Source organism: Anolis sagrei, chromosome 5, assembly GCF_037176765.1.
Source record: "Anolis sagrei isolate rAnoSag1 chromosome 5, rAnoSag1.mat, whole genome shotgun sequence".
NCBI classification, from domain to species: Eukaryota; Metazoa; Chordata; class Lepidosauria; order Squamata; family Dactyloidae; genus Anolis; species Anolis sagrei.
Genome location: NC_090025.1, coordinates 1441954 through 1514042, shown reverse-complemented (window position 1 = coordinate 1514042; position 72089 = coordinate 1441954). Strand labels below are relative to the sequence as shown.

Sequence of the window (72089 nt, the reverse complement as noted above, 5' to 3'; positions counted from 1 at the left end):
CTCTTCCTGCCCATTACAGGGAAAACCAGCTGATCCCTAATCCATCTAAAGCATAGGCATATGCTTTCCACCTTCACTACAGACAAGCATCCCGAGCTCTGAGGATTATTACCTGAGAAGGAAGGAATCCCACTGGAGCATTGCAGCGCACCCAAATCCCTGGGAGTCACTCTGGACCGTGCTCTGACCTACAAGAAGCACTGCCTGAAGATCAAGCAAAAAGTGGGCGCTAGAAACAATATCATACGAAAGCTGACTGGCCACAACCTGGGGATCACAACCAGATACAGTGAAGACATCTGCCCTTGCGCTGTGCTACTCTGCTGCTGAGTACGCATGCCCAGTGTGGAACACATCTCACCACACTAAAACAGTGGATGTGGCTCTTAATGAAACATGCCGCATTATCACAGGGTGTCTGCGCCCCACACCACTGGAGAAATTACACTGCTTAGCCGGTATTGCACCACCTGACATCCGCCGGGAAGTAGCAGCCAATGGTTAAAGGACCAAGGCAGAGACATCTCCATCCCATCCCTTGTTTGGGTATCAGCCAGCACGTCAATGACTTAAATCTAGAAATAGTTTTCTAAGATCTACAGAGACACTCGCTGGAACACCTCAGCAAGCTAGAGTCCAAAAGTGGCAGGCTCAAACCCAGCACCTCAACCCATGGCTGATACCAGATGAGAGACTCCCCCTTCCTGGGCACACAGAAGACGGGGCGACTTGGAAGGCGCTGAACAGACTGCGCTCTGGCACCACGAGATGCAGAGCCAACCTCAAGAAATGGGTCACAAAATGGAATCCATGACATGCGAGTGCGGAGAAGAGCAAACCACTGACCACCTGCGGCAATGCACCCTGAGCCCTGTCACATGCACAAGGGAGGACCTCCTTGCGGTAACACCAGAGGCACTCCAAGGGGACAGATACTCCTCAAAGGACATTTAACCAACTACCAAGTTTGCAAACTTTGTGTGTTGTCTGTTTGTTTGTTTTGTTAAAAATGTAATACAAATGTCTGGTTGCTCCTGACACGATAAATAAATAAAAATAAAAATTGGACTATTAAAACAGCCAGAAAGTAAGTGCGGTTGTCAATTAAACTGCTTGATACAAACTGCGTATTTGTTTGGTTCATCTCTACCTGAATAAGGCAGAGCCCTGGCATCGTGACAAAGAGGAAGGTAAAGAGGGTGAGGAGGGAAGGGGCGTCCCTACTTCGCGGAATTTCACTTATTACGGAACGTAACACCCACAATAAGTAAAGGACCACTGTTATTTGTATTCACCCTTTCGGTTGGAAGGTTTTCCTGCCACTTTGGGGCAGTGGTTTTGCTTTGTTGTTTTTGTTTTACTTTCTGTGGCTGAGTGCAATTTTCTGTTTTATATTTTGGACTATTAAAACAGCCAGAAAGTAAGTGTGGTTTTCAATTAAACTGCTTGATACAAACCGCGTATTTGTTTGGTTCATCTCTACCTGAATAAGGCAGAGCCCTGGCATCGTGACAAAGAGGAAGGTAAAGAGGGTGAGGAGGGAAGGGGAAGGGGCGTCCCTACTTTGTGGAATTTGACTTATTACGGAACATAACACCCACAATAATTGAGGGACCACTGCCATTCGTATTCACTCTTTCGGTTGGAAGGTTTTCCTGCCATTTTGGGGCAGTGGTTTTGCTTTGTTGTTTTTGTTTTACTTTCTGTGGCTGAGTGCAATCTCTTATATTTTGGACTATTAAAACAGCCAGAAAGTAAGTGCGGGTTCAATTAAACTGCTTGATACAAACCGCGTATTTGTTTGGTTCATCTCTTCCTGAATAAGGCAGAGCCCTGCCATCGTGACAAAGAGGAAGGTAAAGAGGGCGAGGAGGGAAGGGGCATCCCTACTTCGCGGAATTTCACTTATTACGGGTAGTTTTGGAACGTGACACCCACAATAAGTGAGGGACCACTGCCATTCGTATTCATGCTTTCGGTTGGAAGGTTTTCCTGCCACTTTAGGGCAGTGATTTTGCTTTGTTGTTTTTGTTTTACTTTCTGTGGCTGAGTGCAATCTTTATGTTTTATATTTTGGACTATGAAAACAGCCAGAAAGTAAGTGCGGTTTTCAATTAAACTTCTTGATGCAAAACGCGTATTTGTTTGGTTCATCTCTTCCTGAATAAGGCAGAGCCCTGGCATCGTGACAATCGTGATTTTGCTTTGCAGAGAAACTTTGCAAGTAGAGAAAACCACAAAACGAACGCAACGTGCAACATCGAAGGGAAACGGCATGACGAAATAAGAAAACGTGCAATCCTCACATCCCTCGCTTATGCGCCTGCTGCTGTCCTCTTACTCTGGCTCTCGGCTATGGACCGTCACGCCTGCCTCCCTCTTCCTTGCATTCAATCAGCTGCCTTCGCTGGCTTTCCCCAGCTGCCCTTGAAGAGGGGTCCATCCAAATCGTGGCACCTGCCGTTGGCTCTCAAGGGCAGCCCCACTTGAAGATCAAGGGCGGAGTGGCGCAACGAGCTGCTTTCCCTCCCGCACAGCGGATCTCTCCGATCCCCTTTAAAGTCATGAAGCCCATTGCCACCCACATCTCGCCGCTCGCATGCTGAAACACACTGGGTCTGTTTAGCCTCCCGAAGAGAAGGCGGAAAGGAGAGAGGAGAGGAAGCCATATTTAAATATGTGAAAAGATGTCCCTGTGATTGTGCCCGATGTCTATGGGAATCAGGGTTCTTAATAATAATAATAATCATCATCATCATCATCTTCCTCCTCTTCTTCTTCTTCTTTATTTAATACCCCACCAAGATAAAGACTAAGATACTAAAAATACTAAAATCAGGATGAGATAGGGATGGAGCAGATTGTTTGTGGGGGAGAAACTCATAAAGAAATGGGGTCATAAATATAGACCTTCATATAGGTGGGGAATATACTCTGAGGACAAAAGACCGTTGAGGGGGAGCGACTGTGTATGATAGTATGGCTACTCTCCAAAAGCGCATCAGAAAAGCCAGGTTTTGAGATCCCTCTTGAAAGTTTCTAAGGTGGGGTCCCTCCTAATCTCACCGGGCAATGACTTCCAGAGTCGGGGGGCCACAGAGGAGAAGGCCGGTGTCTGTTGTCAATGAGTATGTGGGTTTTGCTGGGCCTGAGTTAGGCTCAGGAGAGAGGCCTGAGCTGTCTGATGAACCGAATGTTTCTCCGGAGGTGCACAAGGACACATTCCTGGGAACGGGCCACAGAAGATTTGTCAGGTGCAGAATTTAATGAGGATGAACTAGCCTTTTGTAAAAGGCGACAGAAGTTCCCAGGCACAACAAAGTTCAACTCGTCTCCAGGAGAAGAGAGATAAGAAAGCTTTATCTGGTTGCAAGGGCAAGTGAACTGCTTTCCTTTCGTTTCAGGGGCCAGGAAAGGCTTTATATTGGTATCAGGGAACGTTTCGCTTTAGTCTCACCAGCGTTGATACTTCATGCCAGTCTTGTTTCTCCAAGTAAATTTCATGTTTCGAGTTATGCCAAGTTCGTGTTCTGTTCATTGGATTGTCATACCTCCTGGTTCTATGGATTCTGTATCCTGGATCTTGTGTTTTTACCTTGTTATCTGGAAGTTTATGAACTGACTTTTATCTTGGAATAACATTGCTTTGAACTATACTGCTTTTACCATTTTTATTGCTTTGCTTACATATATCCTTCAATAAACTGCTTGCTGTTATACTACGCTGGTGTGGTGTTTAAAGATAGAGGTGTTCCTGTTCTGGCATACAACAGTCACAAGAAGGAGGGCGAAGGCTAGTTTTCTGCTGCCCTGGAGACTGGGACTTAACGGAGCCATGGATTCAATTAATTTTTTTGGGTCATGTCAGGAGCGACTTGAGAAACTGCAAGTCGCTTCTGGTGTGAGAGAATTGGCTGGCTGCAAGGACGTTGCCCAGGGGATGCCCGCATGTGTTGATGTTTTACCATCGTTGTGGGAGGCTTCTTGTCAGGATTATTTAGTTATGCATGTGTGTTTTTCAATGTGCTTCTATGTAATTCAAGATGGATTAAGATGTATTTCAAGATGGATTCTATTCTGTTCAATTGTGTATTAGAAATACTGTGCTGAGGATGGATGGATGGCGAACTGGATCACGTTTTTAGTTAAGAGTCGAACTGGATTGGTATTGATGTATGAATTGTGTTTTTATGTTTTTTATGTTTTTTATGCTTTTAACTGTATACTGTTGATTGTTATATTATGTTGTAAACCGTGTTGAGTCGCCGGCTAGGCTGAGAAACGGCGGTATATAAATATAGCAAATAAATAATAAATAAATAAATAATTATAACCTTGACAGAAATGAGATAACATGTTCTCTTGCTGAGAAGAGAAGGGAGGAACTGGTTTCAGCCAGAAGTCAGATAAGCAGATGTTCAGAGACTGCTGTTTTTGCCTAGGAGTTCCTGTCTGTAGCTTGCTGTGAATAGACGTGTGTAGAAGTACTTAGTAAAACTTAGTTTTCTGTTGTAACTGAAAGCTTGCAGAGTCCTTATTTTGTAACACAGTGTCTGCTGATCTAGCAATCCTTCCGCTGGCTATCGTCAATACTCTGACACTCCTCTCATGTCCCTACAATGGGGAGCTGGAGCTGATAGAGGGAGCTCATCCACGCTCTCCCCGGATTCGAACCTGCGACCTGTCGGCCTACAGTCCTGCCAGAACAGGGGTTTAATGGACTGCGCCACCGGGGATTCAAATGACAGGGAAGGAACATTGCTCCCCAACCACCGAAATAACGAATCAACACAACAGTGTGGCTTGAACAATGGACAACTTTTATTAATGTTACCAAACATGTGAAGTGCCAACCAACTGAAAGTGAGTGAACGAGGTACAGAATAAGCTGAGGCAGTGGCCACGCAAGACCCCCTTCCTCAGAAAACATGGGAGAGACACCGGGATCCCCGGCTGCAACAAAGCGGTTGATCCCAGAGCAGCCGCTCAGGGAAACAGACGGAGAATTCCACCCCAATTCCAGAGGACATTGAGACCAGAATTCTGCCCGCTCGAGGCCACTGGCGAGTGAGGGTTCCCATTCATGGCCAACACCACAAAGGGGTGCCAAGGTACCCACCCGTTTTCCCCCCACGGATTAGGGGCCAGCGCCCACATTACCGCGATCCCCCACCGAGCCTGATAAAATGGCCCTGATGCCGTTCTGTAAGTCACGCAGGAACTGATGGTTGCCTGCATCCGAGAGATTGATGCCGTCCTGTCGGTAGAAGTCCTCCTTGAGGTGTGTGATGGCAGGATGAGGGATGAAAAAGCCAAGCCCATCGCGAAGATAACGAAGCATCGCCCTGTTAAGCCTCTTCCTGGCTCTTTCGATCAGCCTAACCTCGGCGCTTCCTGGCCACCTAAGTCTGGGGATGATTGCGGACCAAGCGATATCTGTATGAGGCCACACCGCCTTAATTTTGCGCAAGTCCGCCGCCGCCTGAATGGCGAGCGACCTGCCGTTGACAAGCCCAAGGTCGCTGCCGGCGAGGTGGATGACCAGCAGGTCGGGAGGATCTCCTTTCCTCGCCATTAACAGCTGAGGAAGCAGCCCGTCCCAGCGAAGGTTTTTCCGCCCCCTCCACTCCACAGTTGCGATCGCGTCTAGACCCAGGTTGCGGCCAAAGCAACTCCTGCGGGCCTGTCGGTCTGCCCAGACGATGTAGCTGTGCCCGCAAATGAGAACGTGCCGCTTGGACGTTCCAGCAGCATCTGGAACAAGAGTAAAGCATTAATACAGAGACACAGGCCCGACGGAAGAACGGCTCGCCCCAGTCCGCCATCTTCCCAGCACCTGGGAATCTTAGCGGGATCGCAACCCAGTGCTACCGCTATTGGAGCAGCCCCAGTGCGGAAGGAATGCGTTCCATATTTTGGGCCATGGACAGGCTGACATACATCACCTAGCTGCAAAGTCAGTTATTTATTATTATTATTTATTTATTTACGGCACTTATATGCCGCCCTTCTCACCCCGAAGGGGACTCAGAGCGGCTTACAATATATATTTTCATACAATATATTATATTATGAGCATAGTACAATATCAGTATATATTACTGTTACGGGAGGGTCCCCAATTTCCAAGAATCCAGGAGATCAGTGAAGAAGGAAGAGACAGAGACAGCTTTTGCAAGTTCACAGAATTTAATGCTTACCCAGGGTAAGGGTGCTCCAGCTTCCAAAAATGGCTGATGTGGCACAGAGCACTACCCCAAAGCATCCAGTATTTATAGGCAGAATTACCTAGTTTGCACATGCGCATATGGGTCTTGACATTTAACAATCTAATCATTATCAATTTGTCCTCGAGAAACCGCGGCCAAGAACATTTGTTGGCAAGATACTATAATTTCCACTGCTCCCCTTTTCATCAGCTGACCAGACACGTTCCCAAATGAATTACGTAAAAGTGAATCTTAACTTCATATATCTCTTCACACATATACGACTCCATATATCTTCATATATGTATCTTTAACTTATTCAAAGCAAGCATTTCCCTTATTAATTCATCTGTAATCACTCTCACAATACATTATTTTCTTATATTCTTATTAGAATATCATAGGACTGAATTACCTGCTATTTACATCAGATGGAGGATAGATGGCGCTGTTGTATCATATCTTCAAATGTCCTAGTTTTTGGATCAATAATTATCGATTTACTCTTAGAGCCAAGTTCCTACCTCAGCCTTCAGCCTTCAGCCTTGGCTTCCTCAAATATTGACTTAAGATATGGCTCCTTCCTTATTCTAGTTCTATTTCCATCTGTTAGTTTCCCTTCCACCAGAATTCTCTGCTTCCCAGCCTCAAGAACGGACAGGTAAGCTTTTAAGGTAAGACTTCTTCATTAATTCCATTAATTCCTAATTACTTTTTTCTCTAATGACTGCCACATTACTATATTGCACTATACCATTATATTGTAATATTATTAGTAATATTACATGTAATTAAATATATAATTATAATATTGAATTATTATTACTAGTATTGTTGTTGCAATGCCGACAACAACGCCGTACATCCAGCTGAGCCAGTTTTCCCAATAAATAAAAAATCATCAAGGGAGTGAACCATTCCCTTCAATGCCGTAGATGACTTGAGCGCCCACTCTAAAAAGGTACGGAACTTTACAAAGGCCGCACATTACTACACTGAGCAGCCTTGCCCGTAAAATAAGTACTATTAAAGGCAAGCAAACGAATCACAATTTCTTAAGAAATACTTCAAGAAGTTTCACTTGACTTAGGTTTCGGACCATATATACTTGCTATTGTGAATTTCCTATTATCCAATTTAAAATTCATAAATAAATATTATCCCACCTTTTTACTTAATCTGGTCCTGGATCTCAACATTTAGGTTCTTGTTCATTATTATTGGTATTCCTTGAGCTTTATTAGTTCCTCGAGCTTCTGATCTTGTTTCCCATATTGAAGAGTTCAAAAGTGGTTGGGTTCACGCAAACCAAATGTGGTACCTCCGCCTCCTCCAAGGTGAACTGAACCACCTGAACTAGGCTCTACAGGCCAATGGGTATGTACTATACAACAGGCATCAGAAGAGCTGGAAGACCAAAAACAAGCCACAAGAGTATGCATGCCCAGTGTGGAAGACATCTCACCACGCTAAAACAGTAGATGTGGCTCTGAATGGGACATGCCGCATTATCACAGGGTGTCTGCGCCCCACACCACTGGAGAAATTACACTGCTCATCCCGTTTGGGTGTCAGCCAGCACGTCAATGACTCACATCAAGAAATAGTTTTCTAAGATCTACAGAGACACTCACTGGAACACCCCAGCAAGCGAGAGTCCAAAAGTGGCAGGCTCAAACCCAGCACCTCAATCCATGGGTGATACCAAATGAGAGACTCCCCCTGGGCACACAGAAGACGGGGCGACTTGGAAGGCGCTGAACAGACTGCGCTCTGGCACCACGAGATGCAGAGCCAACCTGAAGAAATGGGGCCACAAATTGGAATCCACGACATGTGAGTGTGGAGAAGAGCAAACCAATGACCACCTGCTGCAACGCACCCTGAGCCCTGCCACATGCACCATGGAGGAGCTTCTTATAGTAACACCAGAGGCACTCCAAGGTGCCAGAGACTGGTCAAAGGACATTTAATAGAATGGCAAGTTTGCAAACTCTGTGTTTTGTTTGTTTGTTTGTTAAAAAATGCAATACAACTGTTTGGTTTGCTCCTGACACGATAATGGGAGGTTGCTTACCTGTAACCGTGGTTTCCTGAGTAGTCACCTGTGAATTCGCACATTGTGGTATTCCTGCGCCTGCGCAGGTCAGCTTCGGAACCTTCTAGAAAATCTAAAGATTTGTATCCCCCTCATGTATCCCCCCCCCTCAAGTATATAAGGCCAGAGCCAGCCATCAGCCCTCTTCCGCCGCACAGCAGCAAGAAGGCGTGGCATGATGCTCAAGAGGAGGAAGGGAGGGTATGTGCGAATTCACAGGTGACTACTCAGGAAACCACGGTTACAGGTAAGCAACCTCCCATTTCCTGTCGTAGTCAACTGTGAATCGCACATTGTGGTAGACTAGCGAGCTCTATTCTGGCTGGTGGGATCATGCCACTGCCAAGTCGCTTCTGGTGTGAGAGAATTGGCTGGCTGCAAGGACGTTGCCTAGGGGATGCCCGCATGTTTTGATGTTTTACCATCCTTGTACCATCCTTGTGGGAGGCTTCTTGTCAGGATTATTTAGTTATGCATGTGTGTTTTTCAATGTGCTTCTATGTAATTCAAGATGGATTCAGATGGATTTCAAGATGGATTCTATTCTGTTCAATTGTGTATTAGAAATACTGTGCTGAGGATGTGTAATTATAACCTTGACAGAAATGAGATAACGTGTTCTCTTGCTGAGAAGAAGAGGGAGGAACTGGTCTCAGCCAGAAGTCAGATAAGCAGATGTTCAGAGACTGTTATTTTTGCGTATTAGTTCTGGGTTTGAGCCTGCCACTTTTGGACTCTCACTTGCTGGGGCGTTCCTCTGAGTGTCGTAGAATACATACCCATTGGCCTGTAGAGCCTAGTTCAGGTGGTTCAGTTCACCTTGGAGGAGGCGGAGGTACCACATTTGGTTTGCGTGAACCCAACCACTTTTGAACTCTTCAATATGGGAAACAAGATCAGAAGCTAGAGGAACTAATAAAGCTAACGGAATACCAATAATAATGAACAAGAACCTAAATGTTGAGATCCGGGACCAGAATAAGGAAAAGGAGGATAATATTTATTTAAGAATTTTAAATTGGATAATAGGAAATTCACAATAGCAAGTATACATGGTCCAAACCTAAGTCAAGTGAAACTTCTTGAAATATTTCTTAAGAAATTGTGATTCGTTTGCTTGAATAAAGGGATTTGCCTTTAATGGTGCTTATTTTATTCTATGTAATTCAAGATGGATTCAGATGGATTTCAAGATGGATTCTATTCTGTTCAATTGTGTATTGGGAATACTGTGCTGAGGATGTGTAATTATAACCTTGACAGAAATGAGATAACATGTTCTCTTGCTGAGAAGAGAAGGGAGGAACTGGTCTCAGCCAGAAGTCAGATAAGCAGATGTTCAGAGACTGTTGTTTTTGCCTAGGACAGTGGTTCTCAACCTGGGGTCCCCAGATGTTTCTGGCCTACAACTCCCAGAAATCCCATCCAGTTTACCAGCTGTTAGGATTTCTGGGAGTTGAAGGCCAAAACATTTGGGGACCCACAGGTTGAGAACCACTGGCCTAGGAGTTCCTGTCTGTAGCTTGCTGTGAATAGACGTGTGTAGATGTACTTAGTAAAACTTAGTTTTCTGTTGTAACTGAAAGCTTGCAGAGTCCTTATTTTGGAACACAGTGCCTGCTGATCTAGCAGTCCTTCCGCTGGCAATCGTCAATACTCTGACACTTCTCTCATGTCCCTGCAATGGGGAGCTGGAGCTGATAGAGGGAGCTCATCCACGCTCTCCTGCGACCTGTCGGCCTACAGTCCTGCCAGCACAGGGGTTTAACCGACTGCGCCACCGGGGATTCAAATGACAGGGAAGGAACATTGCTCCCCAACCACCAAAATAACGAGTCAACACAACAGTGTGGCTTGAACAATGGACAACTTTTATTAATGCTACCAAACATGTGAAGTGCCACCCAACTGAAACTGAGTGAACGAGATGCAGAATAACCTGAGACAGTGGCCACGCAAGACCTCCTCCTCAGAAAACATGGGAGAAACACCGGGATCCCCGGCTGCAACAAAGCGGTTGATCCCAGAGCAGCCGCTCAGGGACACAGACGGAGAATTCCATCCCAATTCCAGAGGACATTGAGACCGGAATTCTGCCCGCTCGAGGCCACTGGCGAGTGAGGGTTCCCATTCGTGGCCAACACCACAAAGGGGTGCCAAGGTGCCCACCCCTGTTTTCCCATCACGGATTAGGGGCCAGCACCCACTCACCCCTATCCCCCTCCGAGCCTGTTAAGATGGCTCTGATGCCGTTTTGCATGTCACGCAGGAACTGATGGTTGCCTTCATCCGAGAGATGGATGCCATCGCGTCGGTAGAAGTCCTCCTTGAGGTGTGTGATGGCCGGATGAGGGATGAAAAAGCCAAGCCCACTACGGAGACAATGAAGCATCGCCCTATTAAACCTCTTCCTGGCTCTTTCGATCAGCCTCACATCGGCGCTTCCTGGCCACGCAAGTCTCGGGATGATTGCGGACCAAGCAATATCTGTATGAGGCCACGCCTTCTTAATTTTGCGCAAGTCCACCGCCGCCTGGATGGCGAGCGTCTTGGTCTTGACAAGCCCAAGGTCACTGCCGGCGAGGTGGATGACCAGCAGGTCGGGAGGATCTCCTTTCCTCGCCATCAACAGCTGAGGAAGCAGCCCGTCCCAGCGAAGGTTTCTTCGCCCCCTCCACTCCACAGTTGCGATCGCGTCTAGACCCAGGTTGCGGCCAAAGCAACTCCTGCGGGCCTGTCGGTCTGCCCAGACGATGTAGCTGTGCCCGCAAATGAGAACGTGCCGCTTGGACGTTCCAGCAGCATCTGGAACAAGAGTAAAGCATTAATACAGAGACACAGGCCAGACAGGAGAGTGGCACGAACCAGACCGCCATCTTCCTATCGCAAGCCAGTGCTACCGCTATTGGAGCAGCCCCAGCGCGGAAGGGAGGCGTTCCATATTCTGGGCCATGTCCCTGAGGCCTTCAAAGCCCAAAAGTGATACTTGGTGAGGAGAGAACCATCTTGGGGACAATAAAAGGGGCCAGCTGATGAACCTGACCCCCACTTAGAGCAACGTCACTGCAAATTGTTAGCGTTATGATTTATTATTTACATTTATTTACAGTACTAGCTGTACCCGCCACGCGTTGCTGTGGCCAACCTTCCCTCCCTCTTTTTCTCCTTCCTTTCCTCTTTTTCTTTCACTATTTCTCCTCTTTCTTCCATCTCTACCTGTTTCTTACCTCCCTTTCTTCGCTCTTTGGTTACGTCCTTCCTTCTCTCCTCCCTTCCTTCCTTCCCTATCTTTCGTTCCTTCTCTCCTACCTTCCTTCCCTATCTTTCATTCCTTCTCTCCTCCGCCTGAAAGCAAGATTATCATGAAATTTCAACGCTGACCCAACTGAGGCAACTCTTTCCCATGAATCAATATAAAGTCTTTCCAGATCCCAGAATAGAAAGGAAAACATTTCTCTTGACCCCACCAGATAAAGGTTTCATATCTCTCTTTTCCTGTAAACGAACTGATCTTCTTTGTGCCTGAGCACTCTGTCTGTTTACAGAAGCCTTGCTTTCTATCTACACTCTCATTAATTTGACTGTCATTAACTTCTGCACCTGACAAATCATCTTCAGCTGCTTTGAAAAAGATTGTGAAGGGCCTCTCTCAGGAATGTGACCTTGTGAATCTTCCTGAGACAGCTTAGGCCTCTCGTCTGAGCTTAACTCAGGCCCAGGAAAACCCTCGTCCCCATTGCCAACAGGCCCAAGCCCACCATCAGAAACATCATCCTCACTCTCATCATGAACATCAGGTACAATCACAGGCTGGACAGGCTGACAAACATCACCTAGCTGTAAAGTCAGTTGTTGCAATGCCGACAACAACGCCGTACATCCACCTGAGCCAGCTTTTCCAATAAATAAAAAATCATCGGGGAAGTGAACGACCCCCTTCAATGCCGTAGTTGACTTGAGCGCCCGCTCTAAAAAGGTATGGAACTTTACAAAGACCGCACATGATACTGAGCAGCCCATGGGCAAAGCCCTGTCCATAAAGTAAGCACCATTAAAGGCAAATCCCTTTATTCAAGCAAACGAATCACAATTTCTTAAGAAATACTTCAAGAAGTTTCACTTGATTTTGGTTTGGACCATATATACTTGCTATTGGGAATTTCCTATTATTCAATTTAAAATTCATAAATAAATATTATCCCACCTTTTTACTTAATCTGGTCCCGGATCTCAACATTTAGGTTCTTGTTCATTATTATTAGTATTCCTTTAGCTTTATTAGCTCCTCTAGCTTCTGATCTTGTTTCCCATATTGAAGAGTTCAAAAGAGGTTGGGTTCACGCAAACCGAATGTGGTACCTCCTCCTCCTCCAAGGTGAACTGAACCACCTGAACTAGGCTCTACAGCCAATGGGTATGTACTATACAACAGGCATCAGAAGAGCTGGAAGACCAAGAACAAGCCACAAGAGAAATTACACTATCTAGCTGGTATTGCACCACCTGACATCCGTTGGGAAGTAGCAGCCAATAGTGAAAGGACCAAGGCAGTGACATCTCCAGCTCATCCCCTGTTTGGGTATCAGCCAGCACATCAATAAACAAGAAATAGTTTTCTAAGATCTACAGAGACACTCACTGGAACACCCCAGCAAGCGAGAGTCCAAAAGTGGCAGGCTCAAACCCAGCACCTCAATCTGTGGCTGATACCAAATGGGAGACTCCCCCCTGGGCACATAGAAGATGGGGCACCACGAGATGCAGAGCCAACCTTCGGAAATGGGGCCACAAAGGGGAATCCACGACATGCGAGTGTGGAGAAGAGCAAACCACTGACCACCTGCTGCAATGCACCCTGAGCCCTGCCACATGCACAAGGGAGGACTTCTCACAGCAACACCAGAGGCACTCCAAGGGGCCAGATACTGGTCAAAGGACATTTAAAAGAATACCACGTCTGCAAACTTTGTGTTTTGTTTGTTTGTTTGTTTTTAATGCAATACAACTGTTTTGGTTTGCTCCTGACATGATAAATAAATTAATCATCACCACCACCATGACTATAAGGATACAACGAAACCTCAAAAGACACCAACATTGAGATCCGAAGGGGGTAGAAGAACTTTGGTCCCAATCCAAAAGTGCTCCTTCTCCCCATTTGTTCCCAACAGCAGAAGCAAAACAAACATTTTCCTCATTTGGCAAGGGAGGCTGGTGGAGACATTCGATGCCAAAGGTCAGCTCTGTGACAGCCAGCCTGGTTTCAGATGTCTTCATTGGCTCGGTTTACAACAACACCAGAGAGGCATCTCTCACCTGTCTCATCCAGAATATGGCTTCATTCAAAAGCACCACTTCATTTGAGGCCCGAACCTGACAGTCCAAGACTGTCGCTTCTGAATGGACTCCACTTGTGTGCATTTTCTTCATCAGCTCACTCCAAAGTGGGAAAGAGCCCAGAAGAGGTGGCCATACTGTCGCAGCCTGGTGGCCATCTGTTAGGGAGGCTTTGATTGTCCTTTTCCTACCTGACAGAGGGTTAGACTGGATGGCCCATGTGGTCTCTTCCAACACTATGATTCTAGGCAGGCTTGCACTCTGCAGCACACACACAACTCTCTCAATTCGTCATTCTCCACAATCTGCACCTGCCACACTCCACAACACTTCCAAAGTAACTTTTTATGTGTGTTAAACACAAAAGGCCAAAATGATCCAAGGCAAAAGAAAAATTGCCCCAAAGCAAGATAGCTCCTCTCCCCAGTTTGGACCCAAACTCCAAATACGAGGTGCAATTTGTTTCTTATGACAGGTCAATGGAAAAACAATGCATCCGCCCCTCTCTGTATTGCGGGTCTGGGCAAACTTTGGTCCTCCCTCCAGGTGTTTAGGACTTCAACTCCCACAATTCCTAACAGCCTAGTGCCTTTTCCAATCCCTGCCACAAACTAGTGGTACCTGTCCTGATTTGCCCCTCAAGAACAGCCTTAATACCACGTTGGAAGTAAATGAAAAATGCTTTCCTTCAGCAAACACAAGAGACCAGTACACGCAGTTGGAAAATGCAAAAGAAAGCAAGGGAGTCTTAATGCAGACACAAAACTCAAGTCTCTGATAAAGTCCAAAAGAAACAGCAGGCTTTCATCAGACAATGGGCAATGATCACTAAATCCTTGACTCAAAGCAGGTACAATTAGCAAAAACAGGAAGGTTCCAAAGCATAGGTTAGTCCGTGACCTTCAAGGCAAAATAAGATCCCTTGGAACAAAAATCCATGAAACAAGGTAGCATGAAAAATCAGGAGATTGGCAAAAACTTGGTATATGAAACTAAGAACGCTTGAAAGCAAGACCGTCATGAAATTTCAACGTTGACCCAACTGAGGCAACTCTTTCACATGAATTAATATAAAGTCTTTCCAGATCCCAGAACTGAAAGGAAAACATTTCTCTTGACCTTCCCACCAGATAAAGGTTTCATAGCTCTCTTTTCCTGTAAATGAACCGATTTTCTTTGCGCCGGAGCACTCTGCCCGTTTACAAAAGCGTTCCTTTCTATCTACACTCTCATTAATTTGACTGTCATTAACTTCTGCACCTGACAAATCATCTTCGGCTGTCATCCGTGTCAGTCGTTTGTTACCAGCAAAAGCTAACTGCTCCCGCTTCTGATTTATAGCCCTGCATTTCCCACCCAGGAGGTGCTAGGGTGGCTCCCAATTACCTTGACGTTTCTAGCAGCTATTCTAGATGAACACCGTCTATGCTGTTTCCCGTATGTTATTATTGTTATTGTTTATTGCTTATTGTGTATTTTTGTTTTTGAGTTTTTTTAATTTTATTTCAACTGTTTGTATTGATTATTTGTTATTGCCTTTGGGTGCCCTGATGACTCGGCAGCTCGCTGTGAAGCCTTTGCTCAGTTCTTTGCAGACAAAGTCGCTTTGATCCGCTCTGGTCTGGACACCATATTAACGGCAGTCTCTGAGGATGTAACACGAGCATCTGCTTGTCCGGTTTTGATGGATTCATTTCAATTGGTTCAATCCGAGGATGTGGACAAGGTGCTTGGAGGAATGAGAGCTACCACATGCATCCTAGACCCCTGCCCATCCTGGCTTCTGAAGGAGGCCAGAGGGGGATTGGCCGAGTGGGTGAAGGTGGTGGTTAATGCCTCCCTCTGGGAAGGCATCTTTCCAGCCAGCTTAAAGCAAGCTGTAATAAAACCGCTGTTGAAAAAACCATCACTGGACCCCACTCAATTCGTCAACTTCCGGCCTGTTTCCAATCTCCCCTTTTTGGGCAAAGTCCTGGAACGTGTGGTGGCCTCACAACTCCAGGCATTCTTGGTAGACACGGATTATCTGGATCCGGCACAGTCTGGCTTCAGGCCGGGGCATGGTACTGAGACAGCCTTGGTCGCCTTAGTGGATGATCTGCGCCGGGAGCTCGACAGGGGGAGTGTGTCCCTGTTGGTGCTTCTGGACCTCTCAGCGGCCTTCGATACTGTCGACCACGGTATCCTTCTGAGACGCCTCGCGGGAATGGGTCTTGGAGGAACTGTTTTACAGTGGCTCCGCTCATTCCTCGAGGGTCGGTCTCAGAAGGTGTTACTGGGAGACTCCTGTTCAACCCCACAACCTTTGTCTTGTGGGGTTCCTCAGGGCTCAATATTGTCTCCCATGTTGTTTAACATCTACATGAAGCCGCTGGGTGAGATCATCCGGAGTTTCGGAGTGCGATGTCATCTGTACGCGGATGATGTCCAACTCTGTCACTCCTTTCCACCTGCTACTAAGGAGGCTGTCCAGGTCCTGAACCGGTGCTTGGCCGCTGTGACGGTCTGGATGGGGGCGAACAAATTGAAGTTGAATCCAGACAAGACAGAGGTACTCCTGGTCAGTCGCAAGGCCGAACAGGGTATAGGGTTACAGCCTGTGTTGGATGGGGTCGCACTCCCCCTGAAGACGCAGGTTCGCAGTTTGGGTGTGATCCTGGACTCATCGCTGAGCCTGGAGCCCCAGGTTTCGGCGGTGACCAGGGGAGCATTCGCACAGTTAAAACTCGTGCGCCAACTGCGCCCGTACCTTGGGAAGTCTGACTTGGCCACGGTAGTCCACGCTCTGGTTACATCCCGTTTGGACTACTGCAACGCTCTCTACGTGGGGTTGCCTTTGAAGACGGCCCGGAAGCTCCAACTAGTCCAACGTTCGGCAGCCATGATACTAACGGGAGCGGAGCGCAGGGAGCATACAACTCCTCTGCTGCACCAGCTCCACTGGCTGCCGATCTGCTACCGGGCTCAATTCAAAGTGCTGGCGTTGGCCTTTAAAGCCCTAAACGGTTCTGGCCCGACTTACCTATCCGAACGTATCTCGGCCTATCAGCCCGCCAGGACCCTAAGATCTTCTGGGGAGGCCCTGCTCTCTATCCCGCCTGCTTCACAGGTGCGGCTGGCGGGTACGAGAGACAGGGCCTTTTCTGTGGTGGCCCCGCGGCTATGGAACGCCCTGCCCTTGGAGGTAAGATCAGCCCCTTCATTGATGATATTCCGAAGAAGATTGAAGACCTGGATGTTTAAGCAGGCATTTGGCTAACCCAATGCAACGAATGGTAACTGACTAAAGGACTGGCAACATGGATGACGAACTGGATCACGTTTTTAGTTAAGAGTCGAACTGGATTGGTATTGATGTATGAATTGTGCTTTTATGTTTTTTATGTTTTTTATGCTTTTAACTGTATACTGTTGATTGTTATATTATGTTGTAAACCGCGTTGAGTCGCCGGCTAGGCTGAGAAACGGCGGTATATAAATATAGCAAATAAATAAATAAAATAAATATTGATGTGCTGTGTTTATTGACCTCATGTAAGCCGCACCGAGTCCCTTGGGGAGATGGTAGCGGGGTATAAATAAAGTTTTATTATTATTACTAGCCATCCCCTGCCACGCAGTGCTGTGGCCCACATGGGGGTTCTGTGTGGGAGGTTTGGCCCAATTCTATCATTGGTGGGATTCAGAATGCTGTGTGATTGTAGGTAAACTATAAATCCCAGCAACCACAACTCCCAAATGTCAAGATTCTATTTTCCCCAAACTCCACCAGTGTTCACATTTGGGCATATGGAATATTCGTGTAGAGTTTGGTCCAGATCCATCATTGTTTGAGTCCACAGTGATCTCTGGATGTAGGTGAACTACAAGTCCAAAACCAAAGGACACTGCCCACCAAACCCTTCCAGTATTTTCTGTTGGTCATGGGAGTTCAGTGTGCCAAATTTGGCCCAATTCCATCGTTGGTGGAGTTCAGAATGCTCTTTGATTATAGGTGAACTATAAATCCCAGCAACTACAACTCCCAAATGACAAAAGCAATTTTTTTGAGTGAAGGACATACATTACGTTGTTAGGTGTCTTGTGTCCAAATTTGGTGTCAATTCGTCCAGTAGTTTTTGAGTTCTGTTAATACCACGCACGAACATTACATCTTTATTTATATAGATTATATTTATTCTTTTTCTGTTTTGTCATCTATTCATAGAATCATAGAATCAAAGAGTTGGAGGAGACCTCCTGGGCCATCATCCAGTCCAACCCCATTCTGCCAAGAAGCAGGAATATTGCATTCAAATCACCCCTGACAAATGGCCATCCAGCCTCTGCTTAAAAGCTTCCAAAGAAGGAGCCTCCACCACACTCCGGGGCAGAGAGTTCCACTGCTGAACGGCTCTCACAGCCAGGAAGTTCTTCCTCATGTTCAGATGGAATCTCCTTTCTTGTAGTTTGAAGCCATTGTTCCATTGCATCCTAGTCTCCAAGGAAGCAGAAAACAAGCTTGCTCCCTCCTCCCTGTGGCTTCCTCTCACATATTTATACATGGCTATCATATCCCCTCTCAGCCTTCTCTTCTTCAGGCTAAACATGCCCAGTTCCCTAAGCCGCTCCTCATAGGGCTTGTTCTCCAGACCCTTGATCATTTTAGTCACCCTCCTCTGGACACATTCCAGCTTGTCAATATCTCTCTTGAATTGTGGTGCCCAGAATTGGACACAATATTCCAGATGTGGTCTAACCAAAGCAGAATAGAGCATGGGGAGCATTACTTCCCTGGATCTAGACACTAGGCTCCTATTGATGCAGGCCAAAATCCCATTGGCTTTTTTTGCCGCCACATCACATTCCTGGCTCATGTTTAACTTGTTGTCCACGAGGACTCCAAGATCTTTTTCACACGTACTGCTCTCGAGCCAGGCATTGTCCCCCATTCTGTATCTTTGCATTTCATTTTTTCTGCCAAAGTGGAGTATCTTGCATTTGTCACTGTTGAACTTCATTTTGTTAGTTTTGGCCCATCTCTCTAATCTGTGGGATTTGTGGGAACATATTGTGAAGACTACTTATGTAGTCTTGTATAACACTAATCATTTAGAAAAACTGTGTATAATGTAAAGCACAATGAACACATTTTCATTAAAAATGTGGTAAACAGAAGAAGAAGAGCAACAACAACAACACAATGCAGGCAAGACAGAGCTCATGGACTGAGTCCTGAGGGTCAGGTCTGGGTCATGGTATGGAGTACATGTACCTACTTGTTTATTATTTTTATTAATATATTATTATTTTTAAATTATGATTTATACCCTATTTTTCCCTCCACACGGAGACTCAAAGTGAAGACGCGCATGCCAGCTGTGTGCATTCCCAGGGACATCTGATCTCACCCCAAGACAGCGACCTTAATTGCATCCCGTACGGATCATAGTTAATTGCCTCCCATGCAGAATTTTCCAGAGCAATAAGTTAACACGGAATAGGGCAATGACAACTGAAACAGCCTCAGACTGATATTGGATGGTGTGATTTGAGATAAGTGGTTTTTAATGTCTGATATGTTTTTAGTGGTTGCTTTTTAACGTATCTGTTTATTTTGCTGGATGTATGTCCGTGTGGCATCGAACTGTTGCCTTTTTAGCACCGGGATTGTGGTGCAGCTGGCTGAGTGTCAGCTGCATTAAGATCACTCTGACCAAAAAGGTCATGAGTTCGAAGCCAGCCCGGGTTGGAGTGGGTTTCCAACCAATTGTGTGTAGCCTGTTGTCGACCTTTGCAACCCGAAAGGCAGTTGTATCTGTCAAGTGGGAAAATTAGGTATCACCTTAAAAGTGTGGGGAGGCTAAATTAACTGATTTAGGAGGACATAAAGAAGACTCCAGCAAAAGCATTCCAGCGGGGAAGCATGCGGGGAATGCGGAAGTGCTTCATCAGCGTCGCAGCTCCCAAGTTAAATAGCCTCTGTCTATGTTTGTATGTCAAAACTGGCATTGAATGTTTGCCATATATGTGTACACTGTAATCTGCCCTGAGTCCCCTGCAGGGTGAGAAGGGAGGAATATAAAAGCTGTAAATAAATAATAATAAAATTATTATTATTAAAGTCCCCTATGGGGGTATAAACATGGTAAACGTATCTCCCCTTACAAACCATCGAGGACTTTAAGATCATCTGGGGTGGCCCTGCTCTCGGTCCTGCCTTTGTCTCAAGTACGGTTGGCAGGGACGAGAGATGGGGCCTTCTCAGTGGTGGCCCCTCGGCTATGGAACGCCCTCCCTAGGGAGATCAGATCTGCTCCCTCCCGCTTAATGTTTCGGAGGCAAGTTAAAACATGTTCGAGCAAGTGTTTACAAATGCAGAGTAGCTAATATAGGAACTCGAACAATTTGACAATGGAACTGGACTATGCTTGATAATGAGACGCTAATGATGTTTTTATTGCTCTTGTGGTGTTTTATACTGTTTATTTATTTTACTTACTTATTTACAGCTTTTCTATTCCGCCCTTCTCCTCACCCCGCAGGGGACTCAGGGCGGATTACAGTGTACACATAAATGGCAAACATTCAATGCCAATTTGACATACAATGTATACAGACATACACAGAGGCTATTTCACTTTTTCTGGCCGCCAAGGGAGCTGTCGCTTCCCTCGTCCATCTGCGACGCTGATAAAGCACTTCCGCATTCCCCGCATGCTTCCCTGCTGGAATGCTTTGCTGGAGTCTTCTTTATGGCCTCATAAATCAGTTAATTTAGCCTCCCCACACTTTGAGGTGGTACCTAATTTTCCTACTTGACAGATGCAACTGTCTTTCGGGTTGCAAAGGTCGACAACAGGCTACACACAATTGGTTGGAAACCCACTCCAACCCAGGCTGGCTTCGAACTCATGACCTTTAGGTCAGAGTGATCTTAATGCAGTTGACACTCAGCCAGCTGCGCCACAATCCCGGTGCATGTTTTTATAGATAATATAAAGCATAATAGATAATTTGTTGGAAACCGCCTTGAGTCATCAATTGGCTGAGAAAAGCAGCATACAAATACAGTGAATAAATAAATAAATAAATAAATACAAATAAAGAAGAGATGACATGGGCCACCTAGTCCAATTCCCTGCCATGCAAGATCACTACATAAGGCTTTGTGGAAAGCATCTGCAAACTGCATCGGACCCAGATTAAAAGGCGAATCCCGTCACCATGACCTCAATGGAGAACATTCAGTTTCAGGTTCCAGAAACTGCGGTGGGGCCGAAAGTCTGGGACCAAACAGCTGACCAACAGCAGAACTTGAAACTCCTTTGAGACGACTTCTCTCCGTAACGGTTCCTTTCCCTGGCAGAAGTCAAACTGAGGATCATTCTCTATGAACCCATACTATTCAGAAAGAGTGTCTCCTCTGCAAAAGCCGCGACCCAGGCTTAGAGGGCTTTTGTGGGTCCCAAGCTTCGCCTCAGTCCCAACACCATCACCTGCTTGGCGGATTCAGGTTGAAACCAGGTTTCTGGGGGAAAGATCACTTGCAGGCTCCATATTCTGGGCAATCATGGGGTCTGTTTTGGGGTTCTGGGTCTCAATAGCACATAGTCCCAGGAATCCACAAAAAAAAAAAGAAGATCTGAACTTGCCATATAACACATGTATTTTAAAGTCACAATATATCATAGATTCCTAGAGTTGGAAGAGACCTCCTGGGCCATCCAGTCCAACCCCATTTTGCCAAGAAGCAGGGAAATTGCATTCAAAGCACCCCCGACAGATGGCCATCCAGTCTCTGCTTCAAAGCCTCCAAAGAAGGAGCCTCCACCACACTCTGGAGCAGATAGTTCCACTGCTGAACATAGAATCCTAGAGTTGGAAGAGACCTCCTGGGCCATGCAGTCCAACCCCATTCTGCCAATAAACAGGGAAATTGCATTCAACGCACCCCTGACAGATGGCCATCCAGCCTCTGTTTAAAAGCTTCCAAAGAAGAAGCCTCTACCACACTCCGAGGCAGAGAGTTCCACTGCTGAACGGCTCTCACAGTCAGGAAGTTCTTCCTAATGTTCAGGTGGAATCTCCTTTCTTGTAGTTTGAAGCCATGGTTCATTTCTGCAGAGCTCGAGTCTTTGGGCCAGCCTCTTGGCTTCTTTCCAGCTGTCTAGGTATGCCCCTTGCTTCATCCCACCATCCACAGCCATTTGGTATTCAGAGCATAATTTTGCAAAGGATCTGCCAAAAGCTGACCATATAATTGTGCTGGAGGAGAAAGCGATTCTTAGGGATGTGTCCTCCACTGTCAAAAAAAAAAATGCTGCTGGAACACATTGGCCATACAACCCAGAAACCTCACAACACCTCAGTGATTCCGGCCATGAAAGCCTTCAACAATACATTGCCAAGAGCATCCAAATGGGTTCCACCGAAGGCGAGCATGCATTTCAACCACGAGACTCACCGTCGGAGCGGGTCGAGTGACAGCTGACTCTCTGCCCCACTGCCCTTGGCCTCCGCCCTTCTCTTACCGCCGCCTTGCATCGTCCTTCCTCTCAACGGGGTCCAGGCGCAGCATGAGACCTCCAGTGCAGGGGACTCGATCCCTGCTCATCCGTCCACCCAAGAGGTTGGGAAGGGGTCAGAAGGGGGTCTGCGACACTCAAGGGCAAAGCCACCCAAAGCCCTTGAGAAAAGGAAGAGGCGAAGACCGGGTCCTTGACCCCAGGAATCGCCACCCTTCCTTTCTTCCTTCCTCCTCCAGGCAAGGCTCCTGCCTAGCTTTTCCTTGCAGGAGGGAGGAAGACAGGCAAGGAGAGAGGACAGATGACCCGTGGTCAAGGGACTCCGTGTGCCGAAAGGCTCTCGTTAGCTCTCCCTGGAATGTGCTGCCTCCAAGCAGAGCGGCCTGTCACTCAAACCCAGCAGGCAGATGTGAGACGGCCATGCACATGCTTCAGGGTCGGGTTTGTTTTCATGTCTGGGACAGATCCGGATGTGCTCTTGACCGCTTGGTCGGCCTTCCTGAGCCTTTCCCTCCCTCCCAGGACTTCAGTCAGGCAAGGGCAAACCTCTGCCCGTGTTTTGGACGACAACTCCCACAAATGCCCGACTTAAGGTCAAGGATGCATAGATAGACAGATAGAAGCAACAAGTGGATACGCTCCTTTTCGCCCTGTGCACACCACTTCTGGCCTCCAAAGTACGCATGTACTCAAAGCTAATGTGCCATCTAGTCTAATGTGCACCTGAATTTTCAAAATCCTGACACCCCCCCCCCCCCAAAAAAAGCACCGGGATTGTGGCACAGCTGGCTGAGTGTCAGCTGCTGACTGTTCAGCAGTGGAACTCTCTGCCCCGGAGTGTGGTGGAGGCTCCTTCTTTGGAAGCTTTTATTTATTTATTTATTTATTATTTATTACTGCGCTTGTATACCGCCGTTTCTCAGCCAAAATTGGCGACTCAACGCGGTTTACAACTCTACAAACAATCAACAATATTCAGTATAAAAAGCATAAAAACAACATACAATACATAGTATTGGGCCACCAATACAATCCAATGCATCTCTTAACTAGAATCGTAGTCCAATTTCATCGTCCATGATTACCAGTCCTTAATCATAAATTTCTTTGCACCGGATTAACCGAATGCTTGTTTGAACATCCATGTCTTCAATCTTTTCCGAAACACCATCAGCGAGGCGGCTGATCTTACCTCTATAGGGAGGGCCACCACAGAAAAGGCCCTGTCTCTCGTTCCCGCAAGCCGCACCTGTGAAGTGATGCCTCGCACATGGCTTTTAAAGAGAGGCTGGATGGCCATCTGTCAGGGGTGATTTCAATGCAATATTCTTGCTTCTTGGCAGGATGGGGTTGGACTGGATGGCCCAGGAGGTCTCTTCCAACTCTAGGATTCTATGATTCTAGGGCAGAGAGAGAGAGAGTTCCACTGCTGCTCACTCTCTCTCTGTCAGGAAGTTCTTCCTCATGTTCAGGTGGAATCTCCTTCCTTTCCTGTAGTTTGAAGCCATGGTTCCATTGCGTCCTAGTCTCCCGGGCAGCAGAAAGGAAGCCTGCTGCATCCTTCCTTCTTAATCCCTGGCCCTCATCCTGTCTCCTCTCAGCCTTCTCTTCTGCAGGCTAAACATAGAATCATAGAATCCTAGAATCAAAGAGTTGGAAGAGACCTCTTGGGCCATCCAGTCCAAACCCATTCTGCCAAGAAGCAGGAATATTGCATTCAAATCACCCCTGACAGATGGCCATCCAGCCTCTGTTTAAAAGCTTCCAAAGGAGCCTCCACCACACTCCGGGGCAGAGAGTTCCACTGCTGAACGGCTCTCACAGTCAGGAAGTTCTTCCTCATGTTCAGATGGAATCTCCTCTCTTGTAGTTTGAAGCCATTGCTCCATTGTGTCCTAGTCTCCAAGGAAGCAGAAAACAAGCTTGCTCCCTCCTCCCTGTGGCTTCCTCTCACATATTTATCCATGGCTATCATATCTCCTCTCAGCCTTCTCTTCTTCAGGCTAAACATGCCCAGTTCCCTAAGCCGCTCCTCATAGGGCTTGTTCTCCAGACCCTTGATCATTTGAGTCACCCTCCTATGGACACAAGTTCCATGCCTGAAGAGCTCTCACAGACAGGAAGTCATCCTGTGGCTGCAGGGGACCTTCATCAGTGTCAGCCTCGCCTTCACAGAGACAACAGCAACCCCCCTAAGGCAGAGCAGCCACATGAGACCACAACGGCACTTTGTCCAGAGCCTCCCGGGAATCTCTGCCTATGTCTCACTCTCTGCTCTCCCACAAGCAACCTTCAGGCGCATTGGAGGAGGCTCCCCAAGGGCCTCAAGGTCCAACTCCTGTCTGAATATGGACCACGTGCGAGGCATCACCTCCTTGTCCCTTGAGCTCATGTTTTTGAGGCAACTGAATTCCCACACGAATCCTGCCAACAGGACATGAGACAAACATCCGTGGCCGACTGTATTTACTCAAATCTAACGCTCTCCTTGTTTTGGCTAAATTACTTTTCCAAAATTAGGGCACACATTATTATTTATTATTTATTGACTTTGCTTCTATACGGCTGTATCTCAAGCCCGAAGGCGACTCACAGCGGTTCACAAACAGTAAAAACAGTAGAAACAGCAGTTGTTCCATACAAGATATAACAACTGACTTAACACATTATCCATAAATTACCAATAAGCAATTACAATGCACAATTATTACAAAAAACAACCGTACCCAATCTTCTCATCATCCAAGCGTAGTCCAGGTTCGTCGTCCATTGTTCCATTCCTATGTTCCATTACCAGATTGCACTAAATTACTCAAACGCCTGCACAAGCATCCAGGTCTTCACCTTTTTGTGGAATACCATTAGAGATGGTGCTAGTCTAATGTCCGTAGGAAGGGCGTTCCACAGCCGGGGAGCCACCACCGAGAAGGCCCTGTCTCTCGTCCCCGCCAGCCGAGCTTGAGAAGCAGGCGGGATCGAGAGCAGGGTCTCCCCGGAAGATCTCAAAGTCCTGGTGGGTTCATAGGCAGAGATGCGGTCAGATAGGTAGCTTGGGCCGGAACCGTTTAGGGCTTTAAAGGCCAACGCCAGCACTTTGAATTCAGCCCGGTAGCAGATCGGTAGCCAGTGGAGTTGGCGCAACAGGGGGGTTGTGTGCTCCCTGCGCTCCGCTCCTGTTAAAATCCTGGCTGCCGAGCGTTGGACTAGTTGGAGCTTCCGAGCTGTCTTCAAAGGCAACCCCACGTAGAGAGCGTTGCAGTAGTCTAAACGGGATGTAAGCAGAGCGTGGACTACCGTGGCCAAGTGAGACTTCCCACGGTACGGGCGCAGCTGGCGCACAAGCTTTAGCTGTGCAAATGCTCCCCTGGTCACCGCCGAAACCTGGGGTTCCAGGCTCAGCAATGAGTCCAGGGTCACACCCAAGCTGCGAACCTGCGTCTTCAGGGGGAGTGCGGCCCCATCCAGCACAGGCTGTAACCCTATGCCCTGTTCGGCCTTGCGACTGACCAGGAGGACCTCTGTCTTGTCTGGATTCAATTTCAATTTGTTCGCCCTCATCCAGACCGTCACAGCGGCCATTAGATTTAGTCTTAGTGCTGAGCAATAGAGGAAGTTCCTTCAAGAGCTGCACCTGGAGCTCCTCTTTGAGGGATGGCATCTCTAACATAATTGCCATAGACCAATGTTATGCGATCCTGGCATTGAACCATGGCAGTTAAAGTGGATTGGTTCTACAACATGCATGTACCCAAGGTTTTCTTTGCCATTGCTGAAAGCTTTGGTGTTCCAACACAATTGTTTTCAAAGAAGGAATTCCAAGCAGGCAGCAACTCTAATGGCCAAATGACCAAGGGTGCACCTTTCGCTGCTCGCAGTGAATCGGACTAGATGGCCCATGTGGCTTCTTCCAACTCTATTCATCTAGGATACTAAATCCATTTTTTGGTTTCTGGTTATTGAGAACTGGGGTGTGCAGTAGGCTCAAGTAAATACTGCTTATTTATACTACCTAGCTGCCATTCCTTTGTCGATTTCTGCAATCTGGCCTTTCATTACCCAAAGGGGATAAACCCCGAAACCTCTTTCCATTGATACTTCCACCGAGTATTGTATTCGGGACTGGCCGGAGCATCGCCTGGCATCGTTTGCACAAGTGATTTTTCACCACGGAGTTCTAAGGAAGGATATGTGTCAGGTTTTACAGTGTATTGTAATGTAATATAGCTGAGTCATGCACTGCTAATAGGCTTCTATTGGGAATGCTGAGTCATGCATTAACTGTATATAGGGAATCATTTGGGGAATGTGTTCTGGCCTAGTCCAGGTGATTGTGAATGATGCAATCCTGGGTTTGAGTTAAGTCAATGAGTTGAGAACCAATCAGAGATTGCTATGTGTAAAGGTACAGAATTGTATATAAGGAAGTCATGTACAGTGTATTCTCTCTCCTTGTGCTGTGATGCTGTTCGTCAAAGGCTCTATGTAATTGATTAAAACAACCTGTCTGCTAAGACAAGATATAACCGTGTGCTGTGGTAAATTTGTGACATGGATGTTTAAACAAGCATTCGGTTAATCCGTTGCAACGAATTTTGATGACTAAAGGATTGGTAATCATGGACGATGAATTTTGGATTGCGATTCCAGTTACGAGATGCATGGGATTATTATTGGTGGCCCAATAATTTGTATTGTATATGTGTTTTATGCTTTTAAACTGAATACTGTTTTTTAAGTGTTGTAAACCGCAATGAGTCGCCGACTTAGGCTGAGATATTAGCGGTATACAAGCGCATAAATAAATAAATAAATAAATAAATAAATAGTGTCATCTAGATTGGAGGGGAAAACAATGGTAAAACTGACAATGGCTGGGGATGTGCTCAAGTAAAAGGTTCCAGAGTGACTGCAGTTTGTGGGAGCAGTTGACTGAAAATACTGTGCAGGAAGAAGCTACTGGAAAGCACTGAAGTTGTGCAACTGATCTGCTGCTGAATTGTGAAATTAATCTCAACAATATGGCACAAGAGAGCGATGCAGGCTGGACCCGAGGTCCATCTAGTCCTGCCCTCTATTTATTCACAGGCCAACCAACCAATGATAGGCACACCACCTTGGATCCTACTGTAGGCAATGGACACAATCCTGCCGGGAACCTTACACTGGTATTGGTTCTCCCTACAGAGATGGTTGAATAGTTCTCTCACATCTGCTTCCCAGGGAAGGTTGTGCAGCGGATGCCCACTGCAAACATGCACACCTCAGAGAAGAATTTGGTTGCACTTTTAGTTGTTGTTCCTGACTCAGTGCCAATGTTGCCATTCAACACAAGGACTACACAGCGTGATTCCTGTATAATTGCACATTATACTGGATCTGGGCCAATATTAAGCCACCAAAGCCATTGATAGCCACCCAAAGGATTAACCCAATTTTAGCTATATTGTTATCTGGTTGAAAACCCTTTCCACAGAGTCCAATACAGTAGAGTCCTGCTTATCCAACCTACAGTTAGCCAACGTTCTGTATGATCCAACGCAATCTGCCCCAGATCCACAGCTGTTTTAATACATTGTGAAGTTTGGGTGCAAAATTCGTAAATACAGTAACTACTATATAATGTTACTGTGTATTGAACTGCGTTTTTTTTTGTTGATTTATTGTTAAACATGATGTTTTGGTGCTTAATTTGTAAAATCATAGCGTAATTTGGCATTTAATAGGCTTTTCCTTAATCCCTCCTCATTATTATCCAACATTTTCACTTATCCAACGGTTCTGCCGACTCGTTTATGTTGGATATGTCGGGATTAATTTAGTTATGTATGTGTTTTCAATGTGCTTCTATGTAGTGCAAAGATGGATGCCACTGTGAATTGAAAATGCCATGCAGAAATGTTCATACTTTGAGGCTGTGATTAAGTGAACTTGAAAAAGTAAGATAAGGTTTGTTCTTGCTGAGAGCAGAAGGGAGGTGCCAGTCTCAGAAAGAGAAGATAAGCAGATGTGAAGAAGCTTTCGGTTTTTACTAGTTCTTTGTTGTTCTTCCTGAATTGTAGCTTGCTGTAGAAAGACGTGTCTGTTGTATGTACTTAGTAAACTTCGTTTCTTTTATAACTCAAAGCCTGCAGAGTCCTTATTTTGCAACTCAGAGTCTGCTTGATCTAGCATTCCTTCCGCTGGGTATCGTCAATCTCTGACAGGATAAACAAGACTCTAGTGTATTGGCAAGGGCATGACATCCAAGTTGCCAGCCAATGTGACGGCTTGTGGTTGTAAACACCGTAGCTTTAACAGCAGGCTGAGTCAGGAAGCCCTTGTGTTTTATCTGCCCTGTATCCCCAGGCTCCGCCACACGGACCTCACTGAGCCCTGGGATGAGGAAGGAGGAGGAAAAGCACTTCCTTCTCTTCTCGGTCCACATCACATATTGTTTGATAGCCTTCCCTCATCCCTGGCCTTCTCCACGCTGGTTCAACAGCCTCCCTTGCATGAGAAGCAAGGGTAGCCGTTTCGGGGGAGGGGACTGAGAGGAGTGCATGCCCTCCAGCCTGTGTCCCATAAGCAGGTGGCAAACTTGTGGCTCGGTACCCAAATCTAACCCTGATGCCTGTATCCAAATCTGCACTGAGCCTGGTTCCGATGAATCGGCGCACTCCTCCCCTCGGGCAAATGAGCAGGCTGACAGGGCAGGTTCCATGTGCAAGTTGGAAGTCGAAGCATGAGCCTCGTGGAGAAAGACCACTTCACCCTCGGAGGTTCGGGCATGGGGAAGGTGCAGCGCCACCCTGGTTCCTCTCTGCCCTGGCAGGTTTGGGAGGCTGCCTGATTGCTCCCAGGTCCCAGAAAGAAGAGTTAATATGCAAAGCTCTCGGTTCAAACAAGGAGTACTGCTTTATTAACAGCGAACATAGCAACAGCTGCCTCTTAACAGAACGAACGTGTCTGCACAGAACCCCCCCCCCCCCCAGGGTTAATCTTTGGCCCTCCTCTGGGTGTTTGGGAGTTCAGCTCACAGCTCCTTAAGTCCAAACACCTGGAGAGAAGGGCCAAAGATGAGCCATGCCTGATCCATAGGGCGGAGGCTACAGGGAAGGAGTGGCCCAACCAACGCTGGACCTTAGTCCAGGAGGGCAGTCTGGAGAGCGGCACTGAGGAAACCTCCGGATGCTTCATCTCACTGAATGCAAACCCAAGCATTCCCTGCTACAGGAAGGCCAGGGTTTCCCCAAGGGACCCCTCTTCACTTGCGCTTGATGTGGAGGAAGTCCATCAGCGCCTGCTTCAGGTTCTCCAGGAAAAAATCGCACCCAGCGTTTGAGAGGTGCAACCCGCTCTGCTGGAAGAGATTGAGCCTCGAGGCCTTGATGTTGGAATGCGGGATGGAGGCCCCCCCAGCCGCCTCCACGGCCTTCCGCACATCCTCGTTGATTTTGGCCCGGGCCCGGCGGAAGCGCTGCAGGTCCTCCCACGGGGGACACGACGGCTGGTCCAGGAGGAATGACCAAATGAGCCCGATGCCAGGCACCTTCTCCCTGATGCGGGCCAGGTCCTGCCTGATCCGCAAGCTGAGCGCCATGCTGGTCCACTTCCCCAGGTCGTTCTCGCCCAGGTGCAGCACCAGGATATCCGGGGGCAGGTAGGTCTCCAGGTACGGGACCAAGGTGGGCAGCAGCTGGTCCCAAAGCAGGCCTGGCCAGCCGAGCCACTCAATGGTGACCAGGGAGGAGGAGAGGCCAAGCTGGGAGCCACAGAGGGAGGATTCCGCCCTCCGCCTGACCTGGGCAACGAGGCCATGGCCGCAGATCAGGACTCGCCTGGGCCCCCACTGCCGGGCCCCACCTGCAAAAGACACAACAGTGAGAGAGCCACACAATGGAGGCGGGACAAGAAGGACGAGGAGTTTCGTCAGAGTGGGACATGGAGAGACTCTCCAACCAAACCAACCAACATCCTGCTGATAGGAACGAAGAGCTCTGCAAGGGCTCTGAAAGATGCTCGGCTCCTGGTCCATCTAGGCCAATATTGTCAGCCCTGGATTCTCAGATTCAGGCCCTTCCCGCCATCCACCGCTTCAGCTGTTCTAACTGGACATAGGTTGGATCTATACTGTCCTAGTCACAGGTCCAGTATTTATCTCATTTGTTTCTTTCGTGATTTTGTTTCATACTATTCATTCAGATGGAACGCAACAGTACACACCCTTCCTGTTCGGAAGTATCACTGAAACGAAAGGTAAGTGGGAACGGTAACCGTTTGGTTGGCTGATTTTCGGCGCTCAGCTGTAGGCCCTGGCAGGGAATCAGATGCTAAGCTGTAGGACCTGCCAAGGCTGACATTCAAGCACGCCAGGAGCTCTGCCTACATGTCCTGGCAGGGCCTAGAGCAAAGTGAACCAGGTGCTCAGCTGTAGGACCTGCCAAGGCTAACATTCAAGCACGCCAGGCACTCTGCCTACATGTCCTGGCAGGGCCTAGAGCCGAGTGAATCAGGTGCCCAGCTGTAGGGCCTGTCAAGGCCAACATTCAAGCACATCAGGCACTCTGCCTACAGGCCCTGGCAGAGCCTAGAGCTGAGTGAACCAGGTGTTCAGCTGTAGAACTTTCCAAGGCCGACATTCAACCACGCCAAGTGCTCTGCCTACAGGCCCTGGCAGAGCCTAGAGAACCAGGTGTTCAGCTGTAGATCTTTCCAAGGCTGACATTCAACCACGCCAGGTGCTCTGCCTACAGGCCCTGGCAGGGCCTACAGCCGAGTGAACCAGGTGCTCAGCTGTAGGCCCTGCCAAGGTCGACATTCAAGCACGCCAGGCACTCTGCCTACATGTCCTGGCAGGGCCTAGAGCCGAGTGAATCAGGTGCCCAGCTGTAGGGCTTGCCAAGGCCGACATTCAACCACGCCAGGCGCTCTGCCTACAGGTCCTGGCAGGGCCTAGAGCTGAGTGAACCAGGTGCCCAGCTGTAGAGCCTGCCAAGGCCGACATTCATGTACGCCAGACGCTCTGCCTACAGGCCCTGGCAGGGTCTAGAGCCGAGTGAACCAGGTGCTCAGCTGTAGGGCTTGCCAAGGCCGACATTCAACCACGCCAGGTGCTCTGCCTACAGGCCCTGGCAGAGCCTACAGCCGAGTGAACCAGGTGCTCAGCTGTAGGCCCTGCCAAGGCCGACATTCAAGCACGCCAGGCGCTCTGCCTACAGGCCCTGGCAGGGTCTAGAGCCGAGTGAACCAGGTGCTCAGCTGTAGGGCTTGCCAAGGCCGACATTCAACCACGCCAGGTGCTCTGCCTACAGGCCCTGGCAGGGTCTAGAGCCGAGTGAACCAGGTGCTCAGCTGTAGGCCCTGCCAAGGCCGACATTCAAGCACGCCAGGCGCTCTGCCTACAGGCCCTGGCAGGGCCTAGAGCCGAGTGAACCAGGTGCTCAGGTGTAGGGCCTGCCGAGGCCGACATTCAAGCACGCCAGGCGCCCTGCCTACAGGCCCCGGCAGGGCCTACAGCTGAGGGAAGTGTAGGTTGCTTACCTGTAAACATGGTTTCCCGAGTGACCACCTGTGGATTTGCACCTATGGTAATTCTGCGCGTGCGCACAGGCAGCATCGGACATTCTCGAGACTCCAAAGATCCGTTAGCTAAGCCACGCCCACCTCCGATCACATAAATAGCCCTCAATGAAGCTACCGGTCGGTTCTTCTGCCGCAATCTGCAGACAGAAGTCCTGAGGCATGATGCTGCGGGGAGGATGGGCAGGGTGTGCAAATCCACAGGTGGTCACTCGGGAAACCATGTTTACAGGTAAGCAACCTACACTTTCCCCTCATGACCACCTGTGATTTGCACCTATGGTAATAGACTAACGAGCTGCTAACCTTGGTTGGAGGGCGTAATGCCACTGCCGAAAAAAGGACTGTTCTCCCGAAGGCGGCATCCCTCTTAGACATCAGGTCCAGCTTATAATGCGTCACGAAGATCAAATGTTGGAGAATAAGTACCTCCCTGTTTGTTTAAGTAAAACATTACCGTGGTGTTGTCCGTGACTAGTTGGACAGTTTGATTTGTAAGAAGCAACTGGAAAGCTTTCAATGCTTTTTCTACAGCCTGTAGTTCTAATAGATTTATGTGGAACTCTGATTCTTGCATGGTCCACACACCCTGGGCAGTTAGACCTTCCACGTGAGCACCCCAGCCCCTGAGCGAGGAGTCTGTTGTCAGAACTATTGTTGGCTTTGGTGTTTGAAAAGGTAGGCCAGCACAAACATTGTGTTGTTCCGACCACCACAGCAGAGTTCTGCGTAAATCACCCGGGAGGGAAAATTGGGTGTTGGGCCCATGATGTAAAGGTTGGAAAACTGACAGGAACCATGATTGTAATGGTCTGAGGTGTAACCTCGCATGTGGTGTCGCCCCTGTGGTTGATGCCATGTGGCCTAGTAACCTTTGGATCTGTTTTACTTTTACTCTTTTTTGTCTTAATGTTTGAAAAATTAAGTTTGTAGGTTCTGGAATTGGTCGCTGGGCAGGAATGCCTTCTGCTCTTCCGAATCCAACAGTGCTCCGATGAATTGAATTCTCCTCATCGGGGTGAGATGGGATTTTTCCCAGTTCACTATCAGACCTAGGGACTGGAGAAAATACAATGTTTTGCTAATGTCAGATTGTAACCTTTCCCTAGAATTAGCCACCAATAACCAGTCATCAATATACAGGTAAATTGTTACCCCAGCTGTGCGAAGATATGCCGCTATTACGGCCATACACTTCGTGAATACTCGTGGCGCTGTTGCTAGCGCAAAGGGGAGCACCTTAAACTGATATGCCTGGTTGTCAATCATAAAAGTCAGGTATCTATGATGTCCTTCATTAATTGAGATATGGAAATAAGCATCCTTCAAATCCACCGTTGCGAACCAAACATTTTTATTTAGTAAAGGCAAATTTACTTTAAGCGAAACCATTCTAAACTTCTTTGGTATGATATACTTATTAACATTACGCAAATCAAGAACAGGGTTTCTCTTCCTGGATTGATCATATGTCGCTACTTCATCTGAAGTATCTGATATGTCTATTTGCTCCGATATGGGTGCATCAGAGTTAACATAGTGTTCTGCTACAGAGTCATCTGGCATTGCTACGTCTCTTGATGTTGATGGCAAATTCCTGCCTGTTCTCTGTACAATGGGCTCATGAGACATCATGCCATAATTGTGTGGGATATTGGCAGTCTGCCAATGATATGGTGGTGGAGGTCCACCATAAAATATGGGTCCTTGAGGAGTCATCTGCCAGAATCCCCCTTGGGGGGGTCCTTCTCCACTGTCTCTCCATGACCTGCCTGATGAAAGAGAGTAACCTCTAAGCCTCCTGTCTCCTTTTGACAGGCTTCTTTTAGTTGCCTTGCTTCTCCCCTTTCGGTATTGTTTCCTTGCCCTAGAAGGGGAGGAGTCAGAGGAGAAGCTTGAGGAGGAGCCTGAGCCGAACGCTCCCGGCGCCGATGCCCTCCAGACTTTGTCTCTCTATCGGCGCGGCGCGAAGGGGCTCTTGCCCGGCTTCGCACGGAGCGGCCGCCTTCCACAGCTGAGGAGGGGCCCGGCGCCTGGGAGGATTCTTTGGAAGAAGCTTGAGCAGGCTCCTCCCTTGAAATTGTTGCATGGGCAATGGGAGGCGCCGGCGCCGACAGCGTCGGCATCGGGGGAGTGGTTTGGCCCTCCTTAGCATCTTGCGCATAAGCTGTGCGCTGTTTAGGCGAGCCCGGCTACATTTCTCTTCGGGAAGTATGCGAAGGCGTGGAGCCTTCTCCCGTTCCCATTTCTTTTAAACTTGTTGGCCGTTTAGGCTCAGCTTGTGTTGCTGGCTTATTGCCTGGATCATGAAGCAAGCGAGTGGCTTTATTTTTAATTTTTTTAACCTTCTTAGGCCGTGCCTTCGCTGGAGCAGAAAACGACGACTCAGGTAAGTTATTTTCTAACGATGCACTCGCGTCGCCATCTTGCCGCTTCGTGAGCATTGGAGGGAGGAGCGCCCGCTCATAAAGAGCGGCTTTAAGGCGAATCTCCCTCTTCTTCCTCGTTTGAGGGGTGAAGAGTTGGCATATATTGCATTGTTGGAGCATATGACCCTCACCAAGGCATACGATGCAGAGCGAGTGTGCATCATTGTCTGGAAAATTAGCCTGGCAAGCCGTACAACGCTTGAAGCCCGTGGTGTGAGACATTACTAAAATTGAAGATCTCACAATTCAGGCCTTACTGCGTAGATCGATCTATGATAATTGGAAGAAACGAGTCTCAGTATCCAGCTGCCTGAACTTGCGGCGGTTTAAAAGAACTGACCGTTAGCTTCATTGAGGGCTATTTATGTGATCGGAGGTGGGCGCGGCTTAGCTGACGGATCTTTGGAGTCTCGAGAATGTCTGATGCTGCCTGCGCACGCACGCAGAATTACCATAGGTGCAAATCACAGGTGGTTACGAGGGAAAACCAGGTGCTCAACTATAGGGCGTGTCAAGGCCGACATTCATGCACGCCAGGCGCTCTGCCTACAAGCGCCTCTCACTCCCTGTGCTTCCATTGGGATGAAAATATTCATTTTTTCCCCGGACCTTGGATTAAAAAGTTCATTTTGAAAGGCGTCCGGTTTTGGGAGAGGTGCTCAAAAACGAAAACGGGGCCTTAGGAATGCAACAAACCAAAACGGATCGTAATTCTGTCTTCTGTCCTGTATCCCAGGATCTGATCCCATATTGTCTGCTTTGAGCTGGATTGTATGAGTCTACACTGCCAGATAATCTGGGATCAGATCCTGAGCCATAGGGCCATATGGGTCTATTTTGACTTGGGATTAGCACTTGGGACCTTTTGCAGATGGAACAGCGCTCTGCTACAGAGGAAACCATCTTCCTCTAGGGTGGAGCCACACTGAAACCACCACAGATCATACTGAATGGCAAATGGAAAGGATGGATGCCAGCCCTGGGAATATATCCCTTTGCTTGTCCGCAAAGGGATATATTCCCAGCACAGGCCAGGCAAAGGAAGCCAGCGCCGCTCTCTTCCAGTTCTGGACTGGAATTGGGGGCAGTGGGAAAGGGGAGGTGGAGACAGACGTCTGTGAACTAGCTCCAAAACAAGACGTCCCAAAAATATTGGTCCACGCCAAAAGCAGGGCAGCTTGATGAGGAAGCAGAGGCCAGCGCAAAGGCTCAATGTCCCCCAGACGCCAGTTTAGGATTACATGTTTCAGGTCACTTTGCAGCAATGGTTGCCTGCGTCCCCAAAAGCCCCATCAGCTGCCTAATCTCTGAATGAGGTATCAGTAAGAATCCCACCCTTCTTGTTGTGTGCCTTCTGGTCATGTCTGACCAACAGCAACACATGCGCCAGCTGCGCCCCTAACTTGGAAAGTCTGACCTGGCCACGGTGGTCCACGCTCTGGTTACATCCCGAATAGATTACTGCAATGCACTCTACGTGGGGTTGCCTTTGAAGACTGTTCGGAAACTTCAACGAGTCCAACGGGCGGCAGCCAGATTGCTCACGGGAGCATCGTACAGGGAGCATACCACCCCCGTTACGTCAACTCCACTGGCTGCCGGTCCAGTTCCGAGCACAATTCAAAGCTCCGGCCCAGCTTACTTGTCCGAACGTATCTCCCTCTACGTTCCGCCTCGCAGTCTAAGATCTGCCAGGGAGGCCCTGCTCTCAGTCCCACCAGCTTCACAAACGAGGCTGGTGGGGACAAGAGACAGGGCCTTCTTGGTGGTGACCCCCCGCCTGTGGAATTCACTCCCCAGTGAAATTAGATCGGCGTCCTCCCTCCTTTCTTTCAGAAGAAAACAGAAGACGTGGTTGTGGAACCAGGCTTTTGGCTAATGGATATAACGGCACCTGAACAGTGAATTGGACCGGACGGTTGTTATAATGGAAATGCCTTTACGATTGGATAACTAATGTTATTTTAATGTATTGTATGGTTTTATTTTGCTTTTATAATTGTAATTTTTGCAGCATCGAATCGTTGACATTGTGAGCCGCTCTGAGTCGCCCGGCGGGGGTGAGAAGAGCAGGGTAGAAAGGCAGTAAATAAAAGTAAATAAATAAACAGGTGATTCCTGGTGACTACAATGATTGTCTTCTGGCAGGGCATCTTCAGAGAGGCTTGGCCTGGCCTTCCTCTGATGAAGGGCGAGTAAGCAAAGGTCATTCGAAGGGATTCCCTGGCTGACAAGGGGCTTGAATCACAGTCAAATGCTCATGCCGGCTCTTCTGATTCCATGCTGCCCCCCTTTGTGGGGCAAGGGCCCTTGTCTGCTCAAAAGCACCCACCAAGGTGGCCTGCGCTTGATGTACAGGGTCCATCGACCAATCAAAATTAAAGGACCAAATGTCAATACGCTTGTCAAAGAGATGAAAGTCATCATCCGCAGAAAGGGGTTCTATTGCCCTGTTTGAGAAGAGGCACCGTGAGGCTCCCCCCTCTCTGCCCCATATGTCTGACACACAGAGAGATGAAATAATAATAATAATAATAATAATAATAATAATAATACTGCTCTATCTCCCTGATGGGGACTCAGGGCAATTTCCAAGTAACATCGCATGAAAATCAGCATTAGGGACTCTGCTTGAAGTGTTAGGTCACTTCCTTTTGTCCATCTACTCTTTTTGTTTCTCGTCTGCACTGAGAAGTTGCTTCTTCTTTCCCAAGTCTGTCATGTTCCTTTATTACCATTTGTTTGAGAAGTGAGTCCATTTGGCAATCCTCTCTAGGCGCCAAGTTGGCTGATTCACACAGGCTTGAGTGTCAGCATCAGGGGCTCTTCCACCAAAGTTAGCTAACTCGTTCTTTTCTGTATCTACTCTTTAATCTGAGATGTAGGATTGCCATCAACTTGAATACAAGTATTTTTTTTAAAAAGTTTTTTTGAACCTTAACAGGGATTAGGTGCAATTGACACTTAGAATGTATTCTTGAAAGCTTTCATGGCCGGAATCACTGGGTTGTTGTAGGTTTTTTCGGGCTATATGGCCAGGGTCTAGAGGCATGCTCTCCTGACGTTTTGCCTGCATCTATGGCAAGCATCTTCAGAGGTTGTGAGGTCTGTTGGAACTAGGAAAAGGGGTTTATATATCTGTGGAATGACCAGGGTGGGACAAAGGACTCTTGTCTGCTGGAGCTAGATGGGAATGTTTCAACTGACCACCTTGATTATCATTTGATGGCCTGGCACTTGTTTGGTGTGGCTTGTTGGTGCCTGGGACAATCACCAGAAAATGAACAAAATCTGGCTACCAATATTAAAAAAAACTCTAAAATTACAACAGCAAAGCAACAGAGAGGAAACAATGAGGGATATCTAATCACCTCTCAACAAAAGATTGCCCCAGGCACCAACAAGCCACACCAAACAACTGCCAGGCCATCAAATGCTAATCAAGGTGGTCAGTTGAAACATTCACACCTAGCTCCAGCAGACAAGAGTCCTTTGTCTCACCCTGGTCATTCCACAGATATATATACCCCTTTTCCTAGTTCCAACAGACCTCACTACCTCTGAGGATGCTTGCCATAGATGAAGGCGAAACGTCAGGAGAAAATGCTTCTAGAACAGGGGTCCTCAAACATTTTAAACAGAGGGCCAGGTCACAGTCTTTCAAACTGTTGTAGGGCCAAATTATAATTTGAAAAAGGGTTTTGCAAACTGCATGTATCTTATTTGTAGTGCAAAAAAAAACACCCACTTAAAAACAATACAACAATTAAAATGAAGAACAGTTTCAACAAATATAAACTTATTAGTATTTCAGTGGGAAGTATGGTCCTGCCTTTGGCTGATGAGATAGGATTGTTGTTGTTGTTGTTGTTGTTGTTGTTGTGTGTTTTCAAGTCATTTCAGACTTAGGTTGACCCTGAGCGAGGGCCAGGTAAATGACCTTGGAGGACCGTATGCGGCCCTCAGGCCTTAGTTTGAGGACCCCTGCTCTAGAACATGGCCATATAGCCCGAAAAAACCTACAACAACACAAATAAATAAATGTTGGCATTCAATTTTGCCACAGCTATGTTGGAAACAGCTTGGAGTCCCCCCAGGGGTGAGAAAAGCAGTATATAAATACAGCAAATAAAGAAATAACCAGAGATTCCTGCGGTTCTCTCCAGTTTCCTCCCATAACCACATATATACATATCTGACTATTTATTTATTTACTATATTTATTTACTGTATTTGTATACAGCCCTTCTCAGCCCTCACGTGGTTCAGGGCGGTTTACAGAGGCAACGATTCAATGCCCAAGAACATCACAAAACATTTAAAACATTAATACATAGCTTAAAACCAAACAGAAGTAATAAAAACATAAGCCATTTGCGTCTTCTAATTAAAAACATTATCCGCCTCATTGTCCAGTGACTATGCCACTTTCTACTCTACTAAAGAGATCAATTATTCCTACCCTGTAAACGACTTTACGTCCAGGGCCCACAGCTCAATAAAAGCAGAAGCGAAAGCACGGTGCTGCCAGCAATGGCCAAATGGACCTGTTTGGGGCAAGTGACCACGACTGCCAGGCCAGTGTAGCAGTGTTCCTCTCCATTTCCAGCGGCCCCACGCCAGCACTGAGGAGCCAAACCGGCCCTCCTGAGCAAAGAGGCCTCAGGCACTGATGCTCAACGGCCATTCGACTCATTGCCCCACAAAACACTAGTTCCAGAACATGTGCAGGTGGCCCCTCAATTGACCAGTTTTGGTGCCATTTTCCAACTCAGTCAAGAACTGGATGCAAGCTTTTGCCCCCTGATTCCAGAACCCTCAGAGCCTCCTTGGGTTTGGCCCAGATAGAAAGAGAGGAGTTCATTTAGTAAAATGTAAACAAATCCTTGGAAAATACCCCATTTGTAAACAACTAGGAACTGGCCAAGAAAGACAACAAGAAGTGACACCAGTGGGGCCAAAACTGGTCCCTGGTTTCTGTCCCCTCATGACCCCGTTCCCATCCATCCTAAAAGATCTCATTTCCATACACAGTCTGCACAAAGAGGGTTATGCTGTAGAGAGTGATATATTTGAACAAATACCATATATTCCGGCATATAAGACGACCCCCAACTTTTCCAGTTAAAATATAGAGTTCGGGATGTACTCGCCGTATAAGACTACCCCTCTTCCAACACACACCAAATAAAAATTTTAAAAGCATCAGATTTGATTTCCATATGGTAATTTTCCTATTCCTGTCCCTCCTTCTCTGCCTCTCAGATGTCGCACATGCGCACTTGCACCGCTTCACTGCCGTCTTCTGGAGAGAGATCTGAGAGGCAGAGGAAGAGGGACGAAAATAGGATACAAGGGCGGGCCAGACAGGTAAAAGAGGTGTGTTTTTCTGGGCCCAAAACCACCCTATCTCTTTTTTCCATATCCCGGGCACCCCAGACGCCTGCAGCTTGCTCCGCCCTTCACTACACCTTCCTGGTGAGGCGCCCCTTCACCTCACCATCGGGACCACATGAAGTCCACGAATCCTGATGAATGGATTTTCTTCTATCGTACTTGTACAGCGTCGCCCTTAATGCTTTCATACAGTCGCTGCATACGGCAGGGACGTGGCCACTGCCGCTTTTGAGCCCCCCCCCCCCACAATATGCAGCAACCACAGATTCTCCAATCCGATTGGAAGTTTCAGCACCTGCTCTATAAGGCTACTCCCGGCATATAAGACTACTCCCACATATAAGTTAGGACATTAAGATAGTCTGGGGAGGCCCTGCTCTCGTTCCCGCCGGCTTCACAAGCATGCCTGGCGGGGATGAGAGACAGGGCCTTCTCAGTGGTGGCCCCTCGGCTGTGGAACGCACTTCCTGCAGATATCAGATCGGCCCCCTCCTTGCTGGCATTCCGGAGAAAAGTGAAGACCTGGCTGTTTGGACAGGCGTTCGACTAAGCAGTGCAATTGATTGATTAGCGGAACATGGAATAATGGATAACGAGACTGGATTCTGATTCTATTGACGAGATCTGATGGATGTGTTATATTGATGTATTGTTGTATTGATGTTTACTGTTTAATTAACTTGTTATGTTATTGCTTTTAAATGCTCAATGATCTTGTATTGTGTATACTGAAACTTTTGCTGTTCACCGCTCAGAGTCGCCTAAGGGCTGAGAAGAGCGGTATAGAAATGAAGTAAATAAATAAAAGACGACTCCCACATATAAGACGACTCCCACGTATAAGTCCACTCCCACGTATAAGACAACCCCTGACTTTTGAGAAGATTTTCTTGAGTTAGAAAGTAGTCTTATATGCCAGAAAATACGGTAATTAAGTGCAGGCAGTCCCCAAGTTATCAACAAGAGAGATTCAGCAGGTTTGGTTTTAAGTTGAATATATATGCAAATCAGAACAGAGGCATTTTTAAACTGTGACATACACACACACACACACACACGAGCTTTGGCTAGGATAGGGAAGGATTAACACCCTTGTGGTGCTGTAATTGTTGTGGAAACAGAGACTGGAGGTAAAGCTTTGGTGAAGACCCCTTTCCCCAGGATAATAACTCTTCCAGGAGTGGATTTCCCTTCCTTTGAAGGGGAAGATTTATCTCACTTCCTATTCTCTCACCCCTGTTCTTAACTAAGAATTGTTTGTAAGTTGGATGTTTGCAACTTGGGGATTGTGACACAGCTGGCTGGGAGTCAGCTGCATTAAGATCACTACTGACCGAAAGGTCATGAGTTCGAAGCCAGCCTGGGTCAGAGTGAGCTTCCGGCCAATTTGTGTAGCTTGTTGTCGACCTTTGCAACCCGAAAGACAGTTGCATCTGTCAAGTAGGAAAATTAGGTACCACCTATGTGTGGGGAGGCTAATTTAACTAATTTACGAGGCCATAAAAAATCTCCAGCAAAAAGCATGCAGGGAATGCGGAAAGTACTTCATCAGTGTCGCAGATGGACGGTGAAGCGACAGCTCTCCTGGTGGTCAGAAAATTGAATGTTAAACAGCCTCTGACTGTCTGTCTATATGTGTTGTGTGTCTATGGCATTGAATGTTTGCCATGTATATGGACATGAGTCCCCTGCGGGGCGAGGAGAAGGGCGGAATATAAATACTGTCAATAAATAAATAAAATAATAAATGCATATGTACTGTCAGGATTATTTAGGTATGCATGTGTGTTTTTCAATGTGTTCCTATGTAATTCAAGATGGATTAAGATGTGTTTCAAGATGGATTCTATTATGTCGTTCAATTGTGTATTAGAAATACTGTGAGAAGCAGAGAAAATGTAATCTTGACAGAAGTGGCTGTGGGAAGTAGGAGGAGGATCCGGTTGCAGCCGGAGGTCTGATAAGCAGGTGTTCTGAAACTGTTTATGCTGTGCTTTGTAGTTCCTGATGAATGCCCGCTAAGAATGGACGTGTGTAGATGTGCTTAGTAAACTTTGTGTTATTTGCAACCGTAAAACTGCAGAGTCCTGATTTTTGGAGTCCTGCGTCTGTTGATCTAGCAACCGCTTCCCCCAAATTCTGACACGTACATCTATGAATACTTGTGGCTTGCTCTTGGAGGAGGCAGGCCAAGCACAGCTCTCTGTAGGCTGAGAAAATTGGGGGGAAGGAAGAGTCCCCCTCCTAGACACACGCTTAGACCTACACAGGTTTCCTGCAACAGAAATCCATTCATAGAATCATAGAATCAAAGAGTTGGAAGAGACCTCATGGGCCATCCAGTCCAACCCCCTTCCAAGAAGCAGGAATATTGCATTCAAATCACCCCTGACAAATGGCCATCCAGCCATTTGCTGTGTGTCTATGGCATTGAAGGTTTGCCATGTATACGTACACTGTAATCTCTCCCTGAAAGCGAGTCTGAAGGAGAAATCTAACAGAGAGCACGCCTGTCCTGCCCCTCAGTGCCTTGTGGCAAATCCCTAGGGCTTTCTCACCTGATGGAGAAGGAGGGATGGTCTCTGCCGCCGCTTCTTGCTTCACGTCACGGTTGCTCGCAGAAGTGCTGGGCTGTGGGGCCAGAGTGGCCGTACTAGGCTTGGCCTGTTCACTTGCGGCTTCCTTGGACGACAAGACGGTTTGCACCACCTGCGTGGCCACCAGCTGCATCATGGAGACTAGGCCCAGGGACAGCGCCGCCGAGTCCAGCTGCAGGGACGGCAGCCCAGCTAAGCCGGCCGCCCCGGTTCCTCCGGCCTGGAGCGCTGACATGGCCTGCGAGACGCTTTTCTCAACCAGAGAATTCAGGTCGGGAGGCTGAGGGTCAGTCTTGGGCTTGGTATGAGCTTCTGCAGGAGGCACTGGAGAGGAAGGAGAAAAGGGCTCACTCAACGCTGACCGGGACTGGCAGGATTTCTCTGGGCACAGCTTCAGCGACTCCTCCATCAACCCTGCCCCATACTCCCTAAAGCAGTGGTTCTCAACCTTCCTAATGCCGTGACCCCTTAATACAGTCCCTCATGTTGTGGTGACCCCCAACCATAATATTGTTTTTGTTGCTACTTCATAACAGTCATTTTACTACTTGAGAACACAGAAATGCTGGACCACTCTCACAACCACCATGTCAGGCTACACAGAGAAGCCATTGAAATCCACAAGCATGTGGACAATTTCAACAGAAAGGAAGAGACCATGAAAATGAACAAAATCTGGCTACCAGTATTAAAAAATTCTAAAATTGCAACAGCAAAAACAGCAGAGAGAAAAACAGGCAGGGACATCTAATCACCTTTCAAGAAGAGTTTGCTCCAGGCACAGTCAGCCCATTGTATGCTAATCAAGGTGGTCAGTTGAAAGATCCACACCTAGCCCAACTTACAAAAGCCTTTTGTCTCACCTTGGTCATACCACAGATATATAAACCCCTTTTTTCCCCAGTTCCAGCAGACCTCACTACCTCTGAGGATGCTTGCCATAGATACAGGCGAAACGTCAGGAGAAAATGCCTCTAGAACATGGCCATGTAGCCCGAAAAAACCCACAAGAACTGAGTGATTCTGGCCATGAAAGCCTTCGACAATACATTTTACTACTGTTATAAATCATAATGTAAATATCAGATATGCAAGATGTATTTTCATTCAGTGGACCAAACTGGGCACAAACACCCAATGCACCCACATGTAAATGCTAGTGGGGTTGGGGGAGGATTGATTTTGTAATTTGGGAGTTGTAGTTGCTGGGACTTATAGTTCAACTACAATCAAAGAGCATTCTGAACTCCACCAGCGATGGATTTGACCTCACTACCTCTGAGGATGCTTGCCATAGATGCAGGCGAAACGTCAGGAAAAATGCCTCTAGAACATGGCCCTATAGCCCGAAAAAACCCACAAGAACCTAGATTTGAACGTAATTTGACGCACAGAACTCCCATGACCAACGGAAAACCCTGGAAAGGTTTGGTGGGTATTGCCCTTGAGTTTGGGAGTTGTAGTTCACCTATATCCAAAGAGCACTGTGGATTCACGCAATGGTGGATCTGGACCAAACTTGGCACAAATACTCAATATGTGCAAATGTGAACACTGGTGGAGCCTGGGGAAAATAGACCTTGACTTTTGGGATTTATAGTTCATTACAATCAAAGAACATTCTGAACTCCAACAACAATACAATTGGCTCAAACTTCCCACATGGAATCCCCATGACCATCAGAAAATAATGTGTTTTCTGATGGTCTTTGGCGAACCCTCTGACACCCCTTCGCGACCCCCTCAGGAGTCCCGACCCCCAGATTGAGAAACACTGCCCTAAAGGCACAACTGGCTTTTAAGGCTGGAACACTACATTCCCTGCCTCACAGACCTGGAATCCAAGCCCTTCCAAAGGGGGTTTAGGGAGGCTCCTTCTTTGGAGGCTTTTAAACAGAGGCTGGATGGCCATCTGTCAGGGGTGATTTGAATGCAATATTCCTGCTTCTTGGCAGAAGTGGGGGTGGACTGGATGGCCCATAAGGTCTCTTCCAACTCTTTGATTCTAGGATCCTATGATTCTAGGGAGCTTGGAGGATCCTAAGAGGTAATGAGCCAAAGGGCGGCCAAAATGGGCAAATGCCTGGAAACCACAAATCCCTCTGAGAAGATGCCCAAAGGACTGGAGAGGTCCCCTTTTCTCAGCCCACTTGGAGGAAAGTGGGCTGAGAGAAGGGGACATGAGAGCCTCATTCAAATATATGAAAGGAGGTCACATTGAGGAGGAAGAAAACTTAGAATTATAGAATCCTAGAGCTGGAAGAGACCTCCTGGGCCATCATCCAGTCCAAGCCCATTCTGCTAAGAAGCAGGAATATTGCATCCAAATCACCCCTGACAGATGGCCATCCAGCCTCTGCTTCAAAGCTTCCAAAGAAGGAGCCTCCACCACACTCCAGGGCAGAGAGTTCCACTGCTGAATGGCTCTCACAGTCAGGAAGTTCTTCCTCATGTTCAGATGGAATCTCCTTCCATCTGAAAAGTGACCTATGTACACCTGGTCAGTACTACTCGGACTTTGTCTCCTTTGCTTACTTTCCCTGCGGTGCAGAGGGCTCCTGGATCGTGACCGAGGCGGCTGCATGTCTTGGCCGGAGCTTGAATGCGCTGGACTGGAACTGTCCAGCCATTGACTTGGAGCCTGGTTTTCATATCTGTAAATGGAAGAAATTGGGGAAATAGTGATTTTTATCTCTCTCATTTAATATGAAATGAAAAGTATGATCCAGTATGTTACCTCCGGGAACCTGAATCAGAGACTACTTGGGTCAGAAATTTAAAACTTCAATAGAGTGAAGACAGAGGGGAGCAGAAGACAGTTCCATCTTGTCTTTACTAATAATATAATATAGTATATTGTATATACATATATTTATAATATTATAATGTAATACAATCTAATACTAGTAATAATAATACAATATTATAATGATATATTTACATCACATGTAATATTACTAATAATATTACAATATAATGGTATAGTGCAATATAGCAACATATAATACTGATATTGTACTATGCTAATAATCAATCTATATATATATAATATATAAATAATCTATCTATAAATATATATAATATAATATATATATAAAAATGCTCTGTGCATAAGAAAAACAAAAGAACCCATGAACGAAATCCCACCAAATTTGGCAACAAAACGTCTCACTACACAAGGAGTGACCATCATTCAAAAAATTTGGGAGTTGTAGTTGCTGGGATATATAATTCACGTACAATCAAAGAGCCTTCTGAACTCCATCAATGATGGAATTGAACCAAACTTGGCACACAGAACTCCCATGACCAACAGAAAATAATGGAAGGGTTTTGGTGGGCAATGACCTTGAGTTTGGGAGTTGTAGTTCACCTGCATCCAGAGAGCACTGTGGACTCAAACAACTTGGCACAAGCACTCAATACGCCCAAATATGAAGATGGAGTTTGGGGGAAATAGACCTTGACATTTGGGAGTTGTAGTCACTGGGCTTCACAGTTCACCTACAATCAAAGAGTGTTCTGAACCCCACGAACAACAGAATCGGGGCAAACTTCCCACACTGAACCATGACCAACAGAAAATACTTAAGGCCATCCAATCCAACTCCCTTCATCAGGGCAAGAAAACGTAATCAAAGCCTTCCTAACAAAGAGCCATCCAGCCGTAGATATAGATAGATAGATATGATTCACACACAGAGAGAGATATAGTCTCACAGATTTGAAAGGGACCCTTAATGAAGGACAATGATATGTTGCATGTTCCAGAGTAGACAGACCAGACACTCTCCACATCAACACTGGCAAAGAAACAACAAGAAATACTTTTTACCCACAAGCATAAAGAAATTACATATATTAGAAACCAACACTTTCTCATTACTTTATTTTTCAGATCAACAGACTGGGCCACAGCAACACCTGGCAGGGGACCGCTAGTATATATATATATATTGTATGAAAATATATCTTGTAAGCCGCTCTGAGTCCCCTTCGGGGTGAGAACGGCGGCATAGAAATGCCGTAAATAAATAAATAAAATAGATTATTTAACAGATTTGAAAGCAGATTTTTAAAAAGCCAAATAAAGATATGGTGTTTTCATAGAATCCGGCGACAAGAAAGCTCAAATTCTCCCATCTATGTCCCGACTTAAAATTACAGCAAGAGATACATCTGCATGGATTCTACTGGTTTTAACTGGAACACAGCCTGGAATTTGTTCAGCTTTCTCCCAGCACAGAAAGACAAGTGATTCTACAGACTGGAATATAAAGCCTACGAGAGTTCAATTCTTATTTATACAAGCAATCACAATGGAATTGGAAACTTGCCTGTTATTGAAAGAGGTTTCTTCTGGCTTCCATTCAGGGTATCTGTTTGGAAAACAAAGCTGTCAAAGAATGGTCTTCCAATGTCAGCCTGCATAGAGTCCTTCCTCCTCTTACTGCGGCAAGTAACTAAAACTGAACTTTCTCTCTCCCCTAATTGTCAAAGTGTTTTTGAGTCCCGTTCTCAGGAAACATAAACTAAGTGGTTGATTTTAATTCTCTCTTTCTGGCAGCAGGCAAAAATCTTTCTATTTAGGCACTCTTCAGCTCAAAGAGAAGGGCTTTTTAAAGGGGGTCTTGTACTGTCATCTTCGCCATTGTGTTTTAAATGGTTGTAAACTGCTTTAGGTTCATGTTTTGCTTTCAATTTGTTTTACTAGAAATTGTCTCAGCTGCACCTATGTCCCAAGGTGTCTTGGGTCCCATGTTGGGGGAGAGGAAAGATAACTATTTAAATGCATTAGTAAACAACACATTTTATTGTCGAAGGCTTTCATGGCCGGAATCACTGGGTTGTTGTAGGTTTTTTCGGGCTATATGGCCATGGTCTAGAGGCATCCTCTCCTGACGTTTCGCCTGTATCTATGGCAAGCATCCTCACCTCACTACCTCTGAGGATGCTTGCCATAGATGCAGGCAAAACGTCAGGAGAGAATGCCTCTAGAATATGGCCATATAGCCTGAAAAAACCTATAACCCACAAACAACACATTCTTACAACTAAGGCTGCTTCTATATACTGCAGAATGATTATGGTCTGCCACCAAGGCTAAATGGCATGGAATTGTGGGAGTTGTTGTATAAGGTCTTTAGCTTTTCTGCCAAAGAGGGCTGGTGCCTCATCAATTACAACCGCCAGTTTTCAAGAGCATTGAGCCTGGGCAGTAAACGTAGTGTGCTTTGAATGCAATTGTCCTGCTTCTTGGCAGAATGGGGTTGGACTGGATGGTCCGCGAGGTCTCTTCCAACTCAATAATTCTATGATTCTATGAAATTGCATTCATTCTACAGTGTAGATGCACCCCAAACCAACTTCAGAAAATCACAAGGCCAACAAAACCATCACCTCTTGAAGCCGAATGCAATGAGGTTGACCTCCTGAAGTGGAACTGCCCACAAAGGAACTATTATAAACCTACCAAAGGAGAGCTCTCAACACTTGCCTTGAGAGATGACGCAGTAAGGCATTTATCATTAACCACTGTGCTCACTTTAAGCCAAGCATGGGTAAACTTGGGCCCTCCAGGTGTTTTCAACTTCACTCCTACCGGCTGTTAGGAATTGTGGGAGTTGAAGTCCAAAACACCTGGAGGACCAAAGTTTGTCCATGCCCAATCTAAGCATTAGAACCGGGATTGTGGCGCAGCTGGCTGAGTGTCAGCTGCATTAAGATCACTCTGACCAAAAGGTCATGAGTTCGAAGCCAGCCCGGGCTGGAGCGGGTGTCCAGCCATTGTGTAGCCCGTTGTCGACCTTTGCAACCCGAAAGACAGTTGCATCTGTCAAGTAGGAAAATAAGGGACCACCTTGTGTGGGAGGCTAAATTTAACTAATTTATGAGGCCATAAAGAAAAAAGACTCCGGGGAATGTGGAATGCGGAAGAACTTCATCGGTGTCGTTGATGGACGATGAAAAGCAGCAGTTCCCCTGGTGGCCAGAAAAAAGTTAAATAGCCTCGGTGTAGTTGTCTGTTAAATGTTATTTGTCAAACTGGCATTGAATGTTTGCCATATATGTGTTTACTGTAATCCGCCCTGAGTCCCCTGCGGGGTGAGAAGGGCGGAATATAAGAACTGTAAATAAATAAATAAATAAATAGAACCCCCAAATCAAACCATTTCAGAGTTTCAAGGCTACACTCCCCCCCCCCCCCCCCATCAAACAATCCAAAAGTTCTTACTGTTGACGTAGCTGATGGCAATTCTCCAAATGAACAGGTGTACTGAGGTGCAGAAGCCAACCCTGCAAGAGGGAAAGACAGCTTGAAACCCAGGAAAGAGGTTGCATGGGTGACCATCTTGCAAAGCTCCAACTCACTTGGCTTCCCACAATCCCACAAAATGCCAGCTAGAAGTTTCTGGGAAGCAGCATCTCATCCCTCCCTCAAGATCTCCCGTGAGATATCACAGGCCATGAACCAGCTTTGCCATTATTATTAGCAAAATTTGAAAAATGTTCTGTTCCTGGTTTGAAAGTGTAATCTCCTGTTGAATTTTGCGGTCCTTACTGGAAAATACTTTGTTTTTGTGGCTGCCACAAACGAGGTTGAATTGGCTGAGATTCGATGAGGTCTTTCTTGGAAAACTAGAGCAAAATAGGCGGCAAAATGTACTGCAAATGCTTTTGCAGTTTTATTTATTTATTTATTTATTTATTTGCTGCATTTGTTGACCGCCGTTCTCAGCCCTTAGGGCGACTCACGGCGGTGTACAACATATAAAAGACAATTTACAATAAAGCCATAACAAAAAACCAACATATCACTAATACACAATCATATAATTACACTAAAATAAACCTTTCCCATGTTTTTTTTATGACGGAATCAGTTAGGAAATGACATTTACAACCCAGGAACAAAAATAATGTTAAAGAGTGTTGTTGTTGTTATTCTTGTTGTTGTCGTCATCACCATCACCTTTATAAATAAAAGTCAAAGTAGGTATATGTGTATGTTGGCTGACTGGTGCCACAAAAACTCCTTCACAGATTGATGGACCTGAACCTAACTTATCACACATGACTGAAGATACTGTTGAATCTTCAGTACTGGTGAGTATGGAAATCCACCCATTTGGGTATATTTTTACAGACTTTTAAAAAATGCTACGTTGCCGGCCGCAACCAAGCACAAAAGGGAAGCAGAGCATTTCTATGTATATGTTTCTTTATTTATTTATTTATTTACATTTATATGCCGCCCTTCTCACCCCGTAGGGGACTCAGAGCGGCTTACAAGGTATATATATTACATACAATATATTATATTTTTAGCATAGTACAATATCAGCATTAAACATTGCTATATTGCACCATACCACTATATCGTAATATTATTAGTAACATTATATGTAATATAAATATGTAATTATAATATATTATTATTATCAGGAGCCCCCCTGTGCCGGCAGGACTGAAGACCAATAGGTCGCAGGTTCGAATCCGGGGAGAGGCGGATGAGCTCCCTCTATCAGCTCCAGCTCCTCATGCAAAGGGGACATGAGAGAAGCCTCCCACAAGGATGATAAAAACATCAAATTATCCGGGCAATGTCCCCTGGGCAACGTCCTTGCAGACGGCCAATTCTCTCACACCAGAAGCGACTTGAAGTTTCTCAGGTCGCTCCTGACACGACAAAAAAAAATATTATCATATTATTAGTAATATTACATGTAATATAAATATATAATTATAATATCATATTGTTATTATTATATTGCATTACATTATAATATTATAAATATTATATGTATATACAATATATTACATTACATTATATTATTAGAATAGCACAGGAGACAAGGTGGACTTGTCCCCGGGCCCCCTCTCTCTTCACTCTGGCCAGAGCGACAGTTGGTGCTGTCTTCTAAGACGTGTCTTCTCAGAAGACCTGCACACCAGTTTCAGCAGGAAGTGCTTTTTAGAGACAGAAAGGCCTGGCTAATGACTCCCAGTTAGGGACAAAGCTGCTGAGCTATGAAGAGAAGCACAACCCACAAGGGCACAGTCGGGAGATTATGTCAGAAATATTAAAAATTAACTAGGTATTTTTTAATTACAAAAATGTGAGTTGAGCACTGAAAGGGTTAAATGGGTGCAATGACTCAGCAAAAGCTGCAGTTTTATATAAGCAGGAGTGCCTGTAGCTTAGTAGCAGTCAGTCTGAGCTAAACCTCAGTGGGAGAAAAGTCTCAGTCTGTGAGAAGGCCTTCCTCTCAAAGAGACAGGAGGCATTGTTCTTAAGACCATTCCTCTCCATGGGCTCTTAAGCTTTCCCACATGATATCTCAAGGAGACAGGAGGTATCGTTCTTAAGACCATTCCTCTCCATGGGCTCTTAAGCTTTCCCACATGATATCTCAAGGAGACAAGAGGTATCGTTCTTAAGACCATTTCTCTCCATGGGCTCCTTGGCTTTCCCTCACAATCTCTCAAGGAGACAGGAGGCATTGTTCTTAAGACCATTCCTCTTCATGGCCTCCTAGGTTTTCCCTCATGATCACTCAAGGAGACAAGAGGTATCGTTCTTAAGACAATTTCTCGCCATGGGCTCCTTGGCTTTCCCTCACAATCTCTCAAGGAGACGGGAGGCAATGTTCTTAAAACCGTTCCTCTCCATGGGCTCCTTGGCTTTCCCTCACAATCTCTCAAGGAGACGGGAGGCATTGTTCTTAAGACCAGTTCTCTCCATGGGCTCCTTGGCTTTCCCTCATGACATCTCAAGGAGACAGGAGGCATTGTTCTTAAGACCATTTCTCTCCATGGGCTCCTAGGCTTTCCCTCACTATATCTATTCCTCCCCATGGGCTTTTTTGCTTTGCTCCCACTCTCCTTTCTCTAAAGGAGATAGAAGGCATCATTCTTAAGGCCATTCCTCTCCATGGGCTCCTTGGCTTTTCCTCAAAACCTCTCAAGGAGACAGGAGGCATTGTCCATAAGACCATTTCTCTCCATGGACTCCTTGGCTTTCCTTCACAATCTCTCAAGGAGACAGGAGATATCATTCTTAAGACCATTCCTCTCCATTGACTCCTTGGCTTTCCCTTACTATCTCTCAAGCAGACAAGAGGCATTGTTCTTAAGACCGTTCCTCTTCATGGGCTCCTTAGCTTTTCCTCAAAACCTCTGAAGTAGACAGGAGGCATTGTTCTTAAGACCATTTCTCTCCATGGGCTCCTTGGCTTTCCCTTACTATCTCTCAAGGAGACAAGAGGTATCGATTTTGCTCCCACTCTTCTTTCTCTCAAGGAGATAGAAGGCATCATTCTTAAGACCATTCCTCTCCATGGGCTCCTTGGCTTTCCCTCACAATCTCTCAAGGAGACAGGAGGTATCGTTCTTAAGACCATTCCTCTCCATGGGCTCCTTGGCTTTTCCTCAAAACCTCTCAAGGAGACAAGAGGCATTGTTCTTAAGACCGTTCCTCTCAATGGGCTCCTTGGCTTTCCCTCACAATCTCTCAAGGAGACAGGAGGCAATGTTCTTAAGACCATTCTTCTCCATGGGCCCCTAGGTTTTCCCTCATAATCTCTCAAGGAGACAGGAGGCATTGTTCTTAAGACCATTTCTCTCCATGGGCTCCTTGGCTTTCCCTCACAATGTCTGAAGGAGACAGGAGGCATTGTTCTTAAGACCATTCTTCTCCATTGACTCCTTGGCTTTCCCTCATGATCTCTCAAGGAGACAAGTGGCATTGTTCTTAAGACCATTTCTCTCCATTGTCTCCTTGGCTTTCCCTCATGATCTCTCAAGAAGACAGGAGGCAATGTTCTTAAGACCATTCCTCTCCATGGGCTCCTTGGCTTTCCCTTACTATCTCTCAAGGAGACAAGAGGTATCGATTTTGCTCCCACTCTTCTTTCTCTCAAGGAGACAGAAGGCATAATTCTTAAGACCATTCCTCTCCATGGGCTCCTAGGCTTTTCCTCAAAACCTCTCAAGGAGACAGGAGGCATTGTTCTTAAGACCGTTCCTCTCCATGGGCTCCTTGGCTTTCCCTCACAATCTCTCAAGGAGACAGGAGGCAATGTTCTTAAGACCATTTCTCTCCATGGGCTCCTAGGCTTTCCTTCACAATCCCTCAATGAGACAGGAGGTATCATTCTAAAGACCATTCCTCTCCAATGACTCCCTGGCTTTTCCTTAAAACCTCTCAATGAGACAAGAGTCATTTTTCTTAAGACCGTTCCTCTCCATGGGCTCCTAGGCTTTCCCTCACTATATCTCTTCCTCCCCATGGGCTTTTGTTGCATTGCTCCCACTCTTCTTTCTCTAAAGGAGATAGAAGGCATCATTCTTAAGACCATTCCTCTCCATGGGCTCCTTGGCTTTCCTTCACAATCTCTCAAGGAGACAGGAGGCATTGTTCTTAAGACCATTTCTCTCCATGGGCTCCTTGGCTTTCCCTTACTATCTCTCAAGGAGACAAGAGGTATCGATTTTGCTCCCACTCTTCTTTCTCTCAAGGAGATAGAAGGCATCATTCTTAAGACCATTCCTCTCCATGGGCTCCTTGGCTTTCCTTCACAATCTCTCAAGGAGACAGGAGGCATTGTTCTTAAGACCATTTCTCTCCATGGGCTCCTTGGCTTTCCCTTACTATCTCTCAAGGAGACAAGAGGTATCGATTTTGCTCCCACTCTTCTTTCTCTCAAGGAGATAGAAGGCATCATTCTTAAGACCATTCCTCTCCATGGGCTCCTTGGCTTTCCTTCACAATCTCTCAAGGAGACAGGAGGCATTGTTCTTAAGACCATTTCTCTCCATGGGCTCCTTGGCTTTCCCTTACTATCTCTCAAGGAGACAAGAGGTATCGATTTTGCTCCCACTCTTCTTTCTCTAAAGGAGATAGAAGGCATCATTCTTAAGACCATTCCTCTCCATGGGCTCCTTGGCTTTCCTTCACAATCTCTCAAGGAGACAGGAGGCATTGTTCTTAAGACCATTTCTCTCCATGGGCTCCTTGGCTTTCCCTTACTATCTCTCAAGGAGACAAGAGGTATCGATTTTGCTCCCACTCTTCTTTCTCTCAAGGAGATAGAAGGCATCATTCTTAAGACCATTCCTCTCCATGGGCTCCTTGGCTTTCCCTCAAAACCTCTCAAGTAGACAGGAGGCATTGTTCTTAAGACCATTCCTCTCCATGGGCTCCTTGGCTTTTCCTCAAAACCTCTCAAGGAGACAGGAGGCATTGTTCTTAAGACCATTTCTCTCAATGGGCTCCTTGGCTTTCCCTCACAATCTCTCAAGGAGACAGGAGGCATTGTTCTTAAGACCATTCCTCTCCATGGGCTCCTTGGCTTTCCCTCTCTATCTCTCAAGGAGACAGGAGGCATTGTTCTTAAGACCATTCTTCTCCATGGGCTCCTAGGTTTTCCCTCATAATCTCTCAAGGAGACAGGAGGCATTGTTCTTAAGACCATTTCTCTCCATGGGCTCCTTGGCTTTCCCTCACAACGTCTCAAGGAGACAGGAGGCAACGTTCTCAAGACCGTTCCTCTCCATGGGCTCCTAGGCTTTCCTTCACAATCCCTCAATGAGACAGGAGGTATCATTCTTAAGACCATTCCTCTCCATGGACTCCTTGGCTTTCCCTTACTATCTCTCAAGCAGACAAGAGGCAATGTTCTTAAAACCGTTCCTCTCCATGGGCTCCTTGGCTTTCCTTCACAATCTCTCAAGGAGACAGGAGGCATTGTTCTTAAGACCATTTCTCTCCATGGGCTCCTTGGCTTTCCCTCACAACGTCTCAAGGAGACAGGAGGCAATGTTCTCAAGACCGTTCCTCTCCATGGGCTCCTAGGCTTTCCTTCACAATCCCTCAATGAGACAGGAGGTTTCATTCTAAAGACCATTCCTCTCCAATGACTCCCTGGCTTTTCCTTAAAACCTCTCAATGAGACAAGAGGCATTTTTCTTAAGACGGTTCCTCTCCAAGGGCTCCTAGGCTTTTCCTCACGATATCTATTCCTCCCCATGGGCTTTTTTTGCTTTGCTCCCACTCTCCTTTCTCTAAAGGAGATAGAAGGCATCATTCTTAAGACCATTCCTCTCCATGGGCTCCTCGGCTTTCCTTCACAATCTCTCAAGGAGACAGGAGGCATTGTTCTTAAGACCGTTCCTCTCCATGGGCTCCTAGGCTTTCCCTCACTATATCTATTCCTCCCCATGGGCTTTTTTTGCTTTGCTCCCACTCTCCTTTCTCTAAAGGATATAGAAGGCATCATTCTTAAGACCATTCCTCTCCATGGGCTCCTTGGCTTTCCTTCACAATCTCTCAAGGAGACAGGAGGCATTGTTCTTAAGACCGTTCCTCTCCATGGGCTTCGTTGCTTCTCTGCCCACTCTCTTTACTCTCAAGGAGAGAGGAGGCATTGTCCTTCAAGACCATTCCTCTCCATGGGCTCCTTGCCTTTCCCTCCCAATCTACTTCCCCTCAATGAGAAGGGAGGCATAGTTTTCAAGACAGACAGACAGACCCCACAGGCCTGAAGGCCACAGTCAGGACTGACCCAGTCAATGCCAGGAATTTCCACTTGTTACCATATTAATCTGACACAAAATAAATCAACTGGGGGGAGAAGAGGGGGGCAACTCACCCTTAAATGCGTACACTCTATTTTACAGAGAGCACACGTATGTGGAAAGAGTCTTGGCGACGTGCCACTGAAATCCCGAATCATGGATGGAGTGGGACAGTTCATCCTCCAGGACTCTGAAGAAGCAGGAGCCATTGCCACCTGGGCTCCCATAGGACTGTAAAGTCCATCGCCCCCAACAGTTTCCTGGGAAGGTAACTCGGGTAGCTGGCGAGCCGCCTTTTTCATTTGAATCTCTTTCAAGATTTCAGGTATGTTCTCAGGTTTCAGCTGATCTTCTGGATACTTGCTAAGTTCCTCCAAGTCTTCATTAGACAAACCAAAGCTCTCCAAAATTTTGGAAGCGCTCTCTTGTAAGTAATGTTTGTTTGCCACCTTTCTTGAAGCAAGATGGTCAGAACTATGGCTCCCGGAAGGGAATGCATAGTTTTCCCCTTGGGCAGGACCATATTCTTCCAATTCCTCCTGCCACAACGCAGGAGATGGACCTGGTCTCCCAGCACCTGATCCTGCTTCTGGCCAAGGCTCACAAGGCGGTGCATTTGGCTCGCCCACCCATGGAGGCACATTCCTCCTGGGTTCACACATCTCATTCTGTGACATGTCCTGCATCACAGGAGGCACATGCCCCCTGCGCTCAGGCACCCCATCTGGGAGCTGGAGCAGAGGCCCTCTCCTCTGGGGACCCAGCAAAGGCCTCCGCACCTCTGGAGGCATGGGACGTTCCCTCCTAGGCTCTGGGAGGCAGTCCATCTCTGGAGGAATGGGGCCATCACTCCTTGGCCCTGGAAAAGGCCCCCTCATCTCTGGAGGCACGGGACTTTCCCTCCTAGGTTCTGGGAAGCGGCCCCTCATCTCCGAAGGCATGGGACCTCCACGCCTCGGCCCTGGGAAACGGCCCCTCACATTTGGAGGCATAGGCTCTCGAAATCTCGGCCCTGGGAAAGGGCCCCTCACATCTGGAGGCCTGGGATCTCTAAATCTTGGTCCTGGGAAAGGGCCTCTCACATCTGGAGGCATGGGACCTCTAAATCTTGGTCCTGGGGAAGGGCCTCTCATCCCCGGAGGTATGGGACCTCTAAATCTTGGCCCTGGGAAAGGGCCCCTCATCCCTGGAGGCATGGGACCTCTAAACCTCGGCCCTGGGAAAGGGCCCTCCATGTCTGGTGGCATGTACTCATCAGGTCCCCACATCTCATCTGAGTATCGGTTCATCTTCCAGGGAGGCATGTCGCCTTCAGGCCCCCACCTCCCATCCAAGTCTTGGTCCATCATCCAGGGAGGCATGTCGCCCTCAGGTCCCCACGTCTCATCGGGGAACGGTCCCCTCATCCAGGGAGGCATGTCGCCCTCTGGTCCCCACGTCTCATCGGGGAACGGTCCCCTCATCCAGGGAGGCATGTCGCCCTCCGGTCCCCACATCTCATCTGGATAAGGGGTTTGCAGCAGTGGAGGCGGTTTTGCCTTCGGTTTCTTTTGTTTAGCAGCTTTCCCCCCCTTTTTTCCTTTCGAAGCCTCCTTTTTACCCATGGCTGTTTATGCCTCAGTCCAAATAAGCGAAGGATCAAGTTCTGGGAAGCCAGAGGACTCAATTGCGAACGGGATACTTGTGCTTCAGTCTGAGTCGGCGACAGAGGAAAAGTCAAGCTGGAATGTCCTCAAGAATCTACATGGCGTGGATGGTCTGCCACAGAAACCACAAAGCTGAAAGTTAAAAAAAAAACTATGTTTATCTTTTCTGTCTGTATGGACTAAAAATGATGCTACATTTCTGTAATTTACAGATACTTGCAGACCCCCTCCACCTTTTTAGGGTTTGGCCACTCTGGGCTTTTCAGATCACTCTCTCAAGCAAAACTGAAGACATCAGAGGGAGTTGAGCTTACCAACAGGCTGCACATAATCACTGCATTGCTTCACATCAAAAATGCAAGGTCTTAAAACCAGAAAAAATATGGATTTTCCAGGAAAACAATGCTCTAAACCAGGGGTCAGGAACCTTCGGCTCTCCAGGTGTGGTGGACTTCAACTCCCACAATTCCTTGAGGCTCGGCATTCACCTCAAAGGCTTACCTTGGCCTCAAGGAATTGTGGGAGTTGAAGTCCACCACACCTGGAGAGCCGAAGGTTCCCCATGCCTGCTCTAAACAGTGTAGTTTATTATTATTATTTTAAATAATAAATACTGTTTTTCTCTCCACAAGGAGACCTAAAGGGGCTTACATTAAAAGTATTTCAATGCAGTTTAAAACCTACAAATATAAACATTGAAACAGAATTAAGTATCTGGGTTGTTGTAGGTGTTTTCGGGCGATATGGCCATGATCTAGAGGCATTCTCTTCTGACATTTGGCCTGCATCTATTATTTATTTATTTACAGCATTTATATACCGCCTTTCTCACCCCTGGGGGGACTCAAAGCGGTCACAACCTCTGAGGATGCTTGCCATAGATGCAGGCGACACGTCAGGAGAGAATACCTCTAGAACATGGCCATATAGCCCGAAAAACCCACAACAACCCAATTATTCCAGAATTAAATATCATTGGTATTTTCTAAATTCAGTTAAAATCCATAAAAACATATTCAAAACTAAAAACCACAGCAGCCCATTATTTTATCTTTAAAACATGTTATATTTATGCAGAAATATATTTATGCAGAAAACTGGACCTAGAGAGCTGTACCCTGTCTAATTTATATCAACTGTTTCAATGTCTTTTGGTATCAGCACTGCTTTATACTTCCATTTTATGTTCAGTAAAAAAGAAAGAACAGTTATACTGGGAAAAACATTCAAAAAAGTGGGCGTGAATTTCCACCCACTTCTAGGTTGTCAGTTTTTTAAACTATTTTTATTCGAACTGTGGGCATACCCTTCTAAATCACAGGGTGTACAACTGACCCTGGTTCCTCGCTTTAACTAGTGAAAACACCACCAGCAAATCGAAATGTAAGAGCCGGTTTCTAGTGGGTCAGTTGTTTGTTTGCAACCCAAAGCAATGCTTCTTCTTTTGAAGTTTTCCTTTTTTTGGAAACCTACCCACCTTGGGGAATGTACCCAACTTACAAGTTAAGACTTTTTTTACAGGTTCATCTTCTGGCCATAATTTCCACAAGCCTTTCCATACTTTTTAGATATATGACCATCGTATTTGCTGTTGTTATGAAGTGCTATCAGGTCAACTTCAACAACCTTGCCAATGAGAGACCTCCAGGTGACGTTACCATTAAATGACCGGCTTTTCCAAGGAGCCTCATTGTCCCATGAAAAGTCCAGAATAAGGTAGGCTCGGTTTCACTCTACGGAGAGTTCAGGCTTGATTTGCTCTCAACCCTATTTATTTGTTCTCTTAGCAATCCACATTATTATCTGTGGAACCACATTTCAAAGGAGTTGATTTTCTTCTTACCAGCTAACTTCATCTTTACACAGCTCTAAATAAAGCTCGTTTTTCCCATGTATATGGCTGCATTTTCTTCCAGTGAATACATTTATTTATTATTTATTTATTTACTACATTTGTAGACCGCCCTTCTCAGCCCTAGGGCGACTCACGGCGGTGTACAACATATAAAACCAGGTACAATTTCAACAAAGCAATTACATAACAACAATAAACAACAACACTATCAATAATACATTTATACTAAAGCATTCGCCACGTCTCATCGTTGAATCACAATCCGAATCTCATTGTCCATGTTCCATTCTAATCGTCACTGCCAATTGTTGCAGCACTTACACAAACGCCATTTGTACTCAAACTGCACATAAGAAAGCCAGTTGGCCTTCCTTTTAAAAAGCATTTCTCTCAACTTGAACTTCTAGCTGTCTTGGTCAAAAGATCACTGTAGAAGAACCACCTCCAATTTTTAATCAATTATTTCCTTTTCAAAGGCTTCCCAGGGCAAGGTGGTCATTGTTACTTGCAGAATAAATCTCTGCTTGTATTTATACCAAACTCATAGAAAACCCATACTGAGTTTTGAATTCAGTGTGTGACATTACATTATCACACCAAATCAAACCAGGCCACCTAGAACTTGAATCATGACCACCCAAGAATCTCTCGTTTCTAAGCGAAATTTGTCACTTTAGTCACACAAAACAAAAGGATCCGCAACACCGTAATACCACTTATGATCTGAGCTTACGGAACACGTACTCAGCCGTATTCAGCCGAACTCTGAATATGACATATTTGCAGCGAAGGACCGAGCAATGCCTAAGTGTTCTCTTTAGGTCCCTGGGGTCAACTTTTGCTAGAACAACATGGCTGCCGTCTTTGCTAAGCCCTCCTCCATGATTCTATCGTTTATTTGGACCAGAAACCCAAAACATTCATTCCAGATAAGAAAAATAAGGTTCCAGATCACATATAAAAAATCATATTACACGCAGAGTCCTGGAACAGATAACTTGCACAATATGTCTACTATACAACCTGACATTAAGGAGTCCTAAACAATCCATTTCCTTAAATTCTCAGTTTCATCCTGGACTTCTGCAGGGAGACCAAGGGGCTTGTTTATAAAGGTATTGTCCTCCCAACCCTGCTCTACAACTGCGAAACGTGGACTGTCTACAGACATCACATGCAACTCCTGGAACGATTCCATCACCGCTGCCTCCGGAAAATCCTGCAAATCTCTTGGGAAGACAAGTGGACAAATGCCAGCGTGCTGGAAGAAGCAGAGACCACCAGCATTGAAGCAATGGTTCTCCGCCATGAACTCCTCTGGACCGGCCACATAGTCCGAATGCCTGACCACCGTTGTTGGTGGACAGGAAAAGAGATTGAAAGATGGGCTCAAAGCCTTAACAAGATGGGCTCAAAGCCTTAACAACTCTGGCATAGACACTGAGAACTGGGAAGCCCTGGCCCTTGAGTGCTCCAGCTGGAGGTCAGCTGTGACCAGCAGTGCTGCAGAATTTGAAGAGGCGCGAATGGAGGGCGAAAGAGAGAAATATGACAAGAGGAAGCCATGTCAAGCGAAAGAGAGAAATATGACCGGGACCTCCAACCGGGACCGCCTTCCGTCTGGAAACCGATGGCCTCACTGCAGGAGAAGATGCGGTTCAAGAATAGGGCTCCACAGCCACCTACGGACCCACCGCCAGGATACTACACTTGGAGGACCATCATCCTTGGACTACGAGAGATCGCCTAAGTATAGAGAATATAGTATGTACTGGTTTTATTATGTTTTTATTAATGTTATTATGTAATGAATTTTTATCTATTTTTAAATATTTTAATTCTTCTTATATTGTTATGGGCATCGAATTGTGCCGTCCTGTAAACCGCCGTGAGTTGCCCTCGGGCTAAAAATGGCGGCATAGAAATATAGTAAATAATTATATATTTTATTACCTGTCCGAATTAATCTACCCCTATGAACCATTGTGGAGATCAAGATCCTCCAGGGAGGCCCTGCTTTCCATCCCGCCATTGTCACAGGCACGATTGGTGGGGACGAGAAACAGGGCCTTCTCGGTGATTGCCCCCCCCCGGACTTCCTGGTGAGATCAGGTCGGCCCCCTCCTTCCTGCCCTTTAGAAGGATGGTAAAAACTTGGCTGTGGGACCAAGCTTTCGGGACAGGGCAATAAAGCAGCAATAGGAAAGATGACCAGGCCAATTAGATTTGACGCTGATGACTAGGATGGTTTTAAATGGTGTATTTTAATATAAATGTTTTTTTTAATGTTTATGTATTGTATGTGAATTTGTGTCCCGGCATTGAATGTTTGCCGTGTACATGCTGTGCTCCGCAGAATATCAATCTATATAAAAATGTAATGTTCATTTGTGGGATTAACAGAACTCAAAAACCACTGGACGAATTGACCCCAAATTTGGACACAAGGCACCTAACAACTCAATGTACGTCCACTCAAAAAAAAAAAGATTTTCTCATTTGGGAGTTGTAGTTGCTGGGATTGATATGTCACCTACAATCAAAGAGCATTCTCAACCCAACCAACAATAGAATTGGTCCAAACTTGGCACACAGTTCTCCCACGACCAACAGAAAATACTGGAAGGGTTGGTGGGTAGTGTCCTTTCGTGTTGGAGTTGTAGTTCATCTACATCCAGAGATCACTGTGGACTCAAACAATGATGGATCAGGACCAAACTCTACATGAATACTCAATATGCCCAAATGTGAACACTGGTGGAGTTTGAGGGAAATAGAATCTTGACATTTGGGAGTTGTAGTTGCTGGGATTTATAGTTCACCTACAATCACAAAGCACTCTGAACCCCACCAACGATAGAACTGGGCCAAAACTCCCACACAGAACCCACATGTGGGCCACAGCAACGAGTGGCGGGAGACGGCTAGTGTTTAAAATAAATAAATATCTCAATATAATGGTATACTTCAACATAGTAATATTTAATACTGATATTGTGCCATGCTAATAATATATATTGTATGTGTGTGTATGTGTAGTGTGTGTGTGTGTATTGTAAGCTGCTCTGAGTCCCCTTCGGGGTGAGAAGGCGGCATATAAATGCTGTGAATATAATAAATAAATAAATAAATAAAAATACTAGATCAGTGTTTCTCAACCTAGGGGTCGGGACCGCTGTGGGGAATGTGAGGGGTGTCAGAGGGGTCATCAAAGACCATCAGAAAACATAGTATTTTCTGTTGGTCATGGGGGTTCTGTGTGGGAAGTTTGGTCCAATTCTATCCTTGGTGGGGTTCAGAATGTTATTTCATTGTAGGTGAACTATAAATCCCAGCAATTACTACTCCCAAATGTTAAGGTCTATTTTTCTCAAACTCCCCCACAGTGTTCACATTTCAGCATATTGAGTATCCGTGCCAAGTTTGGTCCAGATCCATCATTGTTTGAGTCCACAGTGAACTACAACTCCAAAAATTCAAGGTCAATGTCGACCAGATCCTCCCAGTATTTACTCTTGGTCAAGGAAGTTCTGTGTGCCAAGTTTGGTTCAATTTCATCATTGGTGGTATTCAGAATGCTCTTTGATTTTAGGTGAACTATAAATCTCAGCCACTACAGCTCCCAAATGACAAAATCAATCCCCCAACCCCACCAGTATTCAAATTTGGGCATATGTGCTGGACGAGGTTACACTCCACCTGAAGGCGCAGGTTCGCAGTTTGGAAGTTGTCCTAGATTCATCGCTGAGCCTGGAGCCCCAGGTTTCGGCGGTGGTCAGGGGAGCTTTTTCATAATTAAAACTTGTGCGCCAGCTGTGCCCGTACCTTGGGAAGTCTGACTTGGCCACGGTGCTCCACGCTTTGGTTACATCCCATTTAGATTACTGCAACGCTCTCTATGTGGGGTTGCCTCTGAAGACTGCCCGGAAGCTTCAACTAGTCCAACATGTGGCAGCCAGACTACTAACGGGTGCTGGCTCCATGGAGCACATCACTCCGCTGTTACACCAGCTCCACTGGCTGCCAATTAGCTTCCGAGCACAATTCAAAGTGCTGGTGTTAACCTATAAAGCCCTAAACGACTCCGGCCCTGTTTACTTCTCCAAACGTATTTTCCCCTAAGAACCATCAAGATGACTAAGATTGTCTGGAGAGGCCCTGCTCTCGGTCCCACCAGCCTCGCAAATGCGTCTGGTAGGGATGAGGGACAGGGCCTTCTCGGTGGTGGCCCCTCAACTCTGGAACTCTCTCCTTCTGGAGATCAGAACCGCCCCGTCTATCCTGACATTTAGGAAATAGGTGAAGACTTGGTTTTGGAGGCAGGCATTCGACGAGTGAGTCAACACCCTGAGATATGGATGATGAGCAACGATTTTAGCGTGACGACTGACCATTATAGCTATTGATTGTAATTACTTTTAATGATTTACTGTAATATGTATTATGATGTTTTATTGATTGTGTGTGATATTATGGTTGGAAACCGGTCTGAGTCCCTCAAGAGAGGTGAGAAGGCCGCTATACAAAATCTTTTAAAAAAAAATAAATAAATAATGTATTGTCGAAGGCTTTCATGGCTGGAATCACTAGGTTCTTGTGGGTTTTTTCGGGCTATAGAGCCATGTTCTAGAGGCATTTCTCCTGACGTTTCGCCTGCATCTATGGCAAGCATCCTCAGAGGTTGTGAGGTCTGTTGGAAGTAGGACAATGGGTTTATATACCTGTGGAATGGCTGGGGTGGGGCAAGGAGCTCTTCCCTGCTGCAGTTAGGTGTGAATGTTTAGCTGATCACCTTCATTAGCATTTGAAGGCCTGCCTGAGTCTGGGAAAATCTGTTGCTGGGAGGTGTTAATCTGTGCCTGTTTTTTTCCTCTCTGTTGTTTAGCTGTTATAATTTTAGAGTTTTTTAATACTGGTAGCCAGATTTTGTTCATTTTCATGGTTTCTTCCTTTCTGTTGAAATTGTCCACATGCTTGTGGATTTCAATGGCTTCTCTGTGTAGCCTGACATGGTGGTTGTGAGAGTGGTCCAGCATGCTGTGTCCAGGCTGGTTCATCAGGTGCTCTGCTATGGCTGACTTCTTTGGTTGGAGTAGTCTGCAGTGCCTTCCATGGTCCCTACAAGAACCTAGTGATTCCAACCATGAAAGCCTTCGACAATACAGAAAATACTATGTTTTCTGATGGTCTTTGGTGACCCCTCTGACACCCCCTCACGACCCCCACAGGGGTCCCGACCCCCAGGTTGAGAAACACTGGCCTAAGGGCTGAGAAGAGCGGTATACAAATAAAGTAAATAATAAATAAATTATTATTTATTCCCGCCTCTGGAATGCCCTCCCGAAAGATCTTAGACAGGCCCCTACTTTGGCGGTGTTCAGAAAGAACCTGAAAACCTGGCTGTTCCAACATGCCTTCTCAGATTAGGAACCCCACTATCAAGCCCAGAAGCACTTTAGCAGAGTCAAGATCACCCTCAACGCACACTGCACTTATATATTTTTTAATCCCATATCCCTCCAACACTTTCAGCACTTTTAATCCTGTACCCTACTACGGCCGGCTCAGTTTTTTTAATAATGCTCTGTTGTATTGTTACTGCTATTGTTTTCTGCTTCAACTGTTTTATTTGCTATGTTTTGTATTGTTGTATTGTGTTGGGCTCCGGCCTGTTGTAAGCCGCATCGAATCCTTTTGGAGATGCTAGCGGGGTACAAATAAAGTTATAATATAATAATAATAATAAATAAATAATACTACATAATACATGTGTGTAAATATGATATTGATAAACATAGGTGTGTTTGTTTTCTGTGTTGTTAGAGAGTGAAAACAAATAATGAAAAGTGTAAGATAGATATGATGAATGGATACATACAAGTATGTGTTTATATCAGTCCCCCTCCAGCTGTCTGGGCCTTCAACTCCCAGAATTCCTGACCACTGAACAAGCTGGATAGGGCTTCAGGGAGTGGGAGGATTCTAGAATGCCTGGATTATGGACTGTATACTCACACAAAGTCAAAGGACCTCCTCCGCCCAAAGCTCCCAGCCGACCGTTATGGCGCACGCCACAAGGCAGGTGCAGACAGCACTGCGCAGGCGCACAGCCCCTTCTACCCACCCTCCTCAAAACGCCTGCGCAGAAGTCGAAGCCCCATTGGACTCCACATCGCCGGCGGGCTCGCGGACAGCCAATCGAATGCTCTCTTTCCTCTCTCAATCTCTGGCCAATAGCCGCCTCCTTTCTCCGCGAAGTCAGAGCCAATCAACGAGGCGGTGCGCAAAAGCCATTGGAGGAGCAGAGGAGACGGATAGGGCAGCGGGCCAATGGGGTGGAGGTAAAGGGGAGGGACGTCGCGCGAGGGCAACCAATGGGAAAGCGATAAACCAGAGGGCGGGAAAGAGGAGAGGGTAAAGCCATGGAGTGGACGGAGTGGCGTCTCTTTCGACCAATGGCGCGAGAGACACAGAATCCTAGAATCCTAGAGTGGGAAGAGACTTCGTGGGCCATCATCCAGTCCAACTCCATTCGACCAAGAAGCAGGGATATTCAAATCACCCCTGACAGATGGCCATCCAGCCCCTGTTTAAAAGCCTCCAAAGAAGGAGCCTCCACCACACTCCTCAAGGGGCAGAGAGTTCCACTGCTGAATGGCTCTCACAGTCATAAAATCCTAGAGTTGGAAAAGACCTCCTGGGCCATCATCCAGTCCAACCCCATTCGGCCAAGAAGCAGGAAAAATGCACTCAAAGCACCCCCGACTGATGGCCATCCAGCCTCTGCTTAAAAGCCTCCAAAGAAGGAGCCTCCACCACACTCCTCAAGGGGCAGAGAGTTCCACTGCTGAACGGCTCTCACAGTCATAAAATCCTAGAGTTGGAAGAGACCTCCTGGGCCATCCTCCAGTCCAACCCCATTCAGCCAAGAAGCAGGAAAAATGCACTCAAAGCACCCCTGACAGATGGCCATCCAGTCTCTGTTTAAAAGTTTCCAAAGAAGGAGCCTCCACCACACTCCCTCCGGGGCAGAGAGTTCCACCGCTGAACGGCTCCCACAGTCAGGAAGTTCTTCCTCAGTAGCAAAGTAACAAAAGAAGTAAACTCACCCAAGATGAGCAAATAGGGCAGAATGGAAGAGATATAGGAAAACATCTATAATATCAGTATATTATATAATCCTAGTATATTAATTATACATTAATATCCTAATCTCTCTCTCTATATATAAATGCTCTGTGCATAATGAGTGCCTTAAAAACAAAAGAGCCAATGAACGAAATCACACCAAATTTGGCAACAAAACATCTCATAATACAAGGGGTGACCATCACTCCAAAAGTTATGATTTTGTCATTTGGGAGTTGTAGTTCCTGGGATTTATAGTTCACCTACAATCAAAGAGCATTCTGAAAACCACCCTCAATGAAATTGAACCAAATGTGGCACACAGAACTCCCCTGACCAACAGAACACACTAGAAGGGATTGGTGGGCATTGAGCTTGAGTTTGGGAGCTTTAGTTCACCCACATCCAGAGAGCACTGTGGACTCAAACAAGGATGGATCTGGACCAAACTTGGCACAAGCACTCAATACACCCAAATATGAACACAGATGGTGTTTGGAGGAAATAGACCTTGACATTTGGGAGTTGTAGTTGCTGGGATTTATAGTTTACCTACAATCAAAGAGTATTCTGAACTCCTCCAACAATGGAATTCAACCAAACATGGCATACAGGACTTCCATGACCAACAGAACACACTGGATACGTTTGTTGGGCATTGACCTTGAGTTTGGGAGTTGTAGTTCACCTACATCCAGAGAGCACTGTGAACTCAAACAATGATGGATCTGGACCAAACTTGGCACAAGCACTCAATACACCCAAATATGAACACAGATGGAGTTTGGGGGAAATAGACCATGACATTTGGGAGTTGTAGTTGCTGGGATTTATAGTTTACCTACAATCAAAGAGCATTCTGAACTCCATCAATGATGGGATTGAACCAAAAGTGGCACACAGAACTCCCACGACCAACAGAAAATACTGGAAGGCTTTGGTGGGCATTGACCTTGAGTTTGGGAGTTGTAGTTCACCTACATCCAGAAAGCACTGTGGACTCAAACAATGATGGATCAGGACCAAACTTGGTATAAGCACTCAATACACCCAAATATGAACACAGATGGAGTTTGGGGGAAATAGACCTTGACATTTGGAAGTTATAGTCACTGGGATTCACAGTTCACCTACAATCAAAGAGCATTCTGAACCCCACGAACAACAGAATCGGGGCAAACTTCCCCCACAGAACCCCCATGACCAACAGAAAATACTTAAGGCCATCCAGTCCAACTCCCCTCATCAAGGCAAGAAAACATAATCAAAGTCCTCCTGACAAAGAGCCATCCAGCCATAGAGATAGATAGGATTCACACACACAGGTATAGTATCTTAGATTTGAAAGGGGCGCTTAAAGAAGGGCAATGATATGTTGCATGTTCCAGAGTGGGCAAACCAGACACTCTCCACATCAACACTGACAAAGAAACAGCAAGAAATACTGTTTACTCACAAGCGTATATATTAGAAACCAACACTTTCTCATTATTTTATTTCCCAGATCAACAGACGGGGCCACAGCAACGCGTGGCAGGGGACCACTAGTATTTTATATATTACTAATAATATAATATACTGGTGGTATATTATATCTGTTGTGGTATGATAATTATATATTCTATACAATCTATATCTCTTGTAAGCCGCACCGAGTCCTCCGGGAGATGGTAGCAGGATATAAATAAAGGTTTATTATTATTATTATTGGTCATGGGGGTTTTAGGTTTGTCATTTGTGAGGGTCGCAGCGGTGTTTGGAAGTGAGTGAAGGTACTGCAAATCCCATCATCCTTGGCAAGTGTGGTCCAAATCCATTGCTGGTTGGGTTCACAGTGCTCTCTGGATGTAGGTGAACTACAACTCCTATAAATCAAGGTCAATTCCCACCAAACCTCTTGTTCAGTTGCTGATCAATTCCTGTTTTCTGTGTGCTCTAGGAAAGGGTTGAGGGAAAGGCAGAGGGAATTTTGCACAGAGAAAGGAATTCTGGGATGTCCATTCTGGATAAATAACAGAGCATGTATGAAATGGTCCCCGAATGAAAGCATTCCTTGGGTGGTTGGTGTTTGGGGAGGACACTGGCAGCATTTGGGCTACATGTTTACAGTGCTCACGCTAACCTGCAATGTCAGTGGAGGGAGTGCCTTTGGAGGCTTCCCAACACTCGGAACTATGTTTGGTTTGTGGAAGCCTGAGGTTGGCTGTATAAGTGGACACCTCTGCCACATACACACTTTCACTTTAATTATGTGTATTATTATTATTATTATTATTATTATATATTCTATTATTATATTGTCGAAGGCTTTCATGGACGGAATCACTGGGTTGTTGTAGGTTTTTCTCCAGGCTATATGGCCATGTTCTAAAGGCATTTATTAATAATATTATTACATTATTATTATTATTAATTATTATTATTATCATTAAATTACTAATAAAATAATATTAAAATTAAATGTGTATTAAAGATTAATAATTAATATTAATATATTTAATAAGAACTTAATGTAATGTATATACATATGTGTATATATATGTATAGATAGAATATAGATGTGCATAGATAGCTGCAAAGATAGAAGAGATATAGAAAACAAGTGTAATACAGGGTTAGTCAAAATGCATAGGCCAATAAGCCATTCAATTGAATGGCTTATTGGCCTATGCATTTTGACTAACCCTGTATATGTATGAGGGTTGAATGAAAAGTAATGCCTCCACCTTTGTTACGCTAGCACTTCGGAAAGACTTTTGACTTACAAAACTTCCAATTTCTTGTGATTTCTGATTTTTCTGATTGTTTCGCACATCTCTATTATATATGTCTAGAATATACGAGGGTTGAATGAAAAGCATTGCCTGGGTTTGGATGGGAATATTTTTAATAAATCAAATGCAGAAATCATCCTTAGAATGTGCTCTTTAACTACCACTATTCACTTTTCGACATAATCACCAGACAATTGGATACATTTCTGCCAACGATGAACAAGTTTTCTGAAGCCGTCCTAGATGCTCTGTTTTTCCGCAATCCATTGTGCACAGATCTTCTGATAGCCAAGCAAAGTGATAATGTGAGCCACACGTTCTTGCGAAATGCCGATTATGCTTGAAATTTCTCTCTGAGTGATACAACGATCGTCCTGAATCAATCTGTCAACCTCTTGCTTGTGAAACTCGGTGGCTGCTGTCACAGGACGTCCAATTCTTTCTTTGTCACGCAAGTCAGAGGTTCCCACCTCAACGTCTTTAAACTTTTTCACCCAACGACGCACAGTACTCACATCCACACAATCCCCATAAACAGCTTGCATTCTCTGATGAATCTCCTTTGGAGTGACACCTTCTGCCGTCAAGAATTCAATGACTGCACGTTGCTTAAGTCGCATTGACTGACCGTCTGCGCAGGGTTCCATACTTTGCACTTTAACAACACAACCGTTCAATGATAAAAGGCTTCCCGCCAAAATGGAACTGTAGAGGAGAGTCTACTGAACAAGCCAGTACCTGCCGCATACCAGTACTGCCATCTGTTGAGGAGTTACGAAGGTGGAGGCATTACTTTTCATTCAATCCTCGTATTAATTAATAAAATTAATAAGAAAATAATATTAGTTAAATAAATTAAATATGTGTATTAAAGATTAATTATTAATTAATATTAATATATTTGATAAGAATAAATTTATTGTATATAAACTGATATATGTGTATATATGGATAGATAGAATAAATGTGTATAGATAAGATATATGTAGAGATAGATGTATAGATAGATGATACATAGAAAACAAGTGTAATATATGTATACTGAATAAAAGAAAGTGCTTTACAAATACATAGAAAACAAATAAGTGGTAACATATATAACTATTAATTAAATTAGTAATAAAATAATATTAATTCAAATTAAATATGTGTGTTAAAAGAATAAAAGAATGCATAAAAGAATGTACTTTATAAATACCTAGAAAACAAATAAGGAGTAAGAAATATGATAATTATTGATTAAATTACTAATAAAATAATATTAATTAAAATTAAATATGTGTATTAAAAGAATAAAAGAATGAATAAAAGAAGGTGCTTTATAAATACATAGAAAACAAATGTAAGAAATATGATAATTATTGATTAAATTAGTAATAAAATAATATTAATTCAAATTAAATATGTGTTTTAAAAGAATAAAAGAATGCATAAAAGAATGTGCTTTATAAATACATAGAAAACAAATAAGGTGTAAGAAATATGATAATTATTAATTAAATTACTAATAAAATAATATCAATTAAAATCAATTAAAATTAAATATAAAGTAAATATGTGTATTAAAAGAATAAAAGAATGCATGAAAGAATGTGCTTTATAAATACATAGAAAACAAATAAGGAGTAAAAAATATGATAATTATTAATTAAATTACTAATAAAATAATATTAATTAAAATTAAATATGTGTATTAAAAGAGTAAAGGAATGCATAAAAGTAGGTGCTTTATAAACACATAGAAAACAAATAAGGTGTAACATATATGATAATTATTAATCAAATTAATAATAAAATAATATTAACTAAAAATAATTAAAATTAAATATAAATTAAATATGTGTATTAAAAGAATAAAAGAATGCATAAAAGAATGTGCTTAATAAATACATACAAAGCAAATAAGGAGTAAAAAATATGATAATTATTAATTAAATTACTAATAAAATAATATTAATTCAAATTAAATATGTGTATTAAAAGAAAAAAGAACGCATAAAAATGTGCTTTATAAATACATAGAAAACAAATATGGTGTAAGATATAATAAAAGAATGCATAATAATTAATTAATTATTAATTAATTTCAATTAATATTATTTTATTACTAATTTAATTAATAATTAGATATGTTAAATAAGGTGTAACATATCTAATTATTAATTAAATTAGTAATAAAATAATATTAATTGAAATTAATTAAAATTAAATATAAATTAAATATGTCTATTAAAAGAATAAAAGAATGCATGAAAGAATGTGCTTTATAAATATGTGTATTTATATTAAATATAAATTAAATATAATTGATTTAATTTATATTTAATTATAATTAATTATAATTAATTTAATTATATTTATAGAAATTATATAAATTAATTATATAACATAATTATTTAATTATAATTAAAATATATAAATGTATAAATTATATACATCAATTATATAATTATAGTTAATTATAATTAAATATAATTAATTTATATTAATTAAATATAAATCAAATATGTGTATTAAAATTAAATATGTGTATAAATCGATACATAACATTATGTTTTATAGATGTATCTAAATCAAATGAAATCAATATAATGTTTACTTACACAAACAGAAATGTTCTCCTCAGCATGCCGCCATTTTACCTCACGACAGACAATTCCGACCCGACCGTTATGGCGCATGCGCGGTGCCTCCCACGGAAACCACTGCGCAGGCGCAGAGCCCGTTTTCGCCACAGCTGTGGTTCCCTCAGATTCTACCCTCCTCAAAACGCCTGCGCAGACGTCGACGCCCGATTGGACAAGACATCGGCGACTGCCTTGCGGACAGCCAATCGAACACTCTCTTCCAACTCTATCAATCTGTGAGTCAGTTGGTGCAACCGCTGGCCAATGGCCGCCTCTCATTTTTCCCACGTGGGCAAAGTCTAGGCCAATCGGCGATGCTCTTAAAAGACGGAAAGAAAGACCTCTCAATGGGCGGTCCATAAAACTCATTGGAGGAGCTTCGGAGACGGATGGAGCAACGGACCAATGGGGTACAAGTTAAAGCCCACGCGGGCAAAGTCTAGCCCAATCAGCGACGATCTTAAAAGAGGGCAACAAAGGCATCTCACGGGGCGGTCCATAAAACTCATTGGAGGAGCCTCGGAGACGGATGGAGCAACGGACCAATGGGATATAGATAAAGCCCAGGCGGGCAAAGTCTAGCCCAATCAGCGACGCTCTTAAAAGAAGGAAAGAAAGGCCTCTCAATGGGCGGTCCATTAAAGTCATTGGAGGAGCCTCGAAGACGGATGGAGCAACAGGCCAATGGGGTATAGATAAAGCCCACGCGGACTTAGTCTAGCCCTATCAGCGATGGCATCTCAATGGGCGGTCCATAAAACTCATTGGAGGAGCCTCGGAGATGGATGGAGCAACGGACCAATAGGGAATAGATAAAGCCCAGGCGGGCATAGTCTAGTCCAATCAGCGATGGCTTCTCAATGGGCGGTCCATAAAAGTTATTGGAGGAGCCTCGAAGATGGATGGAGCAATGAGCCAATGGGGTGTAGATATAGAAGAACGACGTCGCGTCAAGGCAGCCAATTGACAAGCTGAAATCTAGAGGGTGGGAAGGCGAGAAACTGCTCACATTTGGGAGGCGGTGACGAGGAAGAACCAATGGGATTGTCGGAATGGGAGGAGTGGCGTCTCTTCCGACCAATGGCGCGAGAGGCAGAAGACATAAGTCAACGGAGCCTTGGCCGTTTGTTTCTTTGAGGGGTGTGGGCGGGATCGGGGCGGAGCCTCGAGCAATGCGACCAATGGTGCGAGGGGAGGCGGAATCGGGCCGGAGTGGCGGACTTCTTAACCAATGAGGCGAGAGGTGGAGTCGGCGGTGGGAAGAGTGGCGTCCGTGCGGTCCAATGGCGCGAGGGGGAGGAGGAGGCGGGGCGTGCGTGGTGGAGGGAGCGAGGCGCTGAGGAGAAAT

General features: G+C 45.6%; 3 protein-coding genes across 3 annotated transcripts in view; 1 reads left to right on the top strand and 2 right to left on the bottom strand.

Moving 5' to 3' along the window:
* Positions 1–22658, bottom strand: part of ZNF638 (zinc finger protein 638) — a 108202-nt gene extending 85544 nt beyond the window's left edge. The window contains exon 1 of the mRNA XM_060779525.2: positions 22091–22658. Coding sequence (XP_060635508.2) covers positions 22091–22170 — 80 coding nt within the window. The 5' untranslated portion in view covers positions 22171–22658. The remainder of the gene's footprint in view (positions 1–22090) is intronic.
* A 6364-nt stretch (positions 22659–29022) lies between these two features.
* Positions 29023–70967, bottom strand: LOC132777155 (uncharacterized). Its single transcript, XM_067468430.1, has 7 exons — positions 70718–70967; positions 54786–56489; positions 48368–48429; positions 46470–46511; positions 44668–44786; positions 42094–42456; positions 29023–29993 (listed from the first exon to the last, which is right to left on the bottom strand). Exons 2-7 carry the CDS (start codon positions 56313–56315, stop codon positions 29395–29397), a joined length of 2715 nt encoding a protein of 904 aa, XP_067324531.1. The 5' UTR covers positions 56316–56489; positions 70718–70967; the 3' UTR covers positions 29023–29394.
* A 1072-nt stretch (positions 70968–72039) lies between these two features.
* Positions 72040–72089, top strand: part of PAIP2B (poly(A) binding protein interacting protein 2B) — a 52819-nt gene continuing 52769 nt past the window's right edge. The window contains exon 1 of the mRNA XM_060779527.2: positions 72040–72089. This exon is cut by the window's right edge and continues 120 nt beyond it. The gene's annotated coding sequence lies outside the window, so the exon portion shown is untranslated.

Bases quoted from the DNA above. Each gene is read 5' to 3' on its own strand.
- LOC132777155 (XM_067468430.1), bottom strand. From the start codon at position 56,315: ATGGGTAAAAAGGAGGCTTCGAAAGGAAAAAAGGGGGGGAAAGCTGCT. The intron at 48,430-54,785 runs GTGAGTTGCCCC...TCCCTCTTGCAG, and splicing joins TAGAGTGTACGCATTTAAGG to GGTTGGCTTCTGCACCTCAG. The intron at 46,512-48,367 runs GTAAGAACTTTT...TTTTCCAAACAG, and splicing joins TGCCATCAGCTACGTCAACA to ATACCCTGAATGGAAGCCAG.